At 39.7% G+C, this 65718-nt stretch overlaps 1 protein-coding gene across 2 annotated transcripts; it reads left to right on the plus strand.

The window, feature by feature from the left end:
- The first annotated feature begins 21625 nt into the window (after nucleotides 1–21625).
- On the plus strand, nucleotides 21626–43329 carry PTGFR (prostaglandin F receptor). Of its 2 annotated transcripts, none has more exons than XM_064455378.1 (3): nucleotides 21626–21725; nucleotides 22987–23834; nucleotides 41460–43329. In XM_064455378.1, exons 2-3 carry the CDS (start codon nucleotides 23046–23048, stop codon nucleotides 41763–41765), a joined length of 1095 nt encoding a protein of 364 aa, XP_064311448.1. In that variant the 5' UTR covers nucleotides 21626–21725; nucleotides 22987–23045; the 3' UTR covers nucleotides 41766–43329. The 2 variants fall into 2 exon arrangements, with proteins under 2 accessions (XP_064311448.1, XP_064311449.1); XM_064455379.1 differs by having other exon boundaries at nucleotides 22987–23513.
- Nucleotides 43330–65718: the final 22389 nt, after the last annotated feature.

Below are 65718 nucleotides of genomic sequence, written 5' to 3' on the forward strand. Positions count from 1 at the left end.
TATCATCCTGAGACAAAGAGTTGGAATATATTAATCTGACATGTTAGGATTGTTAGAAATATTAACTATTGGTCTGAGCCATCACTTTCCACTATAATCCTGAACTCCATTGGCAGTAACTGTATGTACAATCTTTGGTACGCACTTGGCTAAAAGATCTAACAGGCACACGGCTTTAAAGCTGGGAGTAGGAATGTAAAAAAAACACCCCAAAAAACTAGTCAGGCATGGACATGGATCAAAGTCTAGCACAGAACAAAATACGTGTCTCTTGGATACGGATTTCCATTTGTTTTTTCTACAAAATCTCAAATTTCCTGGTAATCTCAGAATGAAAATAGCTGGGTTAATAAAGAACAGCCTTACATTTGATTACAATGTAAATATTTTTTTAAAGAATCAACAGTCTCGTTTTCAGTAGCTTGAATTATCAAAGCTCCTTTGATTTCTCTCAAAGAATACTTTTGAAGGTGCTAACTACTCTGGATATTTCTCTCCTCTTCTCTCAGTTTTGACACTTTATAGGAATCCTTTTTATATATTATATTATAAAACGTCCCATATTTATTAATAGCATATATATGGTTAATAGTGTTTAAAAGAAATTGCTCTGATGTGCAGAAGTTCTGTGGTTTACGTTTTATCATGGCGCATTGTGAGCTGCCGATTTCCAAGTACTCTGTCCAGGGCTGTCTCTGAAAGAACACCCTGGTCCCAGCATCCAGGATGAAGTGTGCGTTAGGTAGAATTTATGAGAGTGTTTTAAAGGATTTAATTTTTGTCTTATATATGTCATAGTTTCCAGATGCTTATGAAGAACAACAGAGTGAATCATTTGCCTTGACTAGACTATAGAATTACCTGGGTTTGCACCTGAAAACAGGTGTCAATGATGGGTGCTGGTTCAGGGATGAAAGATGACGTGCAACAGGTGGGGATAAGGCAGTCAAGGATGCGTATGGAATAGAGGAAAGACGGGAAAAGATTACTGGGGTGAAAAAAGGACAGGAAAGGCATTTGCTAAATGGTTAAAGGTCTGTTCATATGAGAAAACTGCAGATAGAGGTGAGGTGGCAGCGTGAGCAAATCCACAATCCGAATAAGAACGGTGCAACTGGGCTGACAGCTGTGTTTCATTTTCTTTCATCTGTTAACTGGGAAACAGGTATCATTTCATTTTACACACGAAAATGAGATGAGAGGCAGAGAGAGGTTTATTTAAGGTCATCCAGGAAGTCTGCAGCAGAACAGGGAACTAAACCAGGAATTTCTGAGTTCCAGACCAGTACACTAACCATGGGACAGCTCATTTCCTCTCTACGGGAGTTTCTGCTGCCAAATTGCATTAGATGAGAACAAGTCCCTCTTGTTTACATTTCTTTCAAACAAACCTTCATTAGGACTGGACATGTGATGTGGATACATTACAAATACATTATCAAGATTACCATGAAATGTTTAATAAATCTCTAAATCTGAATGATAGGATTGGCTGATGATGTAACTGAAAATGAGATCACAAGCTTCAGGAGAAAAGCAAGGAAGAATTATCTGAGCAGAAAAGTAAGGTTATTTTCCGATGCAAGGAAAAAGAATTGAAAAAGCTCTGAGAAGTTTTTCTGAATTGGGAAAAACTTGTTTATGTGATTGAATATGCCAGAATAATTTAGAAATTCATTTATTATGAAATAAAATCTGCTTGTTTGAATACTGTGTCTCAACAAATCCCCAGAGGATTGTTTACATAAAGGAAAACAATCTGCCAATGTTAAAAATTTTACTCACTTCCCTCATTTCCCAGTTCTTTCTTAAGAAAAAAAAACAAGAAAAAGGAAAAAGAAAAAAAACACTTTTGTGCAATGCTCTTAAACTTACAGAGATCACACTGTTGTAAGAGCCAACTGCCGCCTAGCTGCTACCCTCCACAAAGGATGTTGCTCAAGTCATTAATGGAAAAAACTGTGCTTTAAAAACAAAGAAAACAAAACTATTTGTGCTGAGTATTATGGATCTTTACTAGATTATAAGTATCATTTAACACCTTGAACACACGGTAGCGATGCTCTTCATTTTTAGGAAGACGGTGCATTCTGCACTGCAGCTCCAGGACAAACAGCTCTGTGTTTATGTGTCTACTGCTGTTCCTGGACATAGTCGGGTTATGGTTTCAGTATAGTAACTGTACAGACACACCCAATCTGTCTTCTATCTTCTGTTTTTCCTAGTACTATATACTCCAGTTATCATCACATCCCTTTCAAAATGTTTTCTGTCTTTTTCCTCGTTTTTAATGAAGGTTTTTCCAACTGCTCTAAATCTAGGTCTCCGTATTGCTAGTATTATTCCTTCCATGGCTCTTGCTCTAAGGACAGCCGTGCAGTCTGGCCTATATTTCGACTGAGAGTGGACAGCCGTTCCTTCCTTTGGCTGAGTGCAGTCCTGGCTCTGCTGAATTTGGTGGGGGTTCTCTCTTTGACTTCCATGAGGTTTGCCTCAGATGAGTGTCAGAAAGTTCCCAGTGACAGGGAACTAGGCCAAAGCCTAGGGATTTGACTAAATGAGTCTGCAAAGCTGCCATCGCGGTCGCCTCTGCTTATATGACGAGACAGGTGAATATATCTTGTGGATGTCCAATGGGAGTCACATATACACGTCTCCAAATGCAGGATTTGTTCATAAACTGACAACAATGTTACAGACTGACTCTTCATTTAAACATTTTACAAATTTTCTTGTCCAGTATTTTGTATTACTTAGGACTAATATTTAGCAGTCAAAATCTAGGTATAGAGAAATGGGTGAAAGTACTTCATCTAGGCATTTCTGCCATCTCACAGTCATGAAAACATATGTCTTTTTAAAAGTAGATGTCTGAGTTTCTCTTGCTGCCCAAAATATCATGAAATGCTTGTTTAATGTCCATCAGAAAAATACAGATATAAAACCTCTTTTACTCATGTTCTTGTTCCTTTCTACCCAAAACCAGAAACTTACCATCTTAAGTCTGTATCAGGAAGCGGAGATATGGTGTTTGTAAGCATCTTTAGGGCTTCGGGCTCTTTCCTTAACTTTTCCCTCACAGCATATGGTATATTGACTATGCTGTTTGGTTACTGCCTTTATGTTCCTCTTGCCAAAATATTTCTGTATGCTTCCTGGTCTCTGCCAGTCTTCAATTAAATACCACATGCTTCCTTCCTATCCTATTAGTGCATCCACTTGTTCTTCTCTGAACTTCCTCCTCTGTTTTGTTTGGCAGTGATTTTCTTTTCTTTGCCAGGCTTTCGGCTCTATACACTTTTTGTGTGTGTGTGTGTGTTTCAACAGGGCAGATAATAGGAGAACAGTAACCTAAAGCTGTTCTCACAAATCTTTTACGGAAGGCAGGATGATGTATTGGGCCAAGGAATACACGGTTTTGTCTTTGGCAGGTAAGTGGTGATTATTCTAGGCCAGCTGTTTTTCCTGTTTCCTTATCTATAGTTTTGGTACTTGCACAATTTCTCTCTCTCAGTCCTTTAACAACGAATAAGAATTCTGGACATGCATAATCCATCTTCAAGACTAGAATGGGCTCCAAAACCAGAACATTATTTCTCAATTTTATCCACCATCTTGTTTCACATCAATCTTCCCAACAATTTACAGCACTGCTGTGTCTGTCAAGATGAGTCTTCAGCTGTGTTTAAGGGTGATAATTCTAATATCTGAGTGGAAATGGTGTGCTTTTACCAGTGGGAAAAAAAAAACAAACCCAAAACTAAGTCCAGTCTCAACCGTTTTTCTTATATCAGATCTTTCTTTATATTGTTGATAAGGGCAAAACTGGTCCTCATTGCAAAGATTCATTATCAACCAAGATGCTGATGCATAGCCTGTTTTCAGTTGTGGTGGGAAACCTCAGCTCATACGAGGGTTCTGCTGTACAGCAGGAAAACCTGTAAAGCAACACTGGCTGCAAACAGGTTGGGCTGGAATTGGAAGGCTGCGTTTTCTGTTGGATAGCAAAGTATCTTCCCACCAGTAATGTCCCTTGTGCTCTTTAGCTCAGTGGGTTCCCATACAATGTATCGTAATCTGACTTCTCAGAATCGGGAGTAGGGTGAATGTGGGCACATATTGCAAACTCTGTTTTGATAAATAGATGTGACTGGGCTCCCTAGAATGGGGCTGGTAAATTAGTAGCTATTTTTCAAGTCCTTAAATGATTTTACTGCTTTATTGCTATCAGTTATGATGAAAGTCAGATCCTTGGTCTACCTGACCACATTTGAAACCGAGCCCACTTTTGATTTTTCTGGTAAGACTGTTTTGGAGATTTTGTGTCTTTTCCTTGGTGCTGTGATGATGATGAAGAAGTGGAGAGTCTGCTCAGGTATAATAACAGTTAGGTTGAGCTCATGGCCAATCTTTCAGATATCCTAGTGCACAGGTTTCAGGTAGATAGTGAATAATCAGTTTGGATTATCCTCCCCTGGAAAACCAGGTCAATACATCAGGAATCTAGCAATGATTGGCAAAGGAACTCACAAGAAACCCAGGCCACAAGACAGGCAGTTTGAAGGCGATATCTCAGTAGTTGTGTATTGTTTTGGACTTTAAAGAACCTTCATGGGAAAAGAGGATCCACTGAGGCTGTTATTAATGATTCTATTATCTCCTTTATTTTTTTTTATGGAACTTTTCCTGAACAGAAATAATTTCACAGAAGATAAACTTGCCATCAGTTCCTAGCAGAATTAGGCTGACATTTATGGAGACAGAAAAGTTAATGGCAGAATGAACTAAATTCTAAGAAAGGCTACAGTAGCTCTTACACTGTACCATTTCCCTGATCATTGACGAAACTATATAGGTTTCATTAAAAAGAATATTTTTATATTTTGTGGGGCAATCAGTAGAAGACAGCCATTATTTTAAAGCAATAATTTAATTTCCTTAATATTCAACCAGCCATCCTAGATCCAGTGGTGACACTGATTACTTCAGTAGGCAGGTGATGATGAGAACTATTTAATATCCATTGAAATAGTAATTGGGGTGGAATCAGGAATCCTTTCATGCCTCAGCATTTGATTGTTACGACTATCCAGGGGAGAATATTTTAAAGAAAAAAATGAAATCAGGTAGAGATGGATACTGTGCCTCGTACTAGACTTTAACGAAGAAATAATAAAAGTAAAGGAATCTGGTAAATGGGAAGTACAGTATTTATTCAGAGGCTGCCCCAGTGACTATGTCTGAAGTTATCACAAGGAGGCAATCTGGAGATTTAAATTCAGGAAAAATGGTCAGATGATCCATGGAAACTGTTTGCACTCTATTAGCCTGCAGCCAAGACAAAGCATTGGACACAACTTCTTTCCCTGCAGGAGGGACAGAACTGGACAACTGTTTTTGATCCAGAGGACCTGCAGTTCCTTAGTAGAAGGTTCAGCAGCAGCATGTCAGCACTATTTATGTTTATGATGAAAGGTGCTGACCCTAGGTTTCTAGAAGCCCAAAGGCAAGCACCGAGCATCTTTAACTTCTCTACTGACAGAAACCATCTCTTTCACACTTCTGGGATAAATTTATGCTTTGACTACACTTGGTTAAAACTGTGAGACTGAGCACAACAGAGTCATTTTTGGGTTCAGGTTTTCGTGAAGGGGACCTAAATCTGTCCCAGACATGGGGAAATCAAACATTTACAATGCAGTGGTGCAGGAATGTCAGTCAGTCATGTGGCAGCCCTTCAGTTTAAAAAAAAGAAATCATCTGGCTGTTTTCTCATGTTGTGATGAAGTGGTTGAGACAAAAAAAACTCCAGCCTGCCAAGCTGTGAACCCCTGTGAAGGTTAATTTTATGATCAATAAAAAACACCAGAGATCATGCACTTTATGACATTTAACCAAAATGTAGGGAAATAGGATCAGATGTAGACTATTGCTGCTCAAACCTGTTGGAATTACTCCTTGCCAAATTCACTAATGACTCTCTGCTGAGTGTCTTATTCAGAACATACTGAATGTGATTCAAATGTTCAGGTTCCTTGCAGTCTATGGATTAGGTTTTGTGTGAACTATGAGAAAACAAGGAACATGAAATATAAATGTTAGCGGTAACAGTGGCTGGTTGCAGCAAAATTAAGACTGTGTTAGAATTTTAATTCCTTCCTTCCTGAGTGAATTATTCAGCCAAATTCAGGCCCACTGGAAAAAAAAAAGGCAGAAATTAAATTTCTGATGCAGATATGCTCCTGTCAACATTATACACATGAGACAAATATGTAGTAGCATGAATCTGAGCTTAAGTTAACTGTATTTCAGCATAATTGCTAATAGTATGAGCTGATTTAGTTATAATAGTTCATGAGGAATTGCCATTTACAGTTTATTAAAGTAGGTATTATATTTTGTGTCCAGTCCCGTCCCATCCATCCCCCCCCGCCCCCACTTTTTAGGTCAATTTTCTAACCAGGCAATAGATTTTGGTGTACTGGTTGGTATAAGTGGTTTAAAAAATTTTTTTTCTTCTGATCTTCAAGCCTGAACTCTCTTAAAAAATGAAAAACAGATTGTTTCTTAGTATTATAATTGTCCCCAGACTTGGTAGCCAGCCCTCCCACTTTGTCTAATTAGGTCACCAGGGAAACCTGAACAATGACATAAGTGGTATTTAAGGGTCCATGACTTTAAGATCTATAGGAATAGAGGTAGGTCTGGTTTACAGCTAAATGTAACACAGACCATCTATACACTGAGTCGGCACAGAATCCTGTTTCGCTGCAGGCAATCAGGTCAAACAGCAACGTGTGGTGCCCTTGCTTCACTTGTTCCTGATTTTTTATTCCTGCACTCTCCTGCCTTAAGAAATGTTCTCAAGGATTCTTCTGCTGCAAAGCAGGTAGAGGAGTTTTCTTTTTCTGATCCTAAAAGAGTGCATTTAACAAAAGCTGTCATTAATATATGAGCGTCAGAACTAGTTTTGGAAGCAGTGGTGTTGAGTTAGCGCCATTCAAAACAGCGAGTGAAGCCCAGCGATGCTGGCAGACGCATTGGCTGAGACTGGGTGTAGGCCAAGGGCAGGGCCATTTGAACTTCACTGGAACACTGTCCTTGGGGAAACCCTGGTCCTAAATCGAGCCAAAAAATTATATGCTGCAATCCTGCAGTTTATCAGGGCACTGCAATATCGCCACCTCATTGTGATTATGCATAAAAGTGTGAAAAACTCTGACAAAGTACTAGCTCTGCTACAGAATCAATCATTTTCATTAGCCAAAGTCCATTAGCTTGGAGTAGGATTTTTCTTTGGATAGTTGATTATAGTCTCAAACCTTGCATAGAAACATGCCAAGCAATTGTTGTCTTCAAAATAAAGTAGAACTTTTTAATAAGAAATTATGGGCAGGTATATGAATTTTATATAACCCATAAGCTTTTTTTATTTTTCTTCCTTCACTGCTTCACTGCTTAATCTAAATTATCTGGTGTTATAAAGCTGTTGTTGATGTCCTGTATTGTTAAACCAAATTATTTCCTTATGCCTCATTTTCTTGCCTGTATCCACACCTGAAATTCAGTAGCATGGCTGACTTCCTTGCTAGTGTTTCCATGATGCAAGTTTTAACTACAGTTTCTCTCTTTTACCTTCTGCACCAGCAAGAGACTTGGGTACAGTTTGTCCCAGAGACATGCTGGGGAAACGTACCATGATTTTCCTGTGCTTCAGTGAGGGCTGAGATGTGCAAGGGTAAATAACTTAATTGCTCAGTTAGCAAAACTTAAATCAATGGCGATCCTGTGCATGGTTATGTTCCACGGTCAAAGCTGTGATTAATTTTCTCTCTGAACCAGGAAGCCACTAATTTTAATGAATTTTGTTCTTTGACAGGTTTTAATATTTTTAATATTTCTCCTACTTTTTTTCCTATTAGCATGTTTAAAACTGCTGTGGTTAACCTGAAAACCTGAGCCAGCAGTGTGACAGTGAGAGTCTGTGAACAAGATGGTTGTGCCATGCGCAAAACAAGCTTGTTGCTACTTGGCCAGCACGAATGCTGTGTCCAGTTGTGGGCACTGTTTATAGAAAGGGCAGACTAATTTGCTGTTTTCTCAAGAAGATGAAGGAATAGCATAACCATTATGTTTTGGGTCGTCAGCTTTTTTTCTTACATGTAACATTTTTCTATCTGAATTTTTGAAACAATTGTCCCCAAATCTGTTACTGTTCGGGTTTTTGTTGTTGTTGTTGTTTTTTTAAGTTTCTTTTATTTTTTTAATGTTGGCTTAGTTAGAAGAACTTTTATCTCTTTTTGGATTCAGTTACACTTTATATATTCCCCAAAAAGGTATCAGACATCTTATGGAGATATTAACAGCTCATGGATATTGATGCACTCCATCCACAGGGAACCCTGAATATAGCTAAATTGCTGCATAGCTAATTAGGGCACAGCAGTTTATCTCCAGTTTATTATTCTGCCGTCAATACACCTCAGCAAATATAAGGACAGAGAACTTAAGCAAAACATTAACTATTACTTGCTGTACACAGATGATGAAAAATATCAGATCACACTGAATTTCGTCAAAGAGTAGATTCTGGCAAACAAAGGATACTGTGCTCAGTACTCTTACAAATCTCTGAGTCACTTTGACCTATTCTTTTTTAATACTGTATATTGCTCATGATACGTGCTTCTCTGCCTGTGACATTTACTGCAGTTACTGGAGTTGCTGGGGTATGCTGTTTTCACATTCACATTATGAAAAAAATATTTTCAAAGTGAAACATGGAAACACGACATATGAAAACAGTAACTTTTCCTGGCCTTCTGACTCTGAAGGTGTCATGAAGGAGACACTGATTTCATGTAGCCACAAGTTCCTCATTTTAATTTTTTTCATTCAGTTATGGAAAATTTAAAAGTAATTATTGACCATTGATCTGTGTAAAATATGATGTTGCCATGGGATGGGCAGTCCCAGATTAACTCGGGACTTAATAGCGCAGTAAAAATAAAAACCATAATTTCATTTATTCTGATCAAACATCTGAAAAGTATAGTTGCTTAGGAAAAGAATTTCACATAGTACACTTAATAAACTATAATAGACAATTTAAAATTGATACTCTCTTAGAAAAAAATAAAAGTTCTGTAATCAATCTAAAAGTGTAGTATTGTCATTGGTGATTTCTGTATTCCTAATTGAGCTCTATGTTTGTGCATAATGTATTTTACATTTAGGATGTAGCTGTTACTCCTTAAGATGTAGATCTTTAAAAAACTGAGCGTTTATTATTACCAAGTGGGAAATATTAAGTAAAAATATTTTCTTCTATCAAGCATTGAAATTTCTTTTCTTGTCTTTCATAGCTTGCTAGTATCTTTCCAGAGAACCCAATGGCCTGTGTTATCACCACGAACCGCACTGGCTTTCTGTAAGTGTTACCTTTCCATTCTCATACGAAAAAAAAAATCTGCCCATGGAAGTCTTGCTTGCAATGATTCACTATCTTTCTTTTCTGGCCTTTAAGATTAAAATAATCATGTAATGCCAAAACAAAATGGAAAAAAACCCCCAACCCTCTTCAAATGTAAAAGTTAAATAAATTAATAAATTCTAAAAGAACCCCACTGAATAATATTTATGTGGTTGAACCCAGCTGCCAGGTTTGGTTATCGTGCTCAGGGTTCCACCGGTGCCTTTACCAGAACACTTTGCAACCACTCACCTCTCACATTTAGTACATTCTTCTGATATTTTCCATTGCTCAATCTAGTCCGGTTACCACTAGTTTTGTCTCCTTTGGCTTCACCCTGATCAGTTCCTTTTCCTCTTTTTTTTTTTCTGGTATTTTTGCTTGTGTAGAAGACAATCACACCTCCCGCTTAATTTCTGTTTAGCCAGTCTGTGCTGATTTACAGTGTTTCCTCAAAACTCACATTTGTCATTCCAGCCCCTTAATACTTCCACTTATTTAATTCATTCCAAACTCTTGGTCATCTATGGTAGCAAGGTAGAGCAATCTAAATTTTTCTAGCTGTGAGGAAACAGTAACATATTTTCCTAGATGATTCCTCTGCCAGTCAGCTTTTATCAGACATCATGGAAGATCTTCAGAGGACCTCAGAAGACACTGGATAATTAGCTATGAAAGCTAAGAAAAAGTAGTAGGAAAGACTGATCCTCTTGAAAAATAAATGAAAGGACTAGGAGCCACCCAAAATGGAAATTCACTGGTGGTTTTTACTCCTTAAGTACAGCTCAAGTGCATTAGGATCTGAAGTGATAAAAGCTCAGTGTTTGCCCTTCATCCTAAGGGCTAAGTAATTCTCAGAAGGAAATAAATTTGACCTCATATTAGCCAATTACTTAATGTTAAAAATGAAAGCAGAAAAATCAAAGCTGTTACTCAGGATGAGATGAAATGTCCTCATATAAGTGTCCTCTTATGAATGTCCTGATATTTGATTAGCTAAATTTCAACAAAAGTGCTATTCTTCCAGCAGCCTTACAGGCGCATCTCTATTTAGCACTTTCCTAACCCAAATCAGGCTACTCAAAGTCTTGTTTTGACTTCAGTGCTACATAGTGCTAGCATTACGGATTCATTTTGTACCTTTTTTTTTTCTTCCCATTTCCTTAATTTTTAATCTGTTTTACTTCTACTAAGTAAGTAGCTCTGTGCCTACTCCAGTTTCCCAACCTACAAAGTAGAAGTCTGATACATAAATTCTGGGTTTACTATTAACTATCTACGACCTCAAGCAATCAGAATGTTAATAATGCTGCTAATAGTTTTGTTACTAATTAAAGATTTTTTAAAAAATTCCTTATCATGTTTTTACAACCTGTAGCATTACTGATGGACTCACAAGCTGCTGAAGAAAGCCCAGAGTTTTTAATTCTTTAAACATCAGAAGTCAGCCTCATTCCTTCTGTGCTTGCACTTATTCAGATGGGTGATCTAATATCTAGATACAAACGTACGTGGCTGGCCTCTAAGAGCCTTTATGACACTTCTGGGCATGCTTGAATATGTAAAGCTGAACTTTCTCATCAAACATCAGTTCCTGGAGAGTGTAGCTGCAAAACTGTAATTCACAGATGTTTTGTCTCTGCCGCTGTATCTTTAGTCGCACATGGGCCCATCCGATTCCTAGATCGTCGCATCTGATATTTGCTTGGTCACTCTGGTCACGCAGAGGTCTGTTACCAAACCTGAGCATTTCCTTTGTGCTAGAAATCCGACCCTCTACCCTTCAAAAAACAAGGCCAGTGAAAATCAGTGTGTTGACAGGTAGTAGATGCGAATTCCTCTTTACTCTCTTCCTTCACAATACGCTCTCAGGCTTTGATGGTCTAGTTCCTCTCCAAGCATCATCTTGTTATTCTCCCTTCTTTCCAGTGAAACTCTATTAATGCTGTTACTGGAAATATCATTACCGTTTATTAGCCTACTGTTTATCAAATCCTACTGCTTATCAAGAGCAACCCATTTATTGAGATTTTCAGTGTGCTTGGCTTAAGGCTATGTTTTAATTTAGTAAGAGCTGAATGGTTACATGGCTGTCTATCATGCTGAAAATTAAATTTCTTCTAATTAGGCATATAAACTTGTTTACTACCTTTCTTTAGCACAGATATTACTTGAGGTAAGTCAACACAGTGAGAATTACTTAGAAAAAAAATGAGATCATTCTTAATTAAATATCTCCACAGAGACCTCTCCACATCATAAATGAGTGCTTTTTCTTTTCATTAAGATGAATTTATTTCTTTATCAAAAATTATCTTCTGCCAGGAAATCCAGACACTTGCTCTTAGTTGGAAGCCCTGAGGCTGAGTTCCTGCCTCTGGCTGTGGTTTGTTGTTGAGTCTAAAGTTTAAAGACGACACTTTGTTTTAAGATACTAGCGATTCTAGGAAAAAGAATGTTGTGAAAACATGAAGCTTTTTCTAAAATTAGATTTGTTTGCCTAAGCTGTTGCCTTATTCTTCTTTCACTTGGTTTACTTTGGTGTATAGTAAACAAAATTTATTTCATCTCACTTTTACATGATAAGGTATAGAGATTATTTTTTTATCATTTATCTGCAGCAATAACGTATTGCTGCATCTCTATCAATCTCTAGCTATGGTGGCATGGCTCAGGGAGAGAACTGTATCTCTGAAATGTAATAGCTGGCTATTCTAGGGCTGCTTTTTCTGCTAATCAGCTGGCATTTATAGTGTTTGTAACCCAAAGCTCCCTGACATTAATTGAAATCTTCCTATTGCTTTTTAATGGACTTTGGATTTGTATTTTATGATATACTTAAAAATAACACTGAAGTGTTTTTACTTCAAAATATGAAAAATGATAAGAGAAGAATCAGAGGAAAAAAAAAAACCAGAAAATCAAAATGAACCTGCCTACCTGCTAGCACATATTAATGGAATAGAATAGAATAGAATAGAATAGAATAGAATAGAATAGAATAGAATAGAATAGAATAGAATAGAATAGAATAGAATAGAATAGAATAGAATAGAATAGAGACTATTTCAGTTGGAAGGGACCTACAATGGTCACCTACTCCAACTGCCTGACCACTTCAGGCTTGACCAAGTTAAAGCATGTTATTAAGGGCATTGTCCAAATGCCTCTTAAACACTGACAGGCTTGTGGCATCGACCACCTCTCTGGGAAGCCTGTTCCAGGGTTTGACCACCCTCTCGGTAAAGAAATGCTTCCTAATTTTGTTAATGTTAAATATGTTTTTATATGTTTAAAAATGTTAAATAACAGCATCCTGACTTTACTGAGTTTATTTTATAATTGAAGGGATTATGTTAATATCTTTGATAAAAATCTACAAAAATACTACTGCATAGTTCAATGAAAATTGTCTTGGTGAGAACTTACATGACTTAAGAAGTCATGCTTCTGGGTTGTTAACATATTTCTATTTTCTTAAGGATAGTAAAGTTGTCAAAGTCTCTTTCACTACAGCTTGCAGAAACTGCAGAGTTTTGCCAGGTATGTGCTGCCAGAAAGCTCAGTGCTGTGCACTGTAAACCAGATGGGTAATTACTTTGATAGAACCTGTTTCCCCTGTTGTTAAAATATAAATAATTCCTCCACCATTCCAAATATTTGTTAAATTTTGAATTTTGGAAGAAAGAGGATAAAATAATTTAGCTAATGGTATAAAAATCTAAAGGTTACAAGGTTGATTCCAAATTAATATCTTCCATCATTTTCACTGACTTTTATAGGAATTTTCTGGTTATGACCAGACTTTTTTTTTTTTAAATCTGGAAAGTGACTTTAGAACAGGATGACAATTTTCATAAATGCTTGTTTCATTCCGATTTATTCTAACCCATTATATTACCCCAGAACAATTACAAAAGAAAAGTGTTTTTAATTGGCAATGTTAGATTTGCAACTGTCAGCTTTCCATTATGTCCTAGAAACAAAACCCTATTAATTCATGGACTCATTATTACAAGTATTCTTTAGTTCTCTTCCACATTTGATGTATTAAATGGAATTTTTGTCAAAAGTTTTACTTCTCTTTGGTGTGGAAGAAATGGTAACATATTTCTAGAGCATAAATTCAAAGGTAAAGCCTTTGAATACAGGATACAGGATTGCAGAATCATAGATAGCAGATGCAAAAGTTGGAAAATCTTCACAGACTATGAAATGTATGATTAGAAAGCTCTTATTGTAAGACATTATTAACCCACAGAACTCCACCCGTTTTCCCCCCTTCGCATATGCAAATACAAAAGGGTTCTACATTAAAAAGATACTTTACTTTTTGTTAAATGCAGCTGTATTCTGTTTCCAGATACTTTTGATAATGAGGAGCAATTAATATTAATCTGCCTGTGATTTTGTAACAGAACTGGAGTCTGGAAAAGCACACACATTTTGCAAACAGCAGTGTTAATTAGAGGTTATTAAACAGACAGGAAGAATTTCACTTGGTCATGCCTTTGGTTGAACTATCAGTGTCGGCTCGTGAGAAACAACAGATCACATTTTTCATTTCTTTGGTGATTTATCAGTTTCAAATGTCTTTTTATTCTTGTATGAATTGGAATAGATGCATCTGAAACCGAAAGCATCATATTTCATCTTAATTTTCTGAAATAAATGCTTGTCAGCGCCCAGCACGGCATATTGGAGGACAACACTCAAAAACGGTTGCTTTTATGTTTCTGGGGAGAAGATCACTTCAGCCTCTTCTATCTATTTATTTATGTAGATTGTAAACCCTTCAGGAGCAGGATCAGTCCTGTGACTCTTCATACCGTCCTGGCTATTCCCTGGCTGTAAAATAAGACCATTGTATGCTGACAAGCTTCCTCCTGCCGCCCGCACGCCTCACCTGCCTCCTTCCCCAAACCCTTCAGCTTCTCTGCAGTAGCAATGAGCGATTAACTTCGGATGGAGTATTACATAGGATGTAATATGTAAACTGCTTCACGTGCAAGTAGGTGTGGGCCATGATCATTGCTCTTGTGGAGTCGTACAGGCCTTTTATGACCTTCAGCCGTGCCTCCTGTGGGACGGAGGCTGCTAAAACCTCTGTGGAAATGCTGCAGGCCACCGAACCTGTCTAGCAGAGATCGTTAGATTTTCCTTCCACCTTTCTGCCAATGTCAACAGGCCACAAAAATTGTTTACAATTTCCCCTTTTAAAGAAAAATAAATAAAATCATAAGAGAGTATTTTAAATGGGATTTGCCTCTCTTCTCTAACTTCTTTATTAACATTAACCTCTTTATTAACTTCTTAGTTAATAAACCAGGAGAATTCTGATAAAGTTGAGGAATTACCTTTATCAATAACATCACCCTTCACCATATTCCGTAAATGAAGAGTTGTTCCATTTAACAGAATTTCACCCTTCTTTCAAGCCATAGTTAAAAGCAATGCGTAGACACCACATCCCAAAGGCATTTAGAATCGTGCGATTAAATAAAGGAATTAAGAATGTCTCTTAAAAGCTGCCGATCATAACTAATGCATTTATTTTTTGATGTTTTAATTCTGCCACAATTTATTGAAATTTTGAGAGAATATGAATTTTTTGTTTGTGAAACTGATAAAGTCTGAAGAGACAGTTCTCTACTTGTCAGCTAGACCAGAAACTAAGTGGCGAGGTAATACAGCATGACTATTAGAACTCATAACGAATTTAGTGAACCATGGGTCACTGATTTTAAGTAAATTATTTCTTTGAAGTCACTGTGGAAATTCTGTTTGCAACCAAGAGAACAATATGACCCTTTAGTTTCAAAATACCCCTTATAAATGTTTAATCTAGCAAAACTTCACATATGAAATCCTAAACATGTGCACAAGCAAAGAAACTAAATAAATAATACCACATAACTTGAGAGCATACAGCAGGCATACCCTTAATGAGATTTCTTCATGTAATGGACTTATTTTGGCCATTATGTCACATGGCATAAATATAATATGTTAGGACAATTTGAAGGAAATGATTTCTTTATTTAATTTGACCTGAGCACAGAATGATTGAAAAGAATACTTGATGAAAGATTTCTTCTGCCTTGGTTTTGCAGTGTCTCCATTCTGGAGAACGGAAGAAAAGTTGTTAATATGGCTCAGCATTTCATATCACTTTGTAGACTGTTTGTTCTTATGTGTCAGAATATTAAAGAGGTGAGTCATATGAGAGAACATTTTGTCCCACATATTTAAAATGAACAAAAGAAAATTATGCTGTTATTGTTATGAGTAGAACAGTACTTCCAGTCTAGATTAAGTCCACTCACTACAAATTACCCCAGCCTGAACAGGCAAGATTCATGTCAGTAGTGGTGTTATGTGTCTCCTCTGGCCATTTAAAGATTTGGGTCTACGGTAGCACAAAAATTGGATACTTTATATCATCGTAAAGGAGACAACCCTTGATTCTGAAATGTCACACTGAACTTTTAAAAAATATATTTCTGACTGTTAAATCTACTATTGGTTAAGCCAGCCAAATGGGTACAGAATTGCAACGTGAAGCTTCCTAGAAATTCTTGAAGGGAATGCTTGCAAATTTGTGTATTTATAGGTAGAACATCCTCAGATTATTTTGTAGTCAATATTTTAAAAGCAGTTAAAAGATGTTTCAGTGACACACCTGCTACATTATCACCTTACTATTTTTCTGTTCCTCTTCCCCCAATTCTAAGGGGCATACTTGTACAAAGTAATGCATAAAACTATATATAAGAAAAAAGCTAATTGAACACAGAAGGATCCTAACAATCTCCCATGTATGCCTTGTAGTGGCATAACAGGGAAAAAAGGTATCATGAAAGTACCAGATACACAGGGTTTGCAAATGAAGAAGAAGAGGAATTACTGTCCTCCAGTTCTTTCTGTTATAATTAAGTCAGGCACTGTTTGTAGTAATGAAATAATTTTAGAGTGACAGTCTGTGATTGAGATGGAAGTGTATCTCTAAGTAGGAACAAATGCAAATCAGTAAACTGATGTAATGAAAGGTTTCAGTAGCCACTTGTAGTGTTTAGCGCTGGTTGGCATGATCTGTTAGTGAATCATTTGACCAATAAGCAGCATCTTCGTTTTTATGTTCACGTGAACATTGCTAAGAACAAATGTGAATAAGACAGTAAAGAATCAATTTTTGTTGTTGTTGTATTTCATATCCTGGCATACTGCAATATTCTGGCTTAGACTGGAAACTTCTGGGTTTAGTAATTTTTTTCCACTTGAAGTTTTGTCTGCATGCTTGATAGCTGGATGATGGATGCTTGAGCTCTCTCCTCCTCTGCTAACATGGTTTGGCTGGGATGACTAGGGCAAATTCAGCTGTTTGAGATATTTAGCTAATGTTTTTCATCTGCTCATCAAGCAATTGCCTTGCAGGTCTGCTGGTATCTCAGAAACAATCTCTTTATTTGGTACCAACAGGCCCATCACCCACTTGATGGCCAAATTCCTTGGCTAAAGGAATGCCTCTGAATGGCTTTGTTGGGCTCTTCTAGTGACAGGACCAAGAAGTACATGAAAACAGAAAATCTGTCTTTGCTCTTCCTACTGAAAAGAACTACAATGCAAATATGAACGTTACAAATAGTAGCAAGTCTCTGCACCTCCCCCTCCGTCCCGTCCTCCCCCACCTTCAAACTTCACCAGGGAAACTGTGAATATTTCCCCTTTGTTCTGTCTACAGCAACTCCTACCTCATTTGCCAGGAGACATGTCTCATTATCAAGCAGCAAAGAACTGAACTTCCTTGCTGATAGGGATGTTTGGAAAATAAAACACCATCATCCACAGCCGTACTTCCAGTAAGAGCAAACAGTCCCTTTTTTAGATATCAGCAGGTGGAAATCTCAGCAGAAGGATGAATGTTTAGTGTTGATTCCTGATGACCTTTCTTGGTTTTATTCCACTCAGATACTGGTATGTTGATGTTTTTAACCTTCTGAATTGATTTGGGGCTTGTTACAAAACACCATTAATTTATATTTAACTACGTAGGAATTTCCTTGTTTAACTGCATTGGCCAGTGTCCCAATTCAGGCAGTACTTAGGCCAGAATTTGTGCCTGCTTTATGTACTACTTAAAGGCGTGAAGGTCAGAGCAGCAGTTATCTGAATGACAAAGCCATGGATGAGCTGTTCAGTGCATTCTGCTGAACCATACTTTTTTAATCAGAGAAGCATTTTAACATGTTTTTAAATAAGTATTTTGGATATGCCAGGATACGGGAACTATATATTTTATCCACCCTCCTCAAGAACCAAGCAAACCCAGGATTCTGAGACCAGATCTTTGAGGAGACATACTGCAACTTCTATTACTCGCTTCAGGTACCTACACTGTCTAACTGCTCACCAACATGATAGCACACGTGTTCTTATAAAACATCTATTTTCTAGCTTGGGTAGAAACTACAGTTTTGTCTTAGCACTATCAAGCCAGGACCTAAATCAGAAATTATACCTGAATCTGAAAGAGGACACAACAGTTACATAATGCTTTTAAGAAGGCTTTATTTGTTAAATTTATATAGGCTTTCGAATGCTTAGAGAATTGGTGACATCCTTTATTGCGCACTTATTGCCATTTTACTATGTACATGATCTCCTTCCATATTCCTGACCTAATTTTCTGCCTACTTTTTCCGGACATGAGGTATAACTAATTTAAAAAGCAAAATCAGCCTTGATCAGCCTGAACTGTTTCATGAAATGATATTGCAAGTTGTCCTTCACTTATATGTGATTTAAAATCACAGTCTCTTTGAAAATCTGCTGTAAAATGAAGCCAACGCCTCCAAACAGACATGCAAACTATTCTTCATTTCCTAATAATGAGAATACTAAAGCCACTAAAAACATGAGGAGAATTAGTAATGTTGGTGCTCTTAAGGAGTGACTCAGACTTTCAAGACTCTCATTTTTCACCTCCATGTTTCTGCTGTCTGCCTATTACTAGCTTCAGAGCAGAGCAAGCCGCTGCCCAACTTACCTCTCATTATTTTTATTGGCCTCTTAAAACTCATCATTTGCATTAATTTAATTTTTTGCTTAGCCATACAATGGTGTGTATGCATCAAGAAAAGTACAATATTGCCTGATGTAAATCCCATCTACCCTAAACCTCCTTTCTTACCTTCATCTGAATATCTCCTTTTTCGTTTGAATTCATTAGTCTTGTACAGTTGGATCTTTGATAGAAGTTGCTTCATGGGGATGGCAGGGATAACACCAATTCCAGAGGAGAAGGAAGTCCTGCTGATGTAGAAGCAGTGGAAGCCAGTAACTCTAACCCTTCGTGGCAATGGGTGCTGTAGGACTCACCGTCAATGACTGTGACTTCAGAAGTCTTTTTTGTCTCAAACAATTACGGGCCGAACACACGTGGCATTTAACTGAAGGATTTTCCCTGATGGTTTTATGTGACTGAGATGCCCCAAATCTGTTCCTATTTTATTAATTTCCATCTATAGTTATTTTGATTTACTACTTTTGTCTCCTAAATATAAAGGCTTTTATATCACTGGTATTTCACCAAATTCGATTAGTTGGAAAGATGACATTTACTTTACTTTTCTTTACAAAGAAAAAAAAAAAGGTTCCCAACGTTTTGCAACAAGAACTGTGAATGATGTAATAGAAGTATATAGTAACTGTCATTGAAGGCTGCACAAGAAATTTAAGACAAGATGACAAAAGAGGAAGACATCTTGCTGTCAGTTTTTTTCTATCACCTTTGATACTGCTACTGAAATGTCTACCTGTTTATCTACAGCAAAGCTGTCTGGAGTTGGTCTTTACTGAAAAATTAGTGCAACACTTGAGTATGCTTCTGGATTTGTAGCAGGAGGCTTTGAGGATTTGATTACTGTACACTTCTTTTGCCAACCAGCAACATAGTTCCCTATACAGAAGGGGTATTTTTATGTTTTCCTCCCACTGTTTGGAGTTTGATAACCAATGGGTGGATTGCAATTTTCACAGAATCATAGAGTCATAGAATGTCCTGAGTTGGAAGGGACCCACAAGGATCATCGAGTCCAACTCTGAACCCCCAAAATTCACACCATGTCTCTGAGGGTGTTGTCCAAGTGCTTCCTGAATATCGCCAGGCTGGTGCCGTGATGCCTCCCTGGGGAGCCTGTTCCAGGGCTCCACCACCCTCTGGCTGAAGAACCTTTCCCTAATACCCAACCTAACCCTCCCCTGGCACATCTCCCTGCCATTCCCTCGGGTCCTACGTCCTATCTGTTGTCTAAAAAGAGAGATGGAAGTTTATACATATACTTTCCTATTTCTTGCTCTCCTATCCCCATCTCTGCAGCAACAGAAATGCCACTCTCCCTCCCCTTGGCAGATCAGTGCTTTTCTCAGGAGGCACTCCACGAGCCTGCGTTCTCCTTCGTTACTCTAACCGGGTTTTTACAGGCACACTGAAACACCTGTCCTGAGGTTTTTCTGTTCTTATTGTCGTGATCTACCTGATAACGGCGTTTTAATGTCTGCCTCCCAGACTACAGGGTCTTGAAGTACCAACTTCATTGCTTCCTTTCAAACAGACTTGTCCCCCATCTCAGGAGGGATGGGTGAAGAAATTTGGCTAGGAGAGACGGGCCCAGTGCAAGCTGTTTGTAGTTTGAGATCTTCATCTCCATTTATTTCTGGGCAGGAAAACATAAAATAAACACTTTTTCTCTGAACTTTAATGGGCAATACTATATTTTGAGACATTTTTATGTTTTATTGTTGTCTTAGAAAAATAATCTCTGGGAATTTAGGAGTCCCAGTCAGACCAAACTGGCCATTTTTTGCTCCTTGCATGCTAAGATGCCAAAACCTGACAAGCATTTTCAGGCAGAAGGCCACCACGTTGCGCTTTTAACTGTTTATGTATTTGACTTGTGAGACTGTTTGAAAGAACGGATTTTGCTGGCCCGTATTACATCACCGATGGGTTAGAGAGACACAAATTGCATCCACAGTATTCAGGACGTGAAGGTAAGCAAGAACTGTAACATGTTTGAGACTTTTTAAATAATTGCCTTGCGGAGCTAGGAGTGGAACAACTCAAGACTGTGTCTCAATGCAAACAAATACAAGTTCTGCATCATTCTTGCCCGTGATAAATTCTGTGATATTTTACAGTTTAACTTTACACTTTGACCTTGATTTTATATTTTGGCTTATTTCTGTACTAAGAGTTTTTAATAAAAATTCCCATTCAGGCCTGTTTGGCAGTCCTGGGTATTGACGGATCAGAGAACTTAAAAGTTATCTAAAACTTCGAGTTCTAACAGCCTGAACGTGTGGGGGCAAGCAAAGCCCTGGATGTCCAGCCTCGCCCGTGTGTCATCAACTCCTCGCCCGGCCGTGTTCTCGTCGCGTTGCTCCAGTGGAGAAACGGCCCGAGGAGCACCGTGGGCCCTGCACGGCCAGGTGGGTGCAAGGGGGGCACGGCGGGGTTCCCGGGGGCGAGCCCGCCCTCAGCTCCCCGTGTGCCGGCGCGGAGGGCGCTCGGGCAGAGGCGCCCGGCAGGGGAACGAGGGGGCTGCGGCCGGCGGCAGATGCGCTCCCTTGCTCGTCCCGGTGAGTTGCTGCGCTGCGGCTGCAGCGGCGTGGGCACAACGCATCCTGCCTGCCCGGGGTGGCCTTGTCGCCTGGCGCTGCGAAGCGACGCGGCAGCCGGGCCCGCCTGGCCGGGGCCGCCCCTCCGCACCCCGGCTGGGCGAGGCGGGACGCTCCGCGCTGCTGCGCGCGGGACGAGCCCCGCACCCCTCCCCGCTCCCGCGGCGGGGGCTCTGGCCGGGGCTCGGGGCTTCCACCTCCCCGGGCCAGAGCCCCCGGGGCTGCCCGGACGGCCCCCGCAGCCCGCTCCGGGAGGGCCGGGCGAAGGGACGCTGGGGCTCGGAGCCGGCCCCGGTCGCCCCGCACAGCGCTGGGGACAGCGGCGACCCTCGCGGGGAGACGGGGCCGGGCAGCGCGACCGCCCCGGCGCCGGAGGGTGGCCGGGCCGGGGCCGGGGCCGGGGGCGGCGGGCGGGGAGGGCGGGAGGCGGGCGGGGAGGAAGGCGGAGGGCGGGCGGGAGGCGGGCGGCGCCGGGCGGGGGGTGGCGGCGGCGGGCCGGGAGGCGGCGGCGGCGGCGGGCCGGTGGGGCACCGCGCTGCGCCGCCGCGCCTCTCCCCGGCGCCGCGGAGCGGAGGTGAGCGGCGGCGGTGCGGGGAAGGAGCGGTGCGGGGTGGGGGGGGGGAAGGAGCGGGGCTGGGCGGGGTGCGAAGGCGGGGGGGACTCGGGTCGCGGCCGGCACCGGCAGCGGCCGGTGGCACTTGTGCCCGGCGCGACGGACTCGCCCCGCCCCGCCCCCGGCGGCGGCGGCGGGCACTTAATGGCGCTGCTGGAGGCGAAGGGGCGCTGCGGGGCGGCGGGCGGGAGCGCTCCCGCCTCGGCCGGCGCTGCCCACGTGCGCGCGGGGACGGCGCGGGACGGCGCGGGACGGCGCGGGACGGCGCGGGGCGGCGCGGGGCGGCGCGGGGCGGCGCGGGGCGGTGCGGCGGCTCCGGGGTTTGCCGGCTGCGCTCCCGCCGAGCGGTTCCGCAGGGCAGCCGCAGCTCCGGCGTGCGGGGGTTCTGATCCAGCCCAGCGCCGGCGGGACTCGCCGCCTCTCCGAGCTGTGCGTTAGTAACGCCGGCTCCCTGTTGGTTTTGGGTTTTGTTTGGGTTTGGGTTTTTTTTTTTTTGTTTTGTTTTGTTTTTTTTCTTTTAATGCGTGGGAAGTTTTTGCCGGCAGGAATGTCCCGAGAGCAGAGATGGGAGATAAGGTGTAAAGTAACGTGCAGAATTGGCTTCTGAGTAAGGGAGCGTCTAAAATACAAGTTTGTACTTCAGTGCGGGAACTGCGGGGCTGGAGGCTTCAGCGTTGCTTACGCTGAAGCTTTAAAACACTGAATTGTGAGAGGAGAATTACTTGGAAGATGTTAGGACATTGTTTTGAAAATAAATGCCTAACAGTGAGAAGAAAAATGGGAAAAAAAAAAAGATGGAGTGTGATTATCGTCCCGAAACATTCCAGCTTGAGTATTTCACTTTTGACTGTGGTTGGGCTGATAAATATTTTCATTCTAGGAGTATGTTGCAAAAACATTTGTTTATATACGCAGTTCAGCGGCCGGAGTGCTCTGTGTGGTTCCTCTGATTCCATGTATAGGAGCATGAAATGTTTTATGCATTATCTGTGTATCTTACATGTGCGGAGACTATAAAGGTATCTGCGTGGTTTAATGCATGCAGGTAATTGTTTTATCCTGTGACTGATGCGCTTAAAATAGGGTGCCATATCATATCACTCAGAAAAACAGAAAATTAGAGTTGTACCACAGCCTCATATTACGGAATTTCTGCTTCAAATGTCATTTGGACAGTGGTATGCCTTCTACAGAGTGTGTGTATTTGTTTTTAATATTGCAGATGCCTTTTGATTGCAAGACTGCTGAAATGTTTTGAGGGCTGCCTCGCGTTCCCTAACCATGAACAGTTCAAAATCACCAGGGCTGGCTGGATTTGGAGTCTTGAAAAACACAACCTGCCACACGGAGAAGAAGATATCAGTTTTCTTTTCCATAATCTTCATGACAGTGGGAATTTTGTCCAACAGTCTTGCCATAGCAATTCTCATGAAGGCGTATCAGAGATTTAGACAGAAATCAAAAGCCTCCTTTTTGCTTCTTGCTAGTGGTTTGGTCGTCACAGATCTCTTCGGCCACCTCATCAACGGAGCCATTGCAGTGTTTGTGTATGCATCGGATAAAGACTGGATTCGATTTAACCAGTCCAACATTCTTTGCAGTGTTTTTGGCATCTGCATGGTTTTCTTTGGTTTGTGCCCGCTCTTCCTGGGCAGCGTGATGGCTGTTGAAAGGTGCATTGGAGTCACTAAGCCAATATTTCACTCTACAAAAATGACTTCTAAACATGTGAAAATGATGTTGACTATGGTATGTCTGTTTGCTGTTCTTATAGCTTTGCTGCCTATCCTTAGGTTTAGAGCCTATCAAATTCAAGCATCGAGGACCTGGTGCTTCTATAAAACAGAACATGTTGAGGACTGGGAAGACAGATTTTATCTCTTACTTTTTTCTTGCCTTGGGTTACTGGCCCTTGCTATTTCATTCTTGTGCAATGCTGTCACAGGAATTACCCTCTTAAGAGTCAAATTTAAAAGTCAACAAAGACAAGGCAGATCTCATCATTTTGAAATGATCATTCAGCTCTTGGCTATAATGTGTGTTTCTTGCATTTGCTGGAGTCCATTCCTGGTAAGAGCCTAACATGTTTGCCAATTTTTAATGCACATCAATGTATAAAAGTTACTCTTTTTTTATTTCCAGGTTTTAAGGTGCTTTAGCTGTGATAACAGCTCCATTCACTCCTCAGTGTATTAATTTTACAGCAGATTGCCTATAATGTATGTACCTATGTATCTATAACAAAAATGGTAATTATTCTCCACTTCTGATCATAAGCAAAATAGATTGAGTAAGCAAAATGTATAGGGACTGTGAGGACTTTATTTCCAAGGCTGTGAAGCAGACAGTGGTAGCAGAATGGTGGCTAGAATAAATCAGAGCACATATTGAGCTTGTCCAAAAATTCAGTGAAACATTGGAGTGACAAGTCTGTTTAGTCTGTACTATGGTCCATATCATTTTCTATTTTTGGTAGTCAGTTCGTTGTTACTATTACGGTTTGCTGCTACTTGCGAACTGTGTTACGGATGGTAACGGTTAAGAATGTAAAAATCCTCCACTCCGTTAGCAGGGTATTCAGGGCTTTGCCTTAGAGTCATGCTGAAAACCAGTGGTTGGCAGCGGGTTAAAATTAAAATCTAGTTTAGACTTGACCAAGCTGGGTTTGTAATCTGGACAGATTACTGCAAAGCTGCTCTGGGCAGTCGGTGCGCTTCCTCAGCTGTGCTGGCTGTAACTCGGGACTGCTTGCTGGTAACTGCTGTGACTCTTCCAAGGCGGTAAGGGTTGCTCGTGTTAGCGTGTGCTCTAGCAGGGTCAAAGGAAGCGGGATTATGATAAGGAAAAGACTTTGATGGCTCCTGTTGTATGATGGCTTTATAAAGCTGATAATCATAGAATGGTTTGGGTTGGAAGGGGCCTTTAAAAGTCCTCTAGTCCAGCCCCCCTGCAGTGAGCGGGGACATCTTCAACTAGACCAGGCTGCTCAGAGCCCCGTCCAACCTGACCTTGAATGTTTCTAGGGATGGAGCATCGACCACCTCTCTGGGCAACCTGTTCCAGTGTTTCACCACCCTCATTGTAAAAAATTTCTTCCTTATATCTAGTCTAAATCTACCCTGTTTTAGTTTAAAACCATCACCCCTTCTCCTGTCACAACAGGCCCTGCTAAAAAGTTTGTCCCCATCTTTCTTACAAGCCCCCTTCAAGTACTGGAAGACTGCAATAAGGTCTCCCCGCAGCCTTCTCTTCTCCAGGCTGAAGAACCCCAACTCTCCCAGCCTGTCCTCCTAGGAGAGGTGTTTCATCCCTCAGATCATTTTTGTGGCCTCCTCTGGACCCGCTCTAACAGGTCCCATGTCTTTCCTGCGCTGAGGACTCCAGAGCTGGACACAGTATTATATTAACAGTGTCTCTTTTTACTGCAGTAAATCTGACTGAATAATTTTTTTTTTTTACTAGGGTGGGAGAGGTTAAGTAACAAGTAATATGAAATCTTAATTTGTTTCCTGGAAACAAGATCCCGTAGTTTTCCACTGATGTGAATGAGGAGCAATTTCGGTTTGAGCTTACAAATTTAGACATTGAGATCCAAATCAGATCCGGCTTCATCTCACCTACTCACTGCCTACGGTGTAGTATGGAGTTACCTGAACTAGTTCTGAGTTAGATACTGGCACTAGCCTAGCTGCAGCAGTTGCATACGTCTGGCATGTAGCATTTTATTAATCCAGTATCGCAGACTTCAAGGAGACAGTCTGGATATAAATCTCTGCATCACCAAAATGCAGAAAACTTCTTTCACTTTTTTTCAGCGCACACAGATTTTTCCCCTGCTTCTCTATTGATTTTTCTAGACTTGCTCTACAGCATAGTTTAAATTCATGTTGGCTTTTGTCAGTGTCCTGGCTATCGTGTATAGAGCATAAACAAAGTCATCAGGACAGTATAGCAAGCTTTTGTAGTGAACTTACTTCCAGTTACATCCAGACACCTCCTGAAATTTGTCTGGGGCAAGCCACAGAATGGTTTTCAAGAAAAGCAACTCAAATGATAGCTTTACTTTTCATGAAAAAACAGCATATTATCCTCTGATGACATTTATTTTCAGACAAAGTAACTGTCCTTAAAGGTTGGAATTAATCTGATTTTTTTAAAAGCCCTTTGGTATCAGAAGAGCTATAGACTTTTTTTAATTCAAAAGAGATACTTCATTTATTCAACTTATGAAGCAACACTAAATAGCAACTACTGTGGTTGTTTTTTCAGTGTTGGTAATTTTTGTTATGCCTTTCAATTTTTATGAATTATAAAAAAATAATTTTTAAAATGTTGACAATCTTTAATGAAATCACAACACTACTTTTGTCAAAGTATTTAACTTCATCTAAGTTTTAGTTCACAATGAATTATTATTCCAGCAGCAATTTTTTTTCCAGAGCCTTTTCAGAGTTTGATGTTTTCGTCAGCTGGTGATGTAGACCAGTGAATGACTTCTTGCTTAATTTTGTTCTTGTAATTTTGGGGACTGTGTTGCCGAGGGAGGTGATACACAAGCAATTCTGGTTCACTGGGTAGCAAATCTGCCGGTGCTCTCTGTGCGTTCCTGGCTCATGACGCTTTGCTTCTGGATGTCTCTTGAAATGAGATGAGCCAAACTATCACCAAAATTAGCTTGGCAGTGTGGAAAGTAGTTCTGCAATACGGACAAATTCATGTTAGAAACAAGAAGCTAAAAAAAAAGAATTAGGGTAAGGTAGGATTTAGTTCTTGAAGCAAAGTTTCAGGGAAGTGAAGAATTTGTGTTTTAGCCAGGGTTCCATAGCCTGGGAAATGCGAAGGACGGGGTCCTTGGAAGGTATTACCTTTCTTAGCTATTAGGGTCGTAGAGTTGTCATCAAAGTTAATTCTCTGAATTACCGACTCTTTGTTTTGATAGCATTCTGGTCACTGAATGCAAACAGAATTATAAGTGCAGCATTAGTTTAGCAAGCTTTATTGGACGGCAGTGAAGCACACCAATTCAGTGGAATACAGCTTTGCCAGGAGTGTACTGCTGAAGAGCTACAATAAAGAGACCCAGGGTTTATCAAAGCATATGATTTATGAATAATTGTTGATCCAAATCTACTTGTCTGATTTATCTGAAACCTCTCAGGGCTTTTAATTTGTGAAATGAATTGTTTAGATTCTGTAATTTAATCAGCATATACCAAAATATGTATTTCTTGAAATACTTATGAGCAGGTGTTTATAGGTGAAATTATTTGGCAAAGTACCTAAATACATGCCTGGTTTGCATTAATTTGCTTTTTAATTTTTTTTTTCTCAAAGCAAAATGTAGAAGTCATTGAAAACCTTTGAACTGTGAATTTTACCCATGTTCTCTCTCCCAAAGAGTATACAGAACAAAATGTTACGCTGAGAGTGAATTGCCTCTATATAAACCAAAGCGATTATAAACCAAACAAATCTTTGGAAGAGAAAGTGGAGGAAGGTGATGGAGTTTATGCCACATCTCGTTTGCAGATACAAGAGTTTGTATTTATTTGGTGTGATTCTCTTACTGATTGGGGGTTTGCTTTGTTTATTTTTTCTTCTGTTTTCATTCTAGTCTGGTATTACATCAATTGTCATATGTGCATGGCTACCAAAATCAAGTCTATCCGATACTGTAATCCAAGTGCAGATTTACTTCACTATTAGATTTTAATATTTTTTTTTCTTCCAAGTGGAGTTATATATTCCGTCACTGTCCTGTGCTAAAATCACCTTTAGATGACATTAGAGGCGCAAGACCCTGGATCACCCTTTACGGTGTCTGGTATGGGACTGAACTTGAATTCTGCACCTGCTCAGTGGTAGTGAACTTGTTTTGGTGCCTTTATATATCTGTGTATACATATATATCTCTAACATTTAATATTATATATAATAATATATAATGTTCTAAACAATCACCACCGCTATTTTAAGACTCCTGGAGATGTGGAAGGTTTTTTTAGCAGCAGAGCCCATGGCATGGCTTATGTGGAGCTCTGCCTCGGGCTGTTGGACAGGGACTTCCTTCTGATTTCTCTCCTTCCTTCTGATTTCTCTCCTTCCTTCTGATTTCTTTCCTGATGCTCCATCTTATTTATTCCTCAAAAATGAGTAGCTTTTTCAAGTTTTCTGCCACTGTATGAGAATCTTTCCCTAATGGAGTACCAGAATGCGGGGTGCTCCCTGCGTCTTCCCTTGTGAGGGAACATTTGTCTCCTTCTGAGGGGCTGAGAGTGAGAGGGAAATCACAAAAAAAAAGAGAAAGCAACAAGTGAAATTCATGAGTTTTCCTGTGATCTATACAGTCAATGATTTGTAGAGGCACGTTTGTTCTGACAGTCCAAATAATTTTGCTTTGTGATGGGTAATTGCAGGAAAATATGTTCCGAAGATAGTAACATCAACCTCTCTGTGTAGTAAATAATCTTTTTCATCCTTGCTAGAATCTTAGCCCTTTGCTAGGGATATGTGAATTTTGTTGCATAAATTTGGTCCCTAGGGATTGCATTCCCAAAGCAAATAGTTGGGCTGGAGCATTTTGTGACAAGCATCTCTGATGAAATAGATTGTTATATAAGGCTGGTTTTTGGCTGTGACTTGATGTCTCGCCTGTCATGAAACAGCTTGTTTTTGGAGCTGTGTTCATATGACCAGATTTTGACTTCAGTATGTCAAATTTTGTGGGGCTCAAGGGATAAAAACGTTTTATATTTTGTTTTTGGAGTGGCAAAGTGAACTCCCTGTAATTACGGACAGGAGGGGTTTATTGCAGAGTGAATTTATCTACCGGAACAAATTATGATATGGAGAAATGTATAATCTTTTTTCACGTGTGGAACAGTCTTAGCCTGAGAAAAGTACTTTTACATTTAAATTATTCTTGTTAAGATCTTTTTCCATGCAGTTATCTGATTGCTTTCATTCCAGTTTTACCTCCCCTCTACTGCAGAAAATAGCCTCCCTTTCTGTTTTTTTTTTTAAGATCTCAGCTATTTATTTCGTATGATTAAATCAGCTCTTATTCAGTTGCTTTTTTTACTGCCTAGATTAATTTCTAGCAGTCTCTTCTCATGTCATCTCTTCCCTTTCCAACTGTTGTGCTAATTGCATCTCCCTGAACTTGCTCTGACTTCTTCTTGTCTTCAGATTGTCTCATGCAACGAGGCTCCATGGTTGGTTTTCCTGCACGTAGGGCTGCGCTGAGCTTACAGTTTGCAGAATCACTCCAACCTAGAAGCTGCTGGTCCTTTCAGTGAATATGCTGCCAGAGGAGGCGAGAAGGGCAGTGATACGCTAACAGGGGTGCTCTTGGTGTAATACCGTTACCCCAGCGCAGCCCACCCTGGTTGCCTCAGCAGGTATTTTGGGTGCTGAGACAGGCTCGTGGCTGGTCTGTGCTGAAGGAGGTCAGTGGGTTGCAGGTTTTATACTAAATTCTAGGCCATGTAGTTCCATACAGTATAAGGTACTTTGTTGTACAAGGCAGTCCTCTGTGCATCTCATTTTAGTATTTTTGTATGTGTAGTCATGTATATACTCGCACAGTGACACTTTGCCCAGAGTTCATACACCTGGCACCCTTGAAGCATCTTCCTCCCTTCCTATTTTCTGTATTCTTTAACAAGCTGTCAGTTTAAATTTCTGTTACACTACCTTATACTGGTATGTGCAATGGACATAGTTTATACGAGCTCATTGCTTTATTAATGTTGTTTGTATACCTTCAAATATTGCTGGCTATTGTCCCTACAACAAAATAGTTACTTAAAAATTGTCCCTTCTCTTGTGCTTTCTGGATGGTGATTTTCGTAATCCAAAAATGCAGCTGAGGAGAAGCAGATACAAGGTGGCCCAAGATGCAGGTCCAGGCTTTGCCAGGGAGGCCCTTGCCACCGCGTACAGTACACCTCTCCTGATGGGCAGAGGAGGGGTGACCTGCTGCCGGACCTCCACGGGAATAACTGCTGGGCGCTGTCATTGCACCTCTTGGGCTGGGTGCAAGCCCGTCACAGGAGCCCGTTCCTGCCACAACGGTTTTAATCAATGAACCAGTTTCATACGGAAACGGAAAAAGCTTTTTGCTAGCAGAAAGCTGCTAGATATGCCTCCACCTGTAGTCCAAAGCGTCAGTATGGTAATGGTTATTGTCGACTGTGGGTTATTACTTCTCTTCCAGGCCTTGCTGTTTCAGAAGAGGTCAGATCAGGAGCGGCTGTTTGACTGAATTAAATGCTCCCTGAGTTCCTTTGGAAATAAAAAAACAAATCCCATATGAGTTTGCTAGTTTTTCAAGCTACGCTAGAAAAAGGGCTCTCGCTCTCCCTTATATCATGGCCTTTTAATTGCTTGCCAAGTTTCTCAATACATCTGCAAACACTGTGCAAATTCAATTACTATTCTCGCTTGAGTTCCCCTGAATGAGCTTCTGATACTCAAGGATAAATTGACAAAATGGTAGTGTCATTCCTAATACTATGGCCCAAAAGATATTTTGGAATAAATAGCTGATTTTAGGGGATAAGGGGAAAGAGAAGACTCATTTTGATTGAAGTTTTTGTTAGTCTCAGGACAGGAGTGTCTTTTTAGCTTAGTCTCCTGTGGAATAAGGTTTAAGCAGCAACTCAGACAAATCAAGTGTGCTTTTGTATGTCATCATGAAAATAGTCCATGGAAAGAAATTGTAGGTGTTTGCAGGGAGAAAATAACAAAGTTTAATACAGTGCACTTAAAAATTGAATCCACCTATTCAGATGTGTTTCTATGATACTAGAAAGCCTTGGTTAAGATGATCATGCCTTTGTTTTAGTATTGGTTGTAGAGATCTTTCTTTTATTTTGGATTCTTAAGATGCACAGCTGGCAAATTTCCACCAGGTTAGATGAGAAATGGAATGAGCATCGTTTTAGAGTGTACCCACCTAAAATGATACTGAATTTCAAAGGTACTCTTTCAGTGTTCAGAATTGGGCTGTTCCAATTTTCATCTTTTACAGTTTCTAGAGATCTTACGGGCCTTATCCTTTCTCAGAAATATGAATCATTAAAAAAAAATGTTTTTAAGTGTGGGCCAGGCTGTAGTTTATCACAGAGTGCTTAGAAACTCCGTATTAATTGTGGCTGTATTTGTAATTCAGGTGCTTACTTTCCTCTCACAGAAGTCAGGGAGTTGAGCAGCTGAGATACTCCCTCAACAGGAAAGAAGTTCTGGAGAAGAAATGGCTAGTGGTCAGAGTATTGCCCTCCTGCAGCAGTGATATGAACCAGGGAAAGAATAAGGGCTGAGATTGACAGACTGTCCTTTACTATGCTTTTGGGGAAGCATAATTATAGTTTTTGTTGTCTATGTTTACTTGTGCTCTTTGGAAAAACTTACTCAAAGCCTTTTTCTGAAAATGCAGTGCCATCAGAACGCAATGAGGTTGGTTTGTTTTGGAGAAAAAAATTAGGGGAGGCAGGTTTCAGTCATATGATAACATTGCGTTTTCAAAATAACCTGCTCCTGTTTTTCTTTCGAAATTGCTTGCCACTTGGTTTTTAAATTTATATGTACAGAATTAAACCATAAAGATCTATAAATTCAAGCAGAATATTTCATTGCAAATAGATGCCAGTGACTTTCACAGAAAATTTTGATTTTTTTCAATTTTGAGGTTGCCATCTCACAAAATCAAATTCTGAAAACTTCAGCCAGATAAATTTCCATTCACAACCCCCACTCATTTGTTCAGTTGGTAAAGTTTTTGGATTCTGTGCTTGGAGTCAGTTTGATATAGATTCCAATTTTGTTTGATAAAAATGAATTCTTCATATTTCCTAGATATTACACTTATTCAGACCTTTCTTGCTTCAAAATATCATACACTGCATAGCCATTTTTGGAATATGTCATACACAGCATGGCCATTTTTGGATGGTTATTTTAGGAAAGCTCTTCTTCCTGACCATCTAAAGTCTTTAAATGGTAAACTTGTTGCTGAAAAGTCTCTGGGACAAATACACTCACATGGAACAACTCCAGGAACTCCTCCATCCTCACCAGGTTTAACATGACAGGCATCAGTGTGTGATATACATTTGTTTGTTCTGTGAGGTATTTATTATGGTGTTAATTCATGATCTTAAGTTTTGCATCATGATTATAAATGTTTCTAGCAGAAGTAATTTGTCTTAATAGCAGCGTAGAATCAGTTCGTGTCTGAGAGTGCACATTATTTGGATCCTCTTCTGGGAAATATGCTGCTTATCTTTTAAACAGAGCAATAATTCTTATATCGTGCTTTTAAGATCTGCATTTTACATTAAAATTCAGAAATTGCTGAATTGCAGCTGGTGACTTGGGTTACAAGCTCCCTGAGGAAGGAAGGCGCCTGTTCACTGTGTGCTTGCACGGTGCCTAGCAGAACAGGAGCACGATCCTGTCGTGGCTTCTGTGTGTGTGCTCTTACAAATAGTAATGGTCAGGTAGCAGGACGTTGCAGAAAAGGTTTACACCAGGCGTTACAGTGAGGGTTTGGTAATTGTGACTCATTCTGTTGGATTCATTCTCGTGTTGGATGAGGCAAAACAGCTGAGTGGCTGAATGAACCCGAGCCGCGTTGTAGGTAATACGCTGTCTCTTGTTGAAGGATTGCTCTTATCTGCTCCAGACAGAGCAGGGAGTGGAGAGCAGCTCATAAGCTCTCTCTTAGCTCCACTTTGTAATGAGCCATGCGAAGACCTCATTCAGAGATGCGTGCTGAAGCTTGGGTTTGAATGGCTTTGCAGTTGTGTTTCTGCATGATTTCCTGAAGAAGGCTGAGGATGAGCCTTTGTGTGAGGGATGTCCTGAACGGAGGTTTTAAACAAAATTAGGCCTCAATACTAAACTTGCAGAAACCAAAGATTACCTTGTCACTGGAGAAATGGAAGTTAATGACTCATCTCCAGCTGGTCCCCTACTTGCTGTCCCAGGCCCGTGTGCTGCCGGCCGCGTAAGCTGGCTGTGCGTGGGCGGCACGGCCATCCCAAAGTTATGGGAGTGAGGGAGGATGTAAAGGACGTAGTGAGTCTGCCCGTGAGCAGCCTCATCACCCAGGTAATGACCAACATCAGGACGTGAGGACGTGGGGAGGAAGGCTCCTGTGCTGGCGGGGACGTGGCCAGCTGCGTCCCCTCTGCCTCACTGCACGGAAAAGTGTTAAAACAGAAGGTGAAGCAGGAAGGAAGTGAGGATCATGCGAGCGATAGTTATTTGGTTTAGGATTTACGGTTCATTAGCGAGTTGGGAATAAAATGGAATCCACTTTTTACCAGGAGCGTGCATTTGCTGAAGTAGTGAGAAATAAATCACTCTTAAATGGACCTAAAAGGTGGTCCAGCTGTACAGCAGTCCCTTCAATTTATTTGCTAACATTACAGAAAAAAAAATTGCAAAGTATATATTCCAACTTGGTAAATATATCACTAATTCACCAGCCCTGATACTTCCATTCATAGCTTCTTAAGTGTACTTCTCCAGAATTATATATGTCACTGTATTAAAGGGGTTGTTTTAAAAAATGGCACGAAAGGAACACATCACATCTTCTTTTGCCTCCAGCCAAATTTGCAAATACTGCAAATCAGATAGCACCAGGTCATTAGGTGACCATGACTCCAATCCATCTTAAAAAGATGTCATTTTCTGCCACTGTGTATGTTGCATACACGGTAAACATAAACATACATAAAATATAATTACAAATTAACATATCTTGTTCCACCCCCCTCCTTATTTTACCCCTATACTCGTGTAATAAACACGAGTTTATTTCTCAGAGAATTGAACTGAAGGCCTGACTCCTTTGGTAGACGACATGGTAGGTTCTTTACTTTTTTAGACCTGTTGTTGCTTGAGGTCTTGTAGGCTCGGTCACACATCAAAGCCATCTGCATTCCTGAATTCTAGAAGAGGTGAAAAGGCCACTGTATATCATGACTGACTCACTGTGAAAATCTCCTTCCTTGTTTTCACACTTCTAACATGTATGGGTATGTCTGGTATTTGCGCTGGGAGCCTGCATGTGTGTGTCATTCCTCTGAAATCAAGGAGTGACCTGCACAAGGAACCCTTAGAGAATTCAGCCTAATTCTTAGACAAAAGTAACAAATCTGAGAGAATTAAAAAAAAAAATGGCCAGGTAAGAACTGGCAGACCCTGCATTCCCTGTAGGACATTTTCTTGCTCTTAAAGATACAAGATTTGCTGCTGGTTGCTGGGTCTACATTGCATCTTCCCTCAGCCATGTAAATACAGTGGAGGATGACTTTAGTAATAAAGCAGTGTGAATGTGGTGATGTTTGAAAAGGCAGTTCGCTCCTAAGCTATTGATTTGATCCTGTGCATAACAGTACTTAAATGCTGAATTCAGTCTATAATTATGGACCTTTGCAGCTCCCTTTTCCTCCAGGTTGTCTGTATATTGTCTATTATTGTGTTCAGACAGTTCTTCTCTTCCTCCCCAGTATATTATGTGTTACTTGTGATTCTTTCTTTGGGTATTCGCAGGGTGTAAGTGAGAGAAATTCTGTTGCTCCTAAATCAAAGAGAATATTTGTTTAACTAATAAAAATGTGATTGTTTTCCAAATGAGTGTGAAAACCTGAAAGAGCAAAGCGATAGAAAAGAAGTAATAGGGCTTTTCCAAGGCACCCAGCTGACCCTAAAGGAAGAATGAATGGATCCTGAATCCATATAATCCGTAAATACTTCCTTGATTTGATTGTTTTTCTCAGGATGATCCTTATTATGCAGTATTAGAAACACTCTATTGTTTTCTGGTCCCAAGAGGTCTAGCAGTTGTCCTGTAAAGTTTCTCTCAGCATTGCTGGGTAAAAAATATTTTAATTTTATCTGTAAATGATTTTTTTAACAGGAGATTTTTGTTATAGGCCTTGTTGTTAGACAGCAATACATACCTCACTCTATGGAAGCAGGCTTTCTTGTAACTTTAAAACACGTAGGTCAGGAAACACCTTGTTTATTTGACTTTAATAGACACTCTGTCTTTTCATTAGAAGTGAGTAATCTACTGTTTTCAGTGCTAAAGTCTTCTCTGTCCATATGCATTCTGCTTTCCTTTCAAATGAGTTAATCAATTAAGCTGTGAGAGTAAATTACATTGCTGGTTGACCCAGAGTATTTCTAATTTTGAGAGGATGGAAAGGAAAGAAGGAAGGACGACTGCCAATCCAAGAAATATCTGGATTCTTTTGGAGAAGCAAAGAGAGGTGACCTGGAATGCTCTGTTCAAGCCCAACCTCAATTTATGTTACTGCAAACCAGATGCAAATAGGTAGTGTCTAAGAGGAAAGTTGACAGAAAATAAAAGCTTCACTTTGAGTTAATGTTTGTGAGTTTATGCATACAAAGAAATCCTTCTCTTCATGAGGCTTACTTCATAATTGCATTCCTGCCTTATATAGAGCATGATAATGCCAAAGGCAGCTAATGAAATGTAAATAGTGAGTATAATGTCATGTCACTTTACATTTTTTTCAGTAATTTTGACAAATTCTTGCACACATAAAAATCTCATTTCAAAGGATGTTTCCAAATATTTGTTCGAAAGTATCTTGCCTTCCATAAATATTTTGCAGAAAGCTGTAGAAACAGAGGTGGTGAAAATGTCACACTCGACTCTAATGGCAGAGTAATGGAGTGCAATAGACGGCGAGTCCTCTCTAGACCCGAGCCTGCGTGGGGAGAGCAGAAAGCGTAGAACTGAACAGCCTCAGCGAGGAGGGATCATTTGGCAAGGTCAGACGGAGCTGAACTGCTGGGTGGCTAACACCCACCCACAGAGCCTTAATTTAATGTCACGTCTGCAGTGTTGTATATATGGTACTACGCTGCAGTCCTTTTGTTGGCGTTCAGTTGATGGGAGATCTGCCCCACCAATTCAGAGGGGTGCTTGGACATACTGTTTCAAGGCTTTGCCAACATGAGGACAGGCACATGTATCCTGAATGGTGTCGTGTTCACGACGCAGCAGCATCGGACGGTGAGAAGTTGCATGGTCACAGAATCCGCGGTGTCTGAGAATAGAATATTAGAAACTATTTTCATTTGCTTCATGGAAAATATTGTGTTTTCCTGTTTTCTTGATATCTTTTTGACTTTTATCAGAGTGGTAGTACTTTGGGAACCCTGAGCTCTGAGTGCCTTTAGCATTACCATAGCTCTGAAAGGTTTATGTGGTTCCGTTGTAAGGGTGGTAATTACAGAGCACGTGGAGGCTAAATAACATCTACAAAATGTTTGTGCAATCTCAGCTACCTCTGGCCATCCAAATCTTTTCTGACAGTTTCTCATTTGGGTTCTGTGTTTCTCATAGAGGACTGTGACTGATACGGGAAAAGTCTTTCTCAGACTAGCTGCATTTAACGGGATAATAAGTAAACTTGCATGTTTAAGGATGGGTATTGTGGCAGGTAGTAGTTACCATGTTTTTCTTTTAAAAAGGGAAAGGAAAACATTAGGGGAAAAATATGTTGCAGATCTATAACATAAAAAGCGTTTATGTGGCATAAGTAATACAGTGTGTGTACTAACATTTTGATGGCAGAAGTGGTGCACTACATATTTTTCCTTCCAAGCCCTTGCTTTTACACTGACTTACATAGAATCACACAGAAACAAAATGAAGCATACTCAGCTTTCTTGCAACAAATGCTTGCTTTATACACTGCAATATCTGTATAGCAATGAGAGAGGCAATTTGCTGAAAGTGTTTCTTTTCTAATGGCTGTTCTTAGGAGGTATAAAATGCTACATAGAAGGTGAAGACACATTTTGATTTCTTTCTCCCCTTCTTCTCCAAATTTATTTCTTAAAGTTTGTGTTTATAGAGTACTGCAAAGTATCGTCTTCTATCATCTCTCACCTACAGCAGACTGCAGCTTTTTTGTAGCACATGTGAACAACAAGTTCAAAACATGCCAACAACAGTTTCAAAAACTCATGGACATTCAAAATAATTATATATTTTTTGTTTCCATGTAGTGGGTCATAGACACTAGAACACTGCCTTGAGTCCTGTGGGGTTTAGGAGAAGGGGATATGTACCTCTGGATTCGACATAGGTATCAGTGACAAAATATAAGTACTTTGCAAATACTAAAAAAACCCATGGACTTTCTTCCATTAATGGAAGTTCTCAGAATGGCTTGTAATGAAGAGAAAGAGGGTTGGGAGGGTCTGCAAGGTTTCCTCAGGGAAATGGAACCTGAAGGCTGAGCTGTAGAGGAAGAGAATTTCTAATATTTGTTTGCACGTAACAAAATTGGCCTGCCTGCTCTGCTTTCTGTGTCAACCTCTTGGTGACGGGTTTTTATCCAGTTTCCTGAAGTCAAGGATAGAACCTGGATTTAGAGCCTATGTACTGAAATGTGTTGAAGTAGTTTTGCAGTTTGCCTTATTTCCTAACCAGCTATAAAGTCTGCTTCTTGTTTTGAGTGTTGTTAGTCCTTGAGTACCAACAGGAATGTGACTAAGCAGCGCTGCCATTTAGCTTATTAGTTGTTCTCATATAATTGAGATCCAATTGGAAAGGAAATTAAAGACATACTGTTTAGATTTGGAGAGTAGCATGAAGCTTTGGAGCAGTTTTTTTTCAGTTTGTTGCACTGAGCTTTGCCCCTAAGGGAAATGGCAGTTCTCTGCTGCTATCTGCTAGATGCAAAATTGTAGAGTTCAACAATTTCAAAGTGTTTTTAAAATTTTTCCATCTGACTTTCTGGATCTTGCAAAGTGAGCTTTGTTTTTAGTGAAGCCTAAAATTGGAAAAAAAGGATGGAGAAGTTTAAGGTATTGTGTCAAGTCCTTGCTTGACACAAATTTAATTTCTCTGTATTTATTTCTAGGGACAGGGAATTCTCAGGTCTTTCCTTAAACCAACAAAGACTAACATGAGTCGGAGTAACCTTACATCTTACAAACACGCAGCCTTGGTTTAAAAAGTCACTTTTACAGTTATGCTTTTATCATTACTTTGCAGAAGAAAGTTTGAATTTTCTTGGTTACATCATGTGACGCTTTCATTTTTTTTGCAAACCAGGGAGACGTACTACAGCTGTGTTCATATAAACATTGTATAAGTCAGCAAAATGCTACTTGGATTTTTACATTTCTGAATGTTAGAAAATGTCATGAGTTACGTTTATTATTTACCAGCTGGGAATTATTTTTAATCATACTGCTGAATCTGCATGAATATTAAATTCAGTTGTGGATATCAAAGGCAACTAGATATGACACGATCGCATTGCCTCTTCCTGCTTCCCCACTTGTGTACTGCGGGCTGCAGAGGAGAGAATTCCTTCATCGTACTAACGTGACAGACCTACAGGGAACGGAAAAAAAGTCAGTCTTTGAATTGTTTTCTTGACTTTGAACTAATTATTGAACAGTGTTAGTCAAATAATAAGAAAAGAAATGTCCTTTCTGTGCCTACAGAGGAGGTCCTGCTCTCAGACGTCAGCTTAGCACTGCAGGAAGCACTGGTTGCAGTTCCTGAGCTGGTGACTTGCGCCAGTTCAGTGACGCGACTTTCTCACCCCCCGGCAGCAAATACAGACTGTCTGCATGTTTTGCTTCAATTAAATCCTTTATTAAACAGCTGGTAGCGTATTAGGCCTTTTTTATCATTTATGATTTCAAACTGGCTTTGGAATAGTATTTTAAGAATTTCAATTGGAATAAAAAAATTGACAACCAAAATGTGATAGAAATAATAATTTATATTGGCCTCACTTTATTCTACCCCTCTTCAGCTGGAGTTTAGGGTGTTGTTCTAGAAATCATCAGACGACTTTAGAAACGCTCCAGTAGCCAGGACATGGTCTCCTCTTTGCCCTGTCTTTGCATGCAGTTGGCTTCAGTTGCCTGCAGTTTTCTTCAGTGTTTCCTCAGAAGAGCTCAGACGAGCTGCCAGTGTAGCGCAGGCTCTTCGGAGGCGTGGGAAGCTACCTCACTTCATACCCAGAGACAATGGGATGGTAACGTGGCTGTCACTACCGCTGCTCTGCCACAGGTGTTTTAGAATAAAAATGCTCATGCTTGGGGTTGGACTAAGATTCTCTGTCTTAGTCCAGGCCTATGCGTAAATCACAGCCTCTTGGAACTGTGAAAAGTTGGGATATCATTTTATGTTGCTTTTAGTGATTCAAGAAAGGAAACTTTTTTTTTAATTTCTGCATAACACTCCCAAATAATGTAAGTAATATGGCTAGAAAATTCTTACTTTATGAAACAAAAGTTGTAGATAATGTAGATTTTATCTTACTGTTTCCAATACAGGGATTCACAGATGAGCTGGTTAAGCATTTAGCTATGTACATAAGCTCTACTTGCTGCTTGTGAGTTCAGATGCATTACTTTTTATATGTGCAGTGTTCAGAAGAGGTTGCTTAAATGTTCTGGATGAAGCTTCTCCAAGTATGAGAATCCATAAAATTAGGTATCGAATTTCCTTCTTGTCCTGATTTACTTTATGTAAATCTGTTACCAAAACAGAGGTTCTTTGTGTTGAGCCAGCAAGTTGAACAGCAAATGGGTTCACTTAGAGGTGGTTACTACTAAATGGAAAGGAATCTCACAAGTTTGCTGGGTAACGTGTGAGAAAAATAATACAGTTTTTACAAAATGTGGATGGTGCTACTTTTCCTAGATGACAACATCTACTGCTTCCTCTTCTGGCCATGAAATTGCATTGGATTTGGCATTTATTAACTTCGCAGAACACAAGAGAAGAAGAACAAATGGATTTTTGAAGTAGATCAAGAAGCAGATGGGGAAGCTGTATGTCTGTATTGAGTCAAGCGTGCAGTGTATGGGATAAGGATGTTGGCCTATGAGCTCTGTTTTTCTGTCATTTGCTGCCCAGTCCTACTTGCATGAGTAAGGAGTGTTCTGTCTGAGTTTGGCTTGTGGTATTGGACCTCTAATAAATAAAATGTAGGACTGTCCTGAGAAAACATCCCGTGCAGAAGCCAAAGGAGTTGTCCAAGTTTGGGTGGGCTGCTGATGTCAGAGGAATGCGCCCAACGGTTGTGGGGTGAAAAGCAGATTCAGGGAACTGACTTGTGTTTATGCTGGCTCGGTGCTCAGACATTCCTCCTCCTCCTCGTACCAGTTCCCAGCTGTGCTTCTGCCAGTCTTACCAGCTTCCTTAGGAATGTTCCTATGGGCTCTCTTTGCTGCTCCCATAGACGTCCATACAGAAACGCTTGATCAAATGCTTACACAAGCAAGTACAGTCTCCTTTTATGCATTTATGCTGTTCCACTCAAATTTGTACTCAGATGTTGTGACCTGCAAGTTATAGGTAGGGCCTAGGAATACAGAGAAGCATTTAAAAAGGTGTAAAATAGGTTCGCTGGAATCTTGAGTGGTAGTTTTCTTTTTTTTTCAGTTGATTCATTATTATTTTTAGGGTTTGTTTGTTTTTTTTCTTAAAGTGTATCTTTGTGAAAATACGACCTTGGCACTTGGACAGACTGACCCTACCTCTGTACCCACCCGATAAATCAGTGTAGTCATAGCATCAGTTGTAAAATATCCCGTTTCTTAGTTAAATAACTATTGTTTTAAAGGCTTTGGAACTGAAAGCCTTACAGTGTTTCATCTTTCTACCAAAAAAGTCTCCATGTGCTTTCAACATTAATAATAGACAGAGATAATTTACCTTCCTCTGGCAGATTCCTGGCTTTGCAGAGCCAGGCTTTCTTCACACAGGAACTCAGGTTACAAAACCTCAGTGGCAGAAAGCCTGTAGAGGGGAGCTCTGCAGGGAGGAAACCCCACTAGGGCTGGTCTTTCAAAGCCCAGGATGCAGCTCTGCAAAGCGGGGAGGCCAGCCACAACTTAACTGGGCTCTTGGATAGCTCTTGGTAGCTCTTGGGTATCGTCTGCCAGAAGGAGTCCTGCTGAGCTGTACTGGAAGAGTAATGCCTCCACGCATGTGAAACTATTGGCTCCGTCAGTGTAGTTGCTGGTGGGGGTCTGTCCATGTGCAGCACCTCCACAGGTAAATGACACCCTCTGTGTCTGCATTGGCAAGAGGAGGGGTATTGGTGGCTTTTGTCATCATGGCTTAAATTTTCCTAGAAACCTCTAAACCCTCTGGTGTCAATAAATGGTGTTCTGTTGCATTTTAAAATGTGTGAATCTTCTTGATAGAATCGAGGTGCTAATCCCTTATGCAGACTTTAGTTTGGAAAATGTGAAAAAATAAATATCTTCATAAAAATGTTGTGATCCAGCAGTGGTCTCTCTCATTGAAAAAATCGATCCCTGGGCCTGTCTTGGCATGCTTTGTCAGCTCAAATTCTGGATAAGTTTTTATTCCTTGCTCAAATCAGTCCCTGGTGTTGGAGGGTATTCTCTGGCTGGTTGCCATCCTCTGCCCAAGGTTCAGCAGTAGTTCAGCAGAGACACATGTACGTCCCATGTAAAACACTAGAGGATTCCTGGGATGGTAAATGTTACATGCCTGAAAGTATTTACTCTTCAATTGGGATGCACTGATGCTGTGAAGGTGTGAAGACTGGGAATAATGTTGAAATGATTTCACTCATTTACATGCCCTCCTTGTGTATTTTTTTGACGTATAATTTTAAAATGTTCAATTTTCAGGTGACAATGGCCAGAATTGGTATAAATGAGAGTCATTCAAAGGAGACCTGTGAAACAATACTTTTTGCTCTCCGAATGGCAACATGGAATCAGATTTTAGATCCCTGGGTGTACATTCTTCTCCGGAAAGCTGTACTTAAAAACCTGTACAAGATCACAAGGGGATGTTGTGGCGTGCACATCATAAACTTGAACATGTGGGAACTCAGCTCCATCAAGAATTCTTTGAAGGTTGCAGCAATATCTGAATCACCAGTAAGTTCCAAACAAATAAACCTACAGCCACTCAGCTCTACGGGGCAATAAAGTTAAACACAACGTATGAAGAGATGATGGAGGCAACGCTTATACACGGGCAATACCTTAAAATGAATTCCAAGGCTCAGTGGTTTGGCATTTGTTTTGAATTTTGAGTGGTTTGCTCTTGTCGCTTACTGGTTTGATATTTTGCATGTGCCCAGCTTATTAAAGGATCCAGTTTGCTTGGTTCATTGACTTGACCTCTTAATTATTCACTGTTCCATGAACTTTTGGGAGAGCTGCAAAGTTCGCCAGTATAAGCGTTCCCTTCAAATCACTGACAAAACATGAGGTTCCCTGTGGGAACACAGAAGCAGATCAGCTCAGCCTGCTTACAGTTACATTTTCAGATCTATCGGTGAGTTTTTACTCCTTTCAACAAATTTTGTTGAAACTAACAGGCATAAAGCTGTGGTTAATCTGTAAAAAGAGTTGGTTTTTTTTTTTCCTGTAAACTGAAGGAAGTTTCTTGAAGCGTTTCCTTAACGCATATACTGAAATGCTCTTGAGGTACATCAGCTTCATTTGTAAATGGTCATGCGAGTCTCATGAAAAATGTGTGTGACCCAATGAGCACCCCCGCAGTGGGAGCGCGGTTATGCTTGTGAAAGCAAGCACCACGCTCAGTTTTTGCAGTGTCTGTCTGAAGAGCTGAGGGCATTCAGTATGTTTGAAGGTACCGGAAAGTTTCCAGGACTTTATACAGGAGACCCTTCACCTTTAATGCTGCTAAAAGAGGCTTTGGTTTTTTCGTGACTGTACTTTGTTCAGAAGCAAAAATGGGAGTATCAGAGACTTTGTAGCAGAGGGGTTGTTTTAAAATAGAAATGTCTAATGTTATTTCCACCTACGTCAAATAACTACATTAGTGAATTGGTGTATTGGGACAAAGTAGTTAAAAACTAATTCACCAAGAAGACAGCCCGAGGGACCACAACTATTCGCAAACTACAAATTCATGTTGTATGTGAGAATAGTTTAAGTCACAAAATAAAAACCCAAAAGGTTTAAATATATCAGTTTTTTGTTTTAAAAGCTATTTCCTTTTTGTTTTAAAAAGGTTGAAAAATAAATGGGTTAAATAACCCTATAATGAAATGAAATGGCTTCGTTTACCCTGAAGAATTTCTGTATGTGATTTATTTCCTCAGCCACCACGCTGATAAACTGTGGACAGATTTGATGCTGGTGTAAGCTCCACACTGTTGCTTTCGTGTGGGTTCTGCTGAAATTTGGAAGTGTTCAGTTAGTGCTCAGTTTGGCTTTTTCATTTCTTAGAATGTGATGCCAGTGTTATCTGTTGCCATAAATTATTTGTTCTTTATGGAAGATAGTTGTTTTAGCAGCTGCAAAAACCTGTTGGTCTGTAAATCGTTGAGATATTTGATCGGTGAATGAAGCTCGTAAACGTTCCATTTTGTTACGTGAATAAATGTAGCTTGTGTAGTTCATACTGGTTGACTTGTAAAACAAACAAACAAAAGTTTATATGTATATGTGATTTCTTATATTTTGTGTACAAATACGTATTGAATGTAAATTGCAAAGCCTCATTAAAGTTATCAAAATGTATCTTGAGAGTTATGATATTTTTGCATAACAAAAGAGATCTGAAGTTGTTAAAATTAGTCTTTATGGCAAAAAACCTCCCACTGGATTCAAGCCAGCCACTAACACTCACATGTGTGGTATCAGTTGTGAAGGTAGGGAGGAAGACAGCGAGGATTCAGGTAGGAGGTGTCAGTGTTTGTACACTTCATTTTCACGTGAGCAGCCCAGCGCAGTTGGTCGTCTGAGGCAGACAAGGTCAAGTTCTGGGGATCCATGCCTAGAAAATGCAAATAAAAGCGGAGCTGTGAGGGTTTGGTGTTTGGATTTTAAGTGTTTTTAGCCAAATATCTGCCAATGTGTTACACAGACTCCGATTAGTTTCACATAACCGTGAATCCTGAAACAAATGCGAGTTCTGCTTGTTAATATTTTGTCTAGTCCAGTGATGTGGTAGCCTGCAGAGGCAGCGCAGGATACAGCCACCCAAGGATCTGTTACCACTGAAAGTGATTTGATTATCATTGCATTTCATCTGAGAGCCAGCAATGTGCTGTGTCTTATGATTAGCAAATTATATATTTTATGGAATATGAGATTATAAAAAAAACAATGGGACAGCTTCACACTAGGATCTAAGTGTTGCCCAGGCAGGGAGAAAAGGGCAGTCTGCTTAGCAACGCACCCATGATCTCTTTGGAGGTTGGCTTATGATGTGAGCGGTCACAAGCTGCCTGTTTACTGCTAGGCAGTAATTGGTATCTCCAGAGCAGGCAGAGGCAGTAACATGTTCTGGTGGGAAGAAAGTGAATCTCATTTCTGACTAATGACCAAGGAAATCCTCAGGGTGGAAGAACATTTTAGTCTAATTGGGATCTTAAGAAATGGCAGGCTATGTAAGGAAGCATGTTATCATAAACCGAGGTCCTAGCCTGGGCTAAATCAACCTGCTGAAGCAAAGAAAGCATCGGTAACAAGTTGCTCATCACGGGGATTAGGCAAATATCCGTGGTTTGTTGCCTAGATACAAAGATGGAGAGCAAAGTTCAAGGTCTTTTTGTTCTGATTCTTGAGGTAAAGTGTCCACCTTGTGTGTTTATTTTCAGATATCTGCATATAAGTATTTTTATCACTTTAGTCTGATGTGTTAGAATGATTTCAGGAACAGCAGTACTTACCAGTTCTGTAGCCATGGTGATCCTTTAGGACAAGATGTTGGGACCTCTCAGGTGCGCCCCACCTGCAGATACAGCCCTCCAGGATGTTACTGGTGACACGGTACACCTCTCATGAACTGCACAGATTGGCATGAGATTGAATCCTCAACACCTGGGTCCCGGGAAGATGCATTCAAATCTCAAGGGAATTTACAACACCTATCATAACTTTTCTTTGATCCTAAAAAAACCGTAAACTTCTGTGATCTGCCAATGTTAAAAATGGCAAAACTATTGGATTTCAGCAAATTATGACTTTACTTTCAGCTGCATTAAATTGAGGAGAGTATTTATTCCTTGAACAGGCAATGTTTTCCTGCTCAATGTAGGTTATTAAGAAGTCTTAAATACTAACAGTGTAATCCCGTTCCAAAGATGAGATAAAAGAGGGGCGACTTAATATGAGTAGGTGCATTTTGTGTTTGTGAGATAACCCTGAATTTACTACTTTATGGTGAGGAATAGCTGCAAGGAAGAAAACAAATGCTGAGTTCCAGTACCCATTGGCCATCAGATAGCGCGTGTATGTCAGATGGAAAATATTGCACGTTAGTGCTACGTTCACTGGTTCAGTAACAACAGGATTTTTATTCTCATATAAATGACTTGTTTATATGGTGGATTGCTCCTTACCAGTGGATGCAGCAACATGGTGCGTCTTATGGCATCTTATCTCAGGAATTGGAGCTGGGTAAACAATGGGAAAAATACGGTATTGGATTCCCTTCATGGAACAACCTCTACCACAGCTCACTTTCCTGTGACCATTAGTACATCCAGATGGATGCTTTTGAAGGAGACCTTTTTCTGTTGTAAATACAACAATGCAGACTGTCAAGTAAACGATCCCCTTTACACCGAACTGTTTGCCAGGCTGCTCTTACCTCAGCATCTTGGGCTGCTGGGGCACTTCTGGAGCGAGCTGGCTGAACCACGGCTGGGAGGATAAGGCGTCCGGCCACGTGCTCCTGCTGCTGCCTTTGCACCAGTCTGGCATTTGAGCGCACTGTGAGTTGACTGACCCTGCAGAAATGGCAAAAAATGTGAGTGCAGCGAAAGCGGGAGCAGCTGTTTACAGGCATAATGAGTCCAATCGCTCTATGTTGCGGTGCCAGAAATTTTGCAAGGGCGAAGCAAAGAGGGCATGGCGGGGAAGTGCAGCTGCAACGGCAAGGGCTATGAAACCTCCCTTGCTAAGGAGCTGTTAATTTTACTCAGCTGTTTTATGAACCAGTGCCCTTGATAGTAGGAGATCAGGCTGATTTGCAAGAACTATACTTGCCTGTCGTTATAGGATTCTTAAATACAACTCACAAATTCATTAACTCATTCCTTCTTCAGGCTTTTCCAAGCTTTGCTTGTTATTTAAACTAATTAGGTCACAATTTCTTTTTGTGAGGGCTGAAGAAGGTAGTGACTGTTGCAGGTTTTTTGCTGTTATTTGTTCTTCCCTGGTAAGTAGTAATCCATACTTTTTCTTGTTTTATTTCACTTTAATAGTGTCTCATCAATCAAAACAGTTTTGCAGTCTGACCCTTAGTGTAGTTGGTGCTCTGCTTTTATGTAGATAAATAAAATATACCATCTATGAACCACAGTTCCTGCCTCAGGTAACTTAAATGCTATGGCTGAGTACAAATTCTTATTAGCGGGCTTCCCTTCCTGAGACCGGAGCTAGGGAGCGCGCAGGAAGGACCCAGCCCTAGCAGGGCAGCAGAACACGGGTGTGAGCATTTCCAGCTCTGTTCTCCGCACTCCTTCCAGTACCAATAGAAAGGTCTTCCATTTCCCATCTAACTTTTTAAAAATTATTTTTTAAAAGAGAAAAATACCATAGGAAAAAGGTCCTATGCAGCTCTGGAGAAATATTGTAGTCTGACTTTTTTAGAAGTTCTGTGTTTAGAAGGAGTAGGCAGTGCAACTGAGGAATATATCTCTTGGTGGAAGCCTAGGGATCTGATCCGAGAGGCTGAAAATTATGCAAAACCTAAATCATTAGGTCTTAGTCCAATTTATTCATAAGAAGCAAGAAAACAAACAAGTTACAGGAAGAATTAATAACACAAAAATACCAAACGTCTAGTCAATCACAGCTGTTTGCCGTAATAGATCTGACCCTCCTTGTGTGGGGAAAAAGGCTTCCTGTGAACATTTCAGCAACTCCAAATGATGGTGCTCTAAGAACAAATCTGTTTACCTTACTTGTCGTTTTTTTTCTACTGCCTGCTGTAAACAAGATGACATCTGAAGTGACTGGACAATTGTTAAATATTAAAAATATCATTTCAAATACAATTTAGAAAAGATTGTTTAGGATAAATTAAAGAGTGACATGGATATCCTGAGGACTTTGTTTCTTAGCAACACATTCATGGAGTCTTTAAAAAAAAAAGCCCTGTGGTTGCTGGAATATAAACATGTGTCTATCTAGCTGTTTAATTTCAGCACCATGTTTGCAAAATAAATACTTGCTACAGAAGTTTGCAAAGATAAACGCATTTCACTTTTTTAAAAAAAAATCTACTGCCAGTAGTAGGTTGACAAGTTAAAATACTTGAGGCAAAAAATTGTTACCAGTAAAACATCACTACCAAGTAGGTACCATTCCCAGCAGAAGTTAGTGTCTGTAATTACTTCTTCTGAAGCCAGCGTAAGAAAAATACTTCATGTTCCATTATCAGTTATAAATTCAGATATTTGTAATCTGAGGCTATTTCTTCATTGGATTACATGTTTCAGTCCTATTTTTGCATCAGATGCACTGAAGGAAGAGCTGTGTGGAAGTGAGGGCTCCGGCAGGAGAACGTACGATAGTCCGTGCCAAAGCAGCCTGGTAGCCTAGAATGAAACTTTTGCAATATCACTTGGCCAAGCGATAAAGTCAGGATTCAAATTTTTGATTTTTATAGTCCCTGATGAGCAGTGACTTCTAGTAATTTCTAGGGTGTGTTACTTTTCATCTATTAAGTTCCCCAGGTGCCTAAAACACCATGTGCTATCCGCTGCTCCTTCTTGTCTATGTAACGCTGTCGTGAGAGGAAGATGAAGAAAGCAGAACTTTAATCCATTATTGTCTGAAGCAATTCAGACCACTTCGTAAAACAGTAAATTGACATCCATCATCTGCATTGAAGATATTCTGGTTTGCAAAACCCAGTGTGACTGACCCCTCAGCAGGGAAGGAGTGATTCTGCAATGCGTATCTGGAATGCTCACCCCCTCAACAGAAAACTGTGATGAGCCCTGGGGTCCAATTATTGCTTAAGTCATGACAACCAAGCCCGTTTGTGATTATGAGACCTTGAACTTGATGCATTCATTTGGTATGTAGGCGTGTGACCTCCTCTGTTGTTTTCCCTTTTCTTTCTCTGGTATTTTTCCACTGCAGCTGAGACAATATCTGAGGCCCTTGGCTGTTCCATCTTGGCTGTTACCAGCCCCTCTGTGGTGGGCAAGATTTCTCTTTCTATGGTGATAAGGTCCGGGAAGCTGTACCACCAAGTTTCAAAAGCACAAGGTAATACCCATCTTGAAAGCTTGCCTTGCTCTGAACAGGGGGTTGGATACGATGACCTCCAGGATCACTCCTAACCTAAATTATTTCATATTTCTTGCACAAATTCTCAGCCATATGTCCCACATCAGGCTTATCATCAGTAGAGCTTATTCTGTCATCTGTATTTGTGGCTGATGAAACAGGATTAGTGGCTGGATTTACTCTGTCAACAGATTTGTGCCTTCTGGCAAAATCTTTGGTGCACTGTATAAACTGCTGATGTTTGAAGTTCCTCGTAGTTGCCTGCTACTGTGGGAGATCAGCAGTGATCCCCTTTAATTTCAACTTTAAAGAATTCAAACCAAACACCCTTTTTGATTGCACCTCCTGGCTTTTAAAACTTAACAGAGCCCATTAAAACTTCATATTTATGATTTTATGTCATCTCCCAGAAGAGAAGGGGCGATTTTTAAGAGAATGTGGTGGCAATATAAAGTTTTATATGATGTAAAATAAAATAGCTCCTTCAGATTTATCTCCTCAAAATGCACCCACACGTTATATGCTTCTCTGCAAATACGCTTAACCAGGAGATAATTTTTACAGTCCATAGAATCAGAAACTTGCAGATTAACAGCACATGGAAAGGCAATGGTAAAAGTTTTTTGTGAAACAGTTGGAATAATTTTAAAAATTTTTATTCTCACTGAGAGCTTCAGAAAATAACTCTAAAAAGTTCCTCTGCCACTTTATTTAAGTCTAAGGTGTCTGAATCTGACAAGATATGAATAACACCTTCCTATTTGAGTGATCCTCTGCCTCCTGCTTTTACACAGACTTCGTACAAGGCCGCACCTTGTGCAAATGGCAAGGAGTCTTGGGAAGTGGAGACAATTACACAAGAAAGAAATGTACTAATTTTTAAAGTAAAACCATTGCATAAAAAAAAATTCTGAAATAAACTGTATAAGAGAAATCACCACTGTTCATTATCTGCTGCTTTCTGAAGAGTGCCAAGCCAAAGCATTACAGCAGCAGCTCAGGGGGATGCTTCATGGGTCGCACCAACATCTCCTCGGCACCTACACTTTGGGTGAGCCACCTATTGTGCGTGAGTAGGAACTACTGGCCAGAAGGAAGGATAGTGGTTTGGATGATTTAGCCTTCAAAGCTGAATAAGCTATTCACGTGTATGTAAGAAATGTTTATAGTTTTACACAGAAATACCACTGTTTTTACATATCTTTTCAGTAAGCTTCTCCTCCAAGAAAACATTCATCCACTTTAGTGAAAAACTATCATTCTTAGGCTGTGGTGTTTTATTGGTTCAGTACAACAGAACCAGTAAAGTGATTTTTAAAGTGTTTGCAATGTTTAATATTACATTTTATTTGGTATGCTTACTGTGAGTCTGTTCCTCTTGAATTCACTGGCAGAGTTCACATTGACTTTGATGGAACAGTTTTCATTCTAGAAGATTTGACAGAGCTACAGTGAATCATTCAGTGCTTGAAGATATACTGATATATTTTAAAATTACTTTCTTCTACCAAATAACTTGCAACTTGACAAAAGTGAATCCCACTAAGTATCACCTACTGCTTCATTTCACTCCCAAATAAATGCTCACATTTCACCGTGTTTGGCTGGTGTGTTTCTGTTCACTTCAGTGTCATCTTGGGAAGTAGTTTATTTCCCAAGAAATAATTTATATGCTTTCAGTGACCTGAAATTTTAAAACCTTTTTTTTCAGATATCTCTGTTTTGAAACTAAGGAAAAGCAGTTGTCAAATGGAAGTTAGCATCATTCGTCTATAAAAAGTAACTTTCATTTTAAAAACACTTCAGATCATCAAGCAGGGATCAAGTTTAATTACAAGCCACCTGTAATTAAGCAGGGGTGATTCTTCCAACTTGCAGACTTCTTCTTTACTAAGAACTTTCCAACTCACTGTAACTAATTTAAGGGGATGATATTTTGATAAAAGGAAATGAATTATTGTAATACTGATACCCAACGATGGAATATCACCTACTATGTCATTAAACTATACGTTCACTTTTGGTCAGCAGTTTGTGCTGTAAATAGTCCTACTAGTGCTAAAACGTCAGTAGTTCATGAAAATGGACTGAGTTTAGGGTGGTAACGTGTAGAAAAAATAACATTCTGAGTCAAAGCCCTGTTAAGGTTATATATGAGTGCCAGTGGCTCCTGCCAGTGTAGTAATTAGTGTTGTACAGTCATGCATACTGCTACACTTTGCTTAGTTCATTTCGCTTTCTCAGCTATGAAAATTAGAAATCCCACTTTAATTTCAGAGCTATGGAGTGAGTAAGAGAGGACTCAGCTCTTGGTGTATGTGTCTGTGCACCACATATTCTCCATAGAAATACAGAATTACAGTCATCTCGCAGTGTAAATATTCAACAGTGAAATATAATAAAGCAATAATTTTAAATTAGAAGTTGGTGATGATATTAAAAGTTGTTATTTACATGCGTTTTTTATTTTCTTCCATTGAAAAGGCTTGGGAAATGTAAATAAATAAAATCAAGAATTATGTTAGACTATATGTGTCTCAGTCTGATCTCAGTGCTAGTGTGAGGCTTGGATCTTGGATATTTCAGTTATAAGTGAGATCACAAAATGTCTGGAAAAACCCTGGATGACAAAACCAAGTCAGTGTTAACTTCATAAAAGGTAAAAATCTCAAGGGTGATGTTGTCTGGTATACTTATTTTCAGTGAAATTATGCAAAGAACAGACGGGGAAAGTTACAGGTGTAGCCTTCTTGGATTTCAAAAAAGCTTTTGACTGAGTCCAGTACCATGGCCTGAATGGATAAGCTTAGTCCGTATCTCCATATCTTAACCCATATCTCCAAACAAGGGAAAAAATTGGCTCGAGGCAAGGAAAAGTGAATCAAGTGGGTTAAATGGCAATGTCATACACATGCCAGCAGAGTCACTCTTTGTGATCGTGCTCTCGCTGGGAGACAAGACTATGCGGCAACGCTTCCCTGTCTGTTCTATACTGCAGGTCGCTCCAGAGAGATCCCAGAGAAGTCCCACTTGTCATCGCTCTTCACGTTCTGGGCGATGCTCCGGTGGTTGGGAAGCGATGCTTCAGCAGCGGCAGTGACTGGCTTGTGGAAGCCCTACGGAGCGGGGACGTTGTTGAGCCCAGCTGGCATGATGTGCAGGCGTCCTCGAGAGGCTGGGTGGCACGGCCGAAAGCCCTGCAAGCCTCCAGTGTCAGCAGACCCACTACACAGTTTCCAAGGTAGGTGAAATCTAGTATTTATACTCTTGCCAGTGCAAGAAAGGTAGGTTTGAATCTAGGATGGTGAGATGAATATGGATTCTTTTCATTGTGAAAAACAGAAGAAAACAGTCCTGTGGTAGATTATTTTTTAAATAATAAAACATTTCACCTGAAATACAGTGCTGTGAGAACACGCTACCCAGAGGGCAGCTCCAATAAGACGCTCTTCTTGGGACCCTTGTTCCTCGGGGAGATTGGGGTCACCTCAGAGCAGTAACTAATTATGAATTTTCCCACTTACCTGAGGCCTTATTAGCTATGTGCAGTCAGAGCAAGGAAATCTCTCAAACAAGGTTGCCTGTTCGCAGGAGCAGAACAGGAATTCCTCATTTTCTTGAGACACTTGGTGTTCCTGCCCTGGGTGACTTAATAAAATCAACCTGCAACATGGTCAGTAACTCCATGCCAAGGGGTTCACCTAGTATGTAGCAGTCTCAGAGAGAGGAGAGGAGACAGAAGTAAGAAGTCTAAACAAATTCAAGAAACATTAGCGTTCCCTGTGGAAAGCAGTATTGCTACTTCTGTGAATTGGAAAAGAAATCAAAGCAGGGCTGAGTGATTTTTGCTGGTATTTCTGCTACCCAATATGGGAGAAACTTTGTTTTTCCTTTCATTTGGTATGAAAGTGGGACTCATTTCTGAGGAGACCCAAGGTTCAGGTTCTATAAATCTCAATAGAGTAACAGTGCCCCTTCAAATTCAGATTTATTAAATTCAAATGGTGCCCACATTGAGACTGAAAGAATTATTTCTATTCACATGGAAAACCAGCTTAATCTGTAATCCTAGACTGGTACAGAAGAAACTATTAGGAAAACAAGCCAATAGAGAGAGGAAAAGCTACCCCTAGCACTTTAATCAGCACTCTTACCGCCAAACTCTCTTGTAATTTCTATTTTTCAATCTTTCCTCTAGTTTTTCTGCCTCTTTCTTCTCCTTTCTGATTGCTTTGTATTTTCAGCGTTCGTGGTGGGGATTTATGGTAGGAATAACGACGTCTTACAATTCGGGTACACTTTTATATCACAGCTCCTTCCCCCAGCTGTCCATCTCTACTGCTTATCTTCAGGACTACAAAATACTCATCTCCTCCACTGTTTTGTACATTAGCAGTTAGCAGCAAAATCAATGTATAATATCTTTCAAAATTACAAGTGATGCAAAAAGGCTGAGTTCCAACAGAATGAACAGCGAACAGCTGTCAGTGAAATGCACGTGGCAGAGGACAGTATAACACAATACACCGTGTTCTTAGTGCTGCCAATTCAGAGTTGCCGTCCTCTCAGCCTGGGAGCTGTGCAAATCAATGAGTATCAGGACAGGCGTTGTAACTGTACCTTTCGGAGAAAACTTCTGTTTGGCGGGCACGTGCTGAGCAGAATTAACTCTCTGCTGGGGGGACACAAACAGCACCTGCAGCCCCCATTCCCTCAACCATCAGGGTCTGCTTGGCCAAGGGAGTCAGGCCAGCTTTGTTGTGTCTTACCTGCTTTCTCTGCAAGGAACAACAGTGAGAACACGAGGGGGATTTAGGACTGAGCTACTGATTTAATGACTTTGATGTGCTGTTCTTCCTCCCCCCACTCCCCCAATACAAACATTTCTTACTGCTTGTGAAGAAAATAAGAAATTATAGTGGTTACTCTCTAAAAGTTGATTCTCCAATGTCTTTTCAAATTGCCATAATCTCTACTACCAGTTTAGCGCAGCTCGTTCCGATTTGAGGATGAGTTATTCTTACTGTGAGCTGTAGTGAATGATTCCACTGCTACTAAGCAGTGATGACTCATGTTGCAGCTTTTCATGAGTGCAATGTGTCTGCTAGTCCTACTCTAATGCCTCAAGTAAAAATGACAGTCCTGCCACATGGCCTGCCCAAGATAAAAATAGATGTGTGAGCAGCGTTAAAACAATGACGCTTAGTAGAGTCACTTGTGCTGAAGACAGTATGTTCAACTTCTGCCATCAAGAGGAAAGGAGAACAAGGGTGAATTCTTCAACTTGCATGAGAGGAACTCATCCGTCCTAGGTGGGGCTCCGTTCCAGCTGTGGTCATGAGCAAAGTTTCTACTTATCTGGGGAAGATGAATAAGTAGCTCCCTCCCCCATTCCCTTAGATATATGTATTTATGCAAAACTTGTTCACTGTTAGCTAATAACTCCATATGTGTGAGGCAATATTTGTGAAGCAACATGCCACTATTTAACAAACTATTTACCAAAGCAATGCGGTGGTTGCAGGAAAAATGCTGTCACGGTGCACAGGCTTTTCTGGCTGTTTCTTCCACTTTTCTGCCTGTTTCTTTGCATGCCATTAAAAATATACATTTTCAGTTTGACACTCTTCCCCTTTGTTTGACTCTGCCCAGTTTTTTTGATTGGTTATAAATCTGTTTATATTTAATGTAATTTTTGAAATTTAAAAATTCCCTATAGCCACAAAGGCTTGACAAATATTTATCAAAATCTTTGCAGTTACTCTAAATTTATTAATATGTCAACAAAATCCCTGATATGATAAAGGACTAGCCTGACAAATATCTTCCTGAGACATCATGACAAAACAGAACTAACTACTTGGTACTTTAAAAATATCCAAGGCTATAAATTAGCCCATCAGAACCCAACAAAGAAACACAGATGCCTCCTTCAGTGTCAAAACTAGATGTTGTTGTTATGCCAACATCTAGAGCTTCCAGCCAGCTTTGTTCCTCCAGACTGCATATCTTTCCAATTTATTCAAAACTCTTTGCGTGATAAAGTTTTTATCCATCTAGTTAAAAGTGTTATAGCACTCTAAGCAGTAGGAAAGAGCTGGGATTGTGGAGTGGTAGAAAAAGTAAGACAGAATGAAGACTTTTTAGGGAGCCTTAAGAGAATTTGAAAAATAATGAACATTTTTATTGAAAACCAGAGTCTGGTTGTTTTTGAAATATTAGTAATGGGCATAAATTGCTGTTCAGTCACAAATGACTAGTACATAATAAATTTCTGTTTTCACTAGAAGCTGAAAAAGTTTAATTCGTTACTGTTTCTAATGGCCATATAACCTCTTCATTACATCACTGTAGCACTCGGGGTGAAATGCCAAGTGCAGGACATTCCCTAACTTTATTTTCTTCCTTGTTAATATCTGGGGATTCTCCACGGATGTAGAATGAGACAGAGATCAGAAGGCACTAATGAGAATTCCCCTGAATCATTTCATTTTGCTAACACCTAGTTCTCATTTATTTGTATTATATTTTAATAGAAAAAAAGTTTCCTGAAATAACCTGAAACGTGTGATAAAGATTTGTGTGAAGTCCGACTTCCCATTACACATCAGAAGTCAAAAATGGCTTAAATACAGCTTATTTTATTTTTCCACTTACTGTTTGCTGTGGAAGCTCATGTGCTGTCCTCTGTGCTGGTGCCATGATTTTTTTTTTTTTTTCATGTGTAAAGAAATGGGACTTTTTATTCTCTTGAACATTCAGGAAGCCATGGAGATCTTTTTAAATGGTGACCACCTCAGCTTAATGTCATTATTCTTGGTGAGAAGATAAAGGGATCTGCTTTCGGTTATGTGCCAGTAAACACACTTATGCCAATCCAAGTGTTTAGACTAACAAACAAGTTTAATGATACAGCAGTAAAAATAGACAAAGAGGTTGACATGGTTTTCATTTTTTAAATATGATTCAAGCTCAGCCACCAAAAGCCCTATGAACTTTTATAGCTAAAATGCAAATACGTCAGAGAATGGCGGGCTGTATTTTTAAGGCCCTGAAGGCCAGATAACTTCTTTAACATCCAACTTCCATCAAAGCAAGCTAGCCTCCTTGTTACCATCACAAGCTGTAGCAATTGTGTGCTACACAGTAAGTTTCTCTGGTGAATAGAGAAATATTTCTCATGCCTTGAATGTAAAACTGTTTAATATATTTAAGAGCTGTATCTCCATTGCTTAATTTGTGGTTTCTTGGGAGGGAGAGCCCAGTTTGTGTAACAGAGGTTTATAAAAGTTCAGAGTCCAAATTATGAGAACCATAAGGAGTGAGAAAAGAATACCTTATCTGGATATCCTTAGCAAAATACTGTGTAATTGCTGCCGGCAACGTACGTACACCTCAGCCACAACTGTGCTTTCTAAAGCAATGACTTGTGCTTTTTTTATCTGCTTTGAAACAATTAGTTGAAGGCAAAAAATTACTTCAGTTGAGCAAGTACAATAAAGATAGGTATGTAGATAGGTATTGATATGCTTTTAAATTGCAATTAAAACAAGGGAAGCATGATTAAATCTGCAGAAAGATTCAGTCTTGGATTTGATTCTGTTCTCACAATGATGGAAGTAAAAAGCATTTAACGGACAAAGAAAACCACTCCAAACAATTCAAGGATATGCCAACACTTCATGCTCCAGCGTGCAGTGGAGTGATACCATATCTAACTTCAAATAATGTAGCAGGAGTACCAGAAACAGTGTCAGTGCAGAGTGGCGCTTTGCAAGGCATGCATGCATGTTGTAATGTAATTTAAGAAATGGCCTTGCATCCATTCAGGAAATTGCCTCACAATAAATGCACATGGTTCAAATGAACATGGAGGAAATAAGTATACAGTGAAATTGGCCAATTTGGTTCTATATTCGAGTGGAATTAAAATGCTAGTTATATGTAATCACACATCAAATTCATATCACACAAATGATACAAAATGATATTACTTAGTAATTTAATAATTGCAAGAGAGATAGTATTTGCTTGCAAGTCCTTTTCACGTAATCTAATACAGACCTCTTGTATGACTGTGTTATGTGGGGCAGGAATTTAGATCATCTTCCTAGCGCAAATGGCTGAAGAAACCTGCCTGCCTTTGGTTATTAGTTTGCTATGAATATGATACCGTAGTATAACGTTGAATGCCCAGCCTGGAAGGAAAAGGCAAGCAGAAGTACAGATCATGAAATAGCGGCAGCCAGCCTTGCTGAGCAGATGCATATATTTTATCTTGAGATCAGGCAGGAAATAAGACACCATGGGACGGGTCAGCACAACTGAATCGGGATCCATAGCATCTGAGGCAGATCTCAAAACTGTCAGGTGGGGTAACAGCCATTCAAGCCGGTGCCATGAGCAGCTGCACGGATCAGATTCATACAATGCGGTCTCAGACCTGAAATAACTTTGCGGCCTATGTGCGATGTTCACAGCCTCCTATCCCATCCCTCTCCTGCTCCCTGTATGGCACAGGAGGGCAGGTGAGTTGCGCAATGGCCGGCCCCTTTTCTCTTCTAATGAATTCTGTGTCCTTGAATCCTCACAAGGGGTGTTCATTGCCTATATCCGTGTTTGTGAAGATGTGGTGGCCTTGTCTATGGGACCATCTGTGAGGCTCTATGAGGATTCAAAAGTATGACCGGTTGCTTCTGCTGAAGTTTGAAACATTAACCTTTTGCTTAAAAATGTCATGTTGGATGACTTCCTGAAGAAAGTCTTTTAGTGAAAAATTCAACTGAAGCAGTTCAGCTGCCTGTGGAGATGGGACTGGGGAATGATATATTATTTGGCTCACAGCCGGTGGGAAAACTAGCTAAGGATTGTTTTGCAGTGCGTATGTACATGCAGTGTAAACTTTGGCTGCAAAGGGACCATTAATTTAGGCATCTCCTGATTTCTGAGTGCTTAACTTTGAAACCTTCATATCTTTAATGAAGATTTTTATTAGCTGCATATGAGATAGAGAAGCTTGCCATCATAAAAACTTTGATTAATATGAAATCCCATCAGAAATAAATTAAGAAGGTGTTCACCAGCCAGAAGGTAGACGGTCTTTCTTTGGGCTATGTCCATTCTGAATGTCTTTGGAATTGCAAGACATTCGTGCCTTTGAAGGGAATGGTATATGAAGTTCCCGTGAAAGGGACAGGCTGTGGGAGAAAGCACGAAGGTGCTGTGTGGGAAACGAGGTGGTGTGGAGCACAGGTTGAAGTGCTGCACACAGGTTGTTCTGGTCCTTGGAGCCTGAGCTTTCAGGCTGTGGTGTAAAAATACCTTTTCTTAGAACACTGAGCTGGCAGCTAGCAGGAGAGCCTCCATCATGAGTTCCTCTACTGATGCAGTTGCAATGAAGAAGTAAGCTGCTTTCTGTCTTTTAGGATAAAATAATTTTAAGTCAAAAGTATGATTTGTTTTTTGGAAATAAAACTTATTTTTGAGCACAAAAGACTAGGAAAGCCTCATAAAACTAACGGTTTTGTTACAGAGGAAATATTTATTAGCTTTTAAAAATGTGTTTTCCTGATTCCTCCATTTCCTACTTCTACAGAATTCAAGTTTACTAAGATTATATCTATAGAAAAAATTAATACATAGAAATCCTTATTTTTAGTAACAATATTGTTTCAAACTAAAAAAACCCGTAACTTTATCTGCTTTCACATAAGATACTGCTAGTCTCGTAGCTGCTAACAATAAACTAATCCTATCTGTTTAAGTATTTGTGGATGTTCATATTTTTATGACAGAAATGTATGCTTGCTTGGGATCATACATTAAATAATAATAACAAATATACAATGTGAAAACATAACAGCAATATTGAAGTAGTGAAGGAGTCTATTTAAACATTATTTTTCTGCTAGAGGTATGTCTGTACATAAACGGATATTTAGGTACACACAGAGATATATGTATAACACAGCATAAAGGCTTTAATTTATAAGAATTAAAGAAAGCTCTAAGCCTTGTACTTCCCTTTATAATTATTAAAATGGCTGGTATATCAAGAGAAGGAACAAATTCTATGTGCAACAATTAATTATGTGAAAATAATCTATGTAAATAGAATAGCTCTATTTGACATAAAAGTCACACTGGTGCTTTTATTGGTGCAGAGGGAAGAACAAAGCATTTCTATCCTCTGTAAAAAGGATCATTATTTTAATCATTTTAACCTGACGTATTATTATCCTCATCTGAAATATTTTTATTACTTATGTTGTAAGTTCATCTTGGAAGGTTGTTTTAACTCTGCACTGGTTTCAATTTACCTAATTCATTAACTGTGTGCAACATTGACCATCATATTACTTAGCTAATAATTAGGAAACCACATGGGGAAGTGGGATACTTTACACTTGTTACTACCACACTAAAATCATTTCCCATAGTGTTGCAAGGCATTAAAGTGTTCTAAGTCAGTTTAAAAACACAGGAAAATATAATAATATGTTTATTCTTCACTGCACTCCAATCTTTATTATTTTGTTATTGGTATTTCTAAATGAAGTTGTTTATTTTCCGTTTTGCTGTTTGCCACCAGAATTAAAAAAAAAAAAAGAACCTTAAAATGCTGCAGCTGAAAACACCAAGCCTTTGTCTAATTGGAATTTTGATTTGCTTTGAATCATTGCATCTAATTGTGTAATTCCTTCAGATAAATGTTCTTTTACAGGTAAGCCCATATACAAATAACTTGCACTAGAGCTGTGTTTGAATGTGTGTTGCCTATTTTTGAGATAAGAGGGATCATGATTTCAACTGTTTTTTTCCTGGAAAAGATTTTATTAACATGATTGCTTTTTCTTTTCTTTCTGAATCTATATTTTCTGGTTGGATAAATTTCTAGCTACCTCAAATCAGATGGCACTGTTTTGCTACCAAGGTTGTGAGAGGTGGCTTCAGACCGTAGGACCAACTAGCAGGGTACTGCTGTGTCCCCCTCTCTGCTGCGGGGTCCCAAAGGACCTTGAAGGGGGATTCACCTGCCAAGGTCAGAGCTTGCACAGCCCATCCCGCCTGTAAGCACAGGTGCTTTCCACAGCAGGAAGAAGAGAAAAGGGACTTTTCTTCTGCCTAATCTTTAGATCTTCTTCTAGCTAATCTTTAGAAGATTGATGCTTCCATCTTTATCCAGACTTTTGAGCAGAGTTATTATTCTAAAATGCAGTGGGAGAAAAGACGGAGCTGCCTTCAAGCTAGGCAGTATTTACTATATTAGCCTGTAATTGTTAAATTGTTGAGAGCTGCCTTTCAGATATGGAGGACCTAGAACTCATGCTGTGCTTTGTTTGAGAGCCTTCCGACTTTATTCCTCCGCCTTTCTGAAGGGCACCCATATCACCAGGAAAAATGTTCACTCTGCTCAGACAGAGAAGGGAATGAAGATGGGTTTCCATTACCTTAGGTGAATGTTGTGCTATGGAGGTGCTTGTGTAATTGAATATAGGCTGAGTGAAGAAGCAGCCCTTCCTTGAAGTTGTATCAAGAGAGTTGAAGCAGCCACTGATACCTGCATGGCGTTTGACCCTGTATGCCTGTATTAGGCACAGTATATAAAACTGCAGAGGGACATGGGTAGAAAAATGCCTGAGTTTTGAAACTTGATCAGCTTCATCCATCAGTTGGAGGCCAAAGAGATCTTTCTACCAAAGGTGAGATGATTCTGCATGCCCCTGGGGTAATGAGGTGCTTGTGAAGTGAAGGGTTTTTCAGCATTGAGACATTGGATTTATATGACAGAAATCCATTTTTGGCTCTCTATGTAGTCCTTCAGGAGAATCCTGAAAGTCCTTTCCCCTCTGTGAGGACAAATATGAAAATTTCTGAGAGCAGATAGATGCAATTCTTGGCCAGGATTGCACACTGCCTAGCAACAGAAAGCAGAGGTGCATAAAACTATGGGCAAATACCACTGTATTTCCGAGCTGCACCATGAAGTTCATGGGCCATACTGATGCTACACAGGCCAGGATTCAGTCTCTGTCCATAGGGCAGAGTAAAATGCTTCTCCAAACTGTGCCAGTACTCTGCAGAGAGCCTATGTGCTGGGTTTCCTTCCTGTCCTGCTCCAATAAAATGATCCCTGCTTCCATACTCTTTACCCTGTGGAAAAGAGCTTTGAACTTCAGTTGCTGCTCTTCTTTCCCTCTGCATGTACCTGGGGCTTTTGGGGCTTGTTGTATAATCAAGGGCATCAGACAGGATACTTTGCATCAGACACTTTTGCTTATATGGGGAGCTAGGTAATTTTTCTTAGTGTTATACTGAAAAATGTATTACAAAGTACATTCCTTCAATGTACTTCATGTTGCGACTGAAATTAGTTTATGCTCATAAAGGTATAGGATTATTAATGATTTTCGATAGTACCTTTATAAGAATTTCTAAAATTATAAGACTCAATGTTATTTAAAGGATATAGTCAGGTTTATTAACACATAAAGTTCTCCTGAGTGAGAAAGTAGGGGTGAAATTCCTGCGAGCTAGACATTAACTGAGCTGTATTTAGTAATGGACTTGTCATACTAATAATTACTTTTCTTTCATCAATGTCAGAACTTTGTTTATGAAACCTGAAGGATTTTGTATAAAGATATGAGTAAGCACAGAAAAAAATTACTTAGTGCCTACATTTATGAGAGATGATATTTTCTGGTTGAACAATTTTACTTACTATATATTTGTTATAGCTTTCATCCACTAATGGCTTAGACCATTTTCCCTTTCAAATTCTACATCACAAGACTATAATAAGTGGATTATCTCCTTAGATTTATTTGACCTAGATGGCAATAATTTTGCTATGTCTGTTTGCTTTGGGTTTTTGTCTTTTAGGGTTTTTTTTGTCGTTTTGTGTTTCAGCTTCCAGGAGATTGTACAGATAAAAAAATACAAAGCACAAAACCAGGCAATTGAGTGTAATTTTCTTCCCCATCTGCATTTACAAGCCCAGCAGGAAGAAGTTCATAGCTGAACAGATGGAGTCAGTACAAACTAATCACTACATCTGTTAGATTTTGAAATTATGGCAGGGTGCTTAAAGCCCAGCTCTGTGCAAGGAAGACACAAGGGCTTATGGAGCCAGAGCGCGATGGGTAACTGTAGAGAGGGGGTGGAAACTTGTTACCCATGCAGAAAGATGGGATCATGACTCGCTGCTCTTGCAGGGCCATCAGTTCATCTTGTTTGGTTTTGTTCAGTGGTAAAATTCCTCACGTGGAGAGGAGCAGCCAAAGTCTGCCTGGGTGATGCCAGGAACAGCTGGAGATATGCTCTGTGTCTCAGATATTTAAAAAGAGAAAATCAGCTTCTTTTTCCAAAGTCCTGAAAGGGTCTAGAACAGAATGAGAAAACAAGCTGTTGGTCATACTTCCATCTGATCCATAGTTTTAATGCGTAAAACAGGAAAATCCCTCTTCATGAAGTTATCCTCAAGTGTGCCTTAAGCACATCATATAATTTTTAGGATGACTGAAAAATTCTGAAATAAATAAAACCAACCAACCACATGTTTATGGAAAGCAAAACAGAAATAATATTTAGGCCTGCTTAATGATCCAGAATATTTTACTGGACACTGTGTCAACAAATCAAATGAAGGGAGGTTTGGAAACTTGACATAATATGTAAACAGAGCTGTACCAGGGAAGCTGTAAGTAAATACTTTCTCCTTCCCTTTCGAAAGAGAATAGGAAAATCAATTGCATAGTCTGGAAACTATGATTCCAATATTATGTTGACTTTCTATAGTATCTGTATAATAATGTGCCTGACAAATACAGAATAGGTAGGCTGTGGGTAGTCATGTAATATCTAAAACTTTGTTGACTGCGTACCAATTAAAGTTTGACTTTTTAGAGGATAGTTCCAGTCACAAATATTATTGAGCATATTGGGCAGGGAAATGTCACAGGCCTTTTCTTATTTCTCTCTCTCTCTAATTTCTTGAAAGTGTATGTTGTCTGTGGTATGTGAAGTATAGGTGTTCTGGTCCAAAAGCTAGGTTTTTGGAAATGCTCTGCAGATGAACTTCAATGTAATCTCTATAATAATTTGTGAAATAAAGCATAAAAGGTTCCTCTTTGAAGCATATTCAGGTATCACCTAATAATTGCACACGCAACAGCATATGGAAGTTTTATCATCTGGAAGATACCTGCTTGATTTTGTTCACAAACTAGGTAGTTTACATTTTTAAGCATGAGTTTAAAGGTCAAGGAATATATTAGTAGATGTATTAGAAAATATTGGGCCAATGTGGTCCATTACACTGATCTGTCAGTGTACATATAATGTACAAATAGCTTTTAATTTCCTAAATTATTATGTACCTATAAACGAGCAACTTTAATTGTTGATGTTGTTAAAACTGTTTCTTTTATCATGGACTTCTAACCTAAGATTGTAAGGGAGGAAAAGAGGGAGAATAAGTTTGAATTTTTTACTAGCAAAGTAAAGACAATAAAAACTGTGGTTAAAATTAATTTCTGCCTTAAACCCAATACCTTCTAATGATCAAGTTTCACATATAGTAGCTTTAATTCACTTAAGGACAATGAAGAAGCAGAATAAAAAGTAAATATGAAACGAAGCAAAGAATTATGATCTCCGTGGATTCCGGTATAATTCATGTGGTATGCGCTCTGACATTTCTGCATGTTGGCAATAGGAGTTAAGAAAGACCATGTACTGTTACTGACTTTTTCCTCTTTTAAAGATAATGAGGTCCATAAGTAGGTAAGACGTGTGATATGTGTTTGTAAAGCCAACAGTTCACCACAGGCAAAGACATCAAATTTTCTGTTTTGAAGAATATGAAACATATGCCAAAACATTTCACTTGGAATTCCCAAGTGTACTTTTGCCCTTCTAAACCATTTGTGAATTTAAAGACACTCCATAGCATTCAGAGGAATAGTTTCAGACTTCTGTTCCTTTTTTCAAGTGGTATTTATTTTCTTTGCAGATGTTATGAGTAAAAGTTCTTCATAGAATTACATGTTTTAGAAATTTAGTTTATTTTCCTCTCCTGCACCTTTTCTAATGAGTAATGCTGGTGGATGGTGTTCAGTAGTAACTCAGAAACAGTATGCATGTGTACTGTGTTTCAGTGCTGTTACCAGTGTGCGTGTTCTCCCACCACAGCCAGCCCCACAGCTCCCCACCAGCAGTACTTCAAAGGAGTGATTCCTCACATCTTTATTTTCTAGGTATGCATAATGCTAGCAACAGCTAAGGGCACAATTTCAAATTCTTACAAGCACTCCATTACCTAAATTACCAGTTAATGTACTGTTACGGTCTATGATGCCTTGCCTCATGGGAGGAACTGTGCTGTTCCTAAAACAGCCTCAGAGCTGTCAGAAGAAGATAAATCCACTAGTGCTGCTCAGTTGTTTAAGTATGTTGTACACTTCTTCTCATCAGAGATTACCACCTCCAAACCAGTAACCATTCCTTCCTTCTTTCTCGGTTCTGGGAATAAAACTAACTTTGAGCTGATTGTGTCTATCTGGACCTTGTGCTAACACCTGGGTTGAGTGTTTCTATTGTATATCCGATACAGTAGTATTAGCTTAAAGTGCAGACCCCCATTATTTTTTGCATTCCTTTTCCTCTGTATTTGCATTTTCTCAGTAATGAGACCAGACTTCTCAAACAGTGCATTCCTGTTTCAAGTTTTCCATTAAATAAGGCTTTAGCCAAAGACATTGTTTGCTTTAGGACAAAGCTTTGTAGTTTCTGCAGTTTGTAAAGCTGTGTGCTTTAGCATGTTAATAAAGATGGTCCAACTAATTCTGTCAGAAAACTGGAGTAACACGTCTCAAATCATACTTTGCTGAGAACTGCTTAAATTCCTGCCACTACATGATGGCGTGCTATCAGATCTGGCAAGTTCTTCATTCTAGTGTCTTCCAGGTTTGAATTTGTTTTTAACTGAGGCTTTAAAGTGGTTTAAAAAAACATCTGCTAGAATGCATCAGTGGACAACTTAATTTTTTATATCTATTGTGCAGGAACAACATTAGGATTTCCAGATAACCAGAGGTGGTAGAAATGTGCAAAGGACAGCCATGATATGGAAACTTTTTGGCACCTTGGAATATGCCTTTGACTTGAGCATTTGAGTCCACTTAATGTGAAGGCAAGAAGGTATGTCTTTAAATTTAAATGTTGTACTGCTTTTCAGATGTAGTCCATTTATCTTCTGCTGTAATATTATTCACCAGCTCTCTGAAAAATTCCTTGGAGTTACTGTTACCCTTGTTATCCTTTCTGTTTATGCTATGAAAATTCTGTTGATAATCCCAAATTCTTGCAAAGTGATAGAATCCTTTGAAGTTTTTGCATATTTCCACAAATACAGGGGTTTGTTTAGTGATATTTTACCCTTATGTTTTGTTTTACAGTCTTGAAGATTGAAGTTCACATTTCTGTCTTTATCTCCCACAGTATTTTGATTTTTTTCTTGTCCTTGGTGAGAGGATAGCATTTAACCTTCAAATTACTAGCTTTTGCTTGCCAACAAGATATTCCTGTATTCTAGTCATTCTGAATGACCTGTTGTAGACCCAAACCGTAATACGGTCTGAAAGAGCTCAGCTCCAAAAGACTAACTCTTTACTGTTAAAATAGTTACAGACTCTACTTCCTTTTTATACTTTGTCTAAAATTCTCGTGTACTTTTGAGTGCGGTAGATGTCATGTGTCACTATACGGTACTGTAGTTACTTGTCTGTCTAACCAGACCAAGGCCTACTGAAAACTGTTTTGGAACTAGCAATATCCAGAAGTAAAACTACCTTCTGCTAGTCCTTCTTCTCCCTCACTCCCATTGCTTGCTGATACAATCTCTGCTTTTGTCATTCATGTGTTTCCTGGTATGTTATTGCTGCTGGGACTTTCTTTTCCGAAGAAAAGTCTTAGCTTGCTTTTGCCTAATGTGATATGCTTTTCCATAGTTTCGCACAGGTCTGATGGAGCTTTGCTTCATAGAGTGTTTAAGTTCCTGCATCACTTGAACAGAGTCATCTTCATAACTTGTCCCACATGCCTCATGCCACTTTCTCTTATCAATCTTTATTTAGTAAGTTCTCTGAAGAGAGAAGCTGAACATCTGGCTCATCCCTTTAGCAAGACGACATATGCCATTCTTAAATCTCTTGATTGGTACCTGATGTAGAGACAGTTTTTCAATCATACTAATTTGCCAATATTTATCTAAATAAATGATAATGGCTGTTCTGCAAGAAAAACTCTCTCTCAATTTCCCTTCTCACAGAAGCTTTATGTAAAAGGGTTAAATAAAATATTGAATTCTAGCTGCAGTCTCTGACAACCAATGTGTACTGTATGGCGGTTTGATCAAATGGGTCAAAAGCTCTCCTTTAATTTTATGAATAATTAAGCAGTTTAAACTGCAAGAAACAAGGTAACAGTCTTTTGCCATGTTTGCTCAAATCATGACAAGGTGACATCCAATTCCCTGGTGGTCTAGCAGGGACAGAAGGCGGAGTTTAGTCCTATTTCTGTTTCCAAATCACTGTCCCATCTAAGAAGTGAACTCAGCTTCCCTTTCACTTCATTGAACTTCTGCTCCTCCCTG

Source organism: Phalacrocorax carbo, chromosome 6, assembly GCF_963921805.1.
Source record: "Phalacrocorax carbo chromosome 6, bPhaCar2.1, whole genome shotgun sequence".
NCBI classification, from domain to species: Eukaryota; Metazoa; Chordata; class Aves; order Suliformes; family Phalacrocoracidae; genus Phalacrocorax; species Phalacrocorax carbo.

Bases quoted from the DNA above. Each gene is read 5' to 3' on its own strand.
- PTGFR (XM_064455378.1), top strand. From the start codon at position 23,046: ATGAACAGTTCAAAATCACCAGGGCTGGCTGGATTTGGAGTCTTGAAA. The intron at 23,835-41,459 runs GTAAGAGCCTAA...TTCAATTTTCAG, and splicing joins TTTGCTGGAGTCCATTCCTG to GTGACAATGGCCAGAATTGG.